The sequence below is a fragment of the Monodon monoceros genome, unplaced genomic scaffold (genome assembly GCF_005190385.1).
Source record: "Monodon monoceros isolate NGI ecotype Baffin Bay Population unplaced genomic scaffold, NGI_Narwhal_1 Super_Scaffold_21, whole genome shotgun sequence".
Taxonomy (NCBI): domain Eukaryota; kingdom Metazoa; phylum Chordata; class Mammalia; order Artiodactyla; family Monodontidae; genus Monodon; species Monodon monoceros.
In genome coordinates this window covers 145,086,761-145,150,004 of record NW_021703778.1, presented here as the reverse complement: position 1 = coordinate 145,150,004, position 63,244 = coordinate 145,086,761, and the positions used below count along the sequence as shown (strand labels likewise).

At 43.1% G+C, this 63,244-nt stretch overlaps 1 protein-coding gene across 3 annotated transcripts; it reads right to left on the bottom strand.

Annotated features, from left to right (window-relative positions):
* Positions 1 to 2,682: 2,682 nt before the first annotated feature.
* On the bottom strand, positions 2,683 to 32,137 carry DCAF4 (DDB1 and CUL4 associated factor 4). 3 transcript variants are annotated; one of them, XM_029238808.1, is made up of 14 exons: positions 31,969 to 32,137; positions 21,175 to 21,271; positions 18,946 to 19,046; positions 18,390 to 18,547; positions 17,629 to 17,711; positions 16,439 to 16,541; positions 14,444 to 14,587; positions 13,505 to 13,554; positions 8,722 to 8,801; positions 7,539 to 7,637; positions 7,319 to 7,416; positions 6,057 to 6,230; positions 5,590 to 5,704; positions 2,683 to 3,715 (listed from the first exon to the last, which is right to left on the bottom strand). In XM_029238808.1, exons 2-14 carry the CDS (start codon positions 21,261 to 21,263, stop codon positions 3,522 to 3,524), a joined length of 1,488 nt encoding a protein of 495 aa, XP_029094641.1. In that variant the 5' UTR covers positions 21,264 to 21,271; positions 31,969 to 32,137; the 3' UTR covers positions 2,683 to 3,521. The 3 variants fall into 3 exon arrangements, with proteins under 3 accessions (XP_029094641.1, XP_029094642.1, XP_029094644.1); XM_029238809.1 differs by having other exon boundaries at positions 2,686 to 3,715; positions 7,539 to 7,634; XM_029238811.1 differs by lacking the exon at positions 21,175 to 21,271 and having other exon boundaries at positions 2,686 to 3,715; positions 31,969 to 32,136.
* Positions 32,138 to 63,244: the final 31,107 nt, after the last annotated feature.

Below are 63,244 nucleotides of genomic sequence, written 5' to 3'. Positions count from 1 at the left end.
TGGGGAAACTAAGCTTCCTCGAGGTTTCTGTGAAGCTGAGACTCAACAGATGAAAGGAGTGGAGGACAGCTTGAGCAGAGGCCCAGATGACGGAGGGACTTGTAACATGTGTCCTGAGAGTGCCAGGTGGGAAGTGGAGAAGGGGCAACAGGGTGAGGCACATGTGATCAAATCTCAAGATGCCGCACATTTTATTCCGAGGTACAAGAAGGCGTTGAGTGCAGGGATCTTTGGGAAGGTCATTCCCGTGGCAGTGGCCATGTGGTGGGTGGCCTGGAGAGGCAGACTTAAAGGAGTGGGCCCAGGGAATTCCCTGGAGGTCCAGTGGTTAGGACTCTGTGCTTTCACTGCCAACGGCCCAGGTTCAATCCCTGGTCGGGGAACTAAGATCCCACAAGCAGCGTGGCGTGGCCAAAGAAAATAAAAATGAAAGGAAAGGCTTTTAGTAACATACATGAATGGAGAAATGGAAGAAGAAACTGAGTTTAGCCTGCAGTTGTTTTCAGAGGTGGTAACATGGAAGATTTAGACCAGGGCAGATCGAGGGCTGACAGGTAAGTGGGGCTTACTTGGTCTCTGGGTGCCCTTGCTGGGGGACACCAAGTGTTGATCTGTGGACGTTTCTGGTAACCAGTTTGTGCCACTGCTCTCATCTGTTCAGAAGGCTACAGCAAGCAAACAGCAAAGGGCTTACTGGGGCTCAGTGCTGCTGCCACCACCCCCTGCTCATTCGCTACCTTTCACTGTCACCTGGGGAATGGGGCAAAATGCCCTAGCAGGCCTGCAAGTGAAGAATGCTTCCAGACTGTGCAACATACTGATCTTTGGGCCACTAAGAAGCAAACATACCAAAATGCTTAATCAGCTTCTCTGCTGAGTTTAACCACTTCTCATATACTCTAGACCAGGGGTCCCCAACCCCTGGGCCGCAGACCCGTATTGGTTGGTGGCCTGTTAGGAACTGGGCCGCACAGCGGGAGGTGAGCTGCGGGCAAGCGAAGCTTCATCTGCCGTTGTTCCCCCGCCCCGCCCCCCACCCTGGTCCGTGGAAAAACTGTCTTCTGCAAAACCGGTCCCTGGTGCCAAAAAGGTTGGGGACCGTTGCTCTAGACCAAATGTTAGGTGCAGTGACTGCTCACTGAAGATAAAGAACAGATTTTGAAGATGTCCCCCACCTCCTTTTCTTAAAAGCCTAAGGGAAACATAAAACTAATTCTTTGACAACTGTATTTGCCTAGCAAGAAATCTGGGCTATGGCACAGCTGATGAGTTAGGGAGGTATACAGGGATAGAGCCCCACATGTCAGAACTCACCAGGTATTCTGAGTAGTCAGTCGTCTCCACTGTCTGTGAGATCAAAGTTGGACTGAATAGCCACAGCTCCATTGAAATAGTACAGAATAGTGGCAAAGGCTCTTCACCAGAGGTGCAATACCAGTGACTGTAAAGAGCAGATCATGTAATGAACAAAGTAGTATGTTGTGAGAACTTTTAACTTTGGGGGCAAAAGTATGAGTGATATTAGGGTCATGGCTCAGCACTTACGCTTTTTTGTGCTCTTGGGGAGGGGCATGTCACCAAAATTAATCCAAAAGACCCTGCTGTGACTGCGGTCACCAGAACCCTTCAATCATACAGCTATTTCCTGGGACCTATGTTCAGGTCGGTATGCCAAGGCTGTAAAGATACAGGGGTGATGTCTCAAAAATTAAACACCTAAGAAATTTGGTAACTGGCAAGCTTCTTAGTCTTTGGTGAGTGCCAGAAAAGTTCATTTACTTAGCAATTAAATATGAAATGTTAGCACTGCATGTTTACACTCGCACCAAGCCACTTTGTGATTTCTCCTCAGCACTAGCTGTGTGTGATACACAAGTACTGTCAGCAAATAGAGGAGTGTGGAAAGTAGAGAACGTGATCTCTTCTGGTTCCAAGTCCCAGCTCTCCACTTAACAGGTCTGCGTGGAGGCAAGTCATTCAATTTCTCTGTGCCCAGAAAATGATGCTAATAATTTTTATGTTATTACTACTGTCCTGCCTCCTTCATACGTTGTTTTAAGGATCAAGTCAGCTAAGGTGGAGGAAAGTTATTTATAAAACCTAAGGCACTAAAAGTATTTGTTTTAGTCATCTACCAGATGACCAATCTGATACTCTCATGTTTTTTGGATTGCTCTCTCTGTACCTAGTAGGGTTCTGGCAGGACACAGATGCATAACACTCAAGGGGGTAACTGAAGAGAGTTCAACTGGTGAAGCACCCTGGGCTAGCAACAGTGAGATGCAATTATCAGCTGTAGGTCTGAAGGGACAAATGGAGAGAAGTTACTGGAATCCAGAGAGCTGTGTTCCAGCAGAAGCTGTAGACTTGGGTAGAGGAACACAACCACAGCCCATCACACCCCAGCAGAAGGGGAGTCAGGGAACTAACAATCCCTCAGTCTTCTGCCTTCTGCCATCCTGCTGCTACATCCCATAGGCTGAACCCACCCTGGGCCAGGGAGCCTGCTGAGGTAGTCCATAGCTTCTTGGGGCACAGGAGCAAGTGGAAACTTTCCAGCAGAGCCATTAAAACTGGTCTCAGTTTCTTCCTCACACTGGGTTTGAGCAGATGTTGGTTTGATGCTACAGCAGCCAAGCATCACGATCTTCTAAACCATTAACAGAAGCAACACGCCATGTCTGGTTCTTTCTACGTTCTAGTTTATTGTTTGGTAGAAAGGCTCTTTGTATTAACGCATTGTATAAACATCTCACAAACTGCTTTTCCTAAATTACAAAAGTCAAAGCCAATTTTCTCTGAGATGGGGCCCTTGAATCTGACATTCAGGTCACCATGATAGAAACAGGAGCTGCTGTACCTAACATTCTGGAAGGTACTTCAACATATGCATTCTAAGGCCTGTCTAGCATCTAAAAGGATCCATCTTTCCTTACAATGCCTATACATGGTAATGAATGAGAATCCCAGAGATCTGACCCTGGTTATCGAGTGCGTTTGAGAAGGCTAGTTTAATGATTCCCAACTCAGCCGTAAAATCTCTAGAGACTCAGATAAATGACTCCCCCTTCTCTCCAGCTGGCTTTCTCAAGTATAGATGCATGTCTTTCTGGGACCCAGGCACTGACTGTCAACAGTCTCACCCAGTTTCATCATTAGGCTTCTTGAAAGGGCTTTTGGTGAAAGCAGCAGCTTTAGTTATTGTCAATCTTCAGCCCTTAGAAAAGTATTTTTTGTTAAAAAAAAAAAAAGGTGGAGGAACTATTCTAAGGAATTCAACAATAGGTACCTTTTATGAAAAGGACTTTTAAGCTTCTTGAACCCACAACTTAACTGAAATAACTTAAGTGTCTCCACATAAAATATAGCACCTTTTCCCCAGCAGCTGGATGGATGGGATATGCATACACAAGAGCATCCATCTGAAATGCCCTCACTGAAAATGGCAATTGTGGCAAAAATATGGCTACCTATGCTCCCCTGAGTCACATCCACGGCTCTCCAGGCTGCAACCTGCAGAATTAGCTGTAGGAGAAGCAGTAAAGGTCCTGTTGGATGGCCATGAGCAGCCCTGGCGCTCCCCGGAAGCCCCCAAGCCGAGAAGAGAAGGCCACACTGGGAATGTCGGCCTTGGAAGTGGGGTGTGGGGAGGGTATGGTTCTGAGCAGCTGGGCATCATGGAGGCTCCAGATTCTCGTGTAGCAGTCCTGGCCCACTAAGAAAGAGAGAAGACACGTGGCAAGTTAGAGAATGCAGAGAGCCTGTGTACTTGTGGCCCTGGCTTCTATGATTCCTAAGGGCTAAAGGTAATTTCACATGAGCCAAACAAACTCACAAATGGAAATTATTTCTACTGATAGGATGTCCCTTTTGAAAATTAAAGTTACAGGACTTCCCTGGTGGTGCAATGGTTAAGAATCCACCTGCCAATGCAGGGGACACGGGTTCAAGCCCTGGTCCGGGAAGATCCCACATGCCGTGGAGCAGCTAAGCCCATGCGCCACAACTACTGAGCCTGCTACAATTACTGAAGCCTGTGTGCCTAGAGCCCGTGCTCCACAACAAGAGAAGCCACCGCAATGATAAGCCCACGCACCGCAATGAAGAGTAGCCCCCACTCGCCGCAACTAGAGAAAGCCTGTGCACAGCAACGAAGACCCAACGCAGCCATAAATGAATGAATGAATGAATAAGAAAAAGAAAATTAAAGTTACAGGTTGCCCTGGTGCTTTAGAACCACTGATTGCAGGTGTTCAAAGTGACAAGATGCACTGGCTGGCTGGGACACCCTGGGGTGTTCACGGGGCATCTTGGCTATCAGGTGACCCATTCTGCTTTTCTTGGTGACAAGGGCTATTCAAGAGGGAGCCCAGGCCACCTGTTCTAGATGACATGCAGCTGATTTCCTTTTTATGAGAGAGTAACCAGGAAGATCTCATAACTTCATTACATCCTGGGGACAAATCAGGTGACAACTCTCCCCAGAGCATTTTCTGGTTTAATGATTCAGTTCATAAGACTTCATAGTCTTTCAGGGTTCATAGTTGAGAGGAATCTGATACCTGACACCACTGGTTACAGCAACTCAGATAGGAAATATGTGCTACTGGAGATCTTCAGGGGGAGAAGGGCAGACCTTAGGCATCACGGATTTTAGTGTGCTTTTGACCATCTGAGTTGACTCTATGACCTTAGCTGTGGTTCATTCAGGTTGTACAATTCAAGGATTACTGCAGCCAGCCCACTCCCCACATCTGCCTCTCAACAAGGCTCATATCTTTTCTACTGTCCAGAACACAGAAACTCTCTGGAGATGAAAATTTGTGGAAAACAGACTTAAGGAAGCTAATTACTGGTGGTGGTGACAGTAGTAAATAAGTCTAAGGAAGTTGTAGCCAAGTGATGCTTCTTAGCCACAGAAAGTTTCATAGCAAATAAATACTTTCTGTAGGAATATTAGAAAATTTGACATCTGTGAAGACTGGAAACATATTCCTTAATGCCAAGGGCCTACTATTTCGTTTGTCAAACTGCCAAATAATCATATAATCTGTGATCAACTTGTTAACTCCTTTCAAGGGGGTTTGCTGCTAGAAAGCTCTGCTTCTATTCTACAAATCATGGGTTCACAGCAGTGGTGTTAAAGGAACCAGGTTCCTTTACAATGACCTCCATCTCTTTTCTTAGCATCCTCTGGTGGAAACGGGAGCACAAAGAACAGGGAGCCCAAGCTTTTCGACAGGACAGCTGCACGATGGGATTGAGGGTCACACTGAATGCTGACCTGGTGAATAGGCTTAAACTCCACACCCAGGTCTCCTAAACCACTGTTTTATTGCTCCTCACTCATCTGTAACTGAAGTGACATTTGCCCAGTCACGTGGGGACACAGGGCTATCCACCTGGTGAGTGTTAGAACTGTTGCTTACTAATGTCCAACTCTACATCCCATCTTAACTTCCTGACCCCAACTGTCCAAAATCCCCTTTATTCAGTTTCGTTTTAGAGTAACTTCTCCCTTATCTGCTTAAGTTGCTGGCGCTCCTAAGAGACAGTGTTTGATGGGATGATCTCCTCCTCCCCAGGTACCTGCCACCACGATTCCTTCTTCCTCATGCACGTGCAGGGGCAGGTGGGCATACTCGTTCACGTGCCCTTCGTACTGCCTAATACACTTAGTGGTCCTCAGGTCCCACAGCTTGATCTGTGGGAAGAAGCACAAGGGGTGGTTAGGGAGGGTCCAACAGGTACACTGGTGAAGCCCAGGCACGAAGCCAGAGAGGGCGAGGTGGTCTCCAAAGACCTCTTCAAGTTAGAAAATATGTCTCAAACCCCCGAGCCACAGAGTCCATCAAAAGCACCATGACCAGTTTCACGTCTGTTTAGACCAGATTGGGCTCCCAGTGGGCAGCAAAGCAGCTGCCCCGCACAACTCCCAACTCACCTGGTCTCCAGATGCCTTTCCCCTGCCGCCATCTGACGTCAGGGTCTCTCCTGCAGAGCCCCTCCCCCCACCCAGAGCCAGCTCCAGCGGCTGGAGAAAGTGGTATCCGTACCGTTCCAGCCATGTCGGATGCCATCAGGCATTGCTCCTCTTGCAGGATTTGCACAGAGGTAACTGCTGAGTCATGTAACAGGCGGGTGGCTTTCCAGCCCTTGCCCTGATTTCGACAACGGAGATCAATGGCAAAGATTTCGCCGGAACGACAGCCATTAAACAGCAAAGGAGCCTGCGGAAAGGGGGCCTGCTCAGTACCTCCCTCCCAAGGCTGGGAGGGGTGTGCCCTCCAGAATACACCCCTGCCTCCCCTCCCCTATCCCAGCCCCTAGGTCAGAGGTATGCGTGGAGCAGGTTGGTTAGGGTTTGAGCCTCAGTGGAGATGGAAGGGTTCCTTATCAAAGGGTCAAGAACTGGACACCATGTGTCCCTCCAGTGTCCTCCCCACTGGCTGCCAACTGGCCCCTAAGGCCTCACCCTGAACCCCTCCCTGTGAAGTGAGGGTGTGCCCTCACTCCTCCCAGGTCGTTAGTGAGAAGCTGGGTGATGAGAGTGGAGTAAGAGAGATCAGAAATCCAGGTAAGACATGGGGTCCCAGACTGAGTGGGAAGATGGCTGAAGAAACCTGAATAATGAATTCTGTGCTTATTGCCCAAAGCAGGTTGGCACATCTTCCACCCTTTTAAAGAAAGGTGGCATTTTTTTTTTTTTTGCGGTACGCGGGCCTCTCACTGCTGTGGCCTCTCCCGCTGCGGAGCACAGGCTCCAGACGCGCAGGCCCAGCGGCCATGGCTCACGGGCGCAGCCGCTCCGCGGCATGTGGGATCCTCCCGGACCGGGACACGAACCCGCGTCCCCCGCATCAGCAGGCAGACTCTCAACCACTGCGCCACCAGGGAAGCCCGAAAGGTGGCATTTTCTACAGGTCAAGTCTTTGAAACGTAGTAATGACTAGAATTTTGATTTTTAAATTTATAAAATGTGTAACTTGACAGCTGCAGATAAAAGTGTTATGAATTGGGACATATTTAATTTATACATTAAAAAGTTTTACTGTCCTGCTGGCTAATCCAAGTACTCAAGAATTGCTAACAATTCATAAGTTGTTTAAAGGCAGCTGAGCCACGCCCTTCCGGATCAGCCAAATTTCATTCAGCGCTGAGTTATTCACCAAGTAACCTGTTAATCACTTCTGGTGCCCTCCTTCTCCCTGTAAAAGAGGGAGGAGGACTAGACTCCACACAGGGGAATCCCATTCCAATCCAGCAAAATGTCCACTCTTGGGAAACTTTCTGTCAGGCCCTTCCCAATCCAACCAACCATAACAGCAAACTGCTGGGCCAAGACGTCACTGCTGGTCCCAAATGACTGCCGGTGTCCCGTCACCACGCTGGTCACCAGGACTCGCCGAGACAAGCCTGACAGAGACGGAGATGGGCGGACAGTGTCACTCGAGGTGTGGGGAGAGGGACTGTGGACAGGGGCTTAGGGTCTGTGAAATCCTTTACCCTGGGCACCTGGGGAGGCAGCCGTAGCTCACCTGTACTAAAGCAGTTATTTGCCTGGATGTTCAGGGACCACGCACAGGACCAGGCCCCGGGGATCCGGAAACTGCAGAGCATGCCAGGCCGGTCTCCTGCTGAGGGGACAGTGGTAGTGTTAGAAAGACTAACAGCTATCAGGGAGGCAGTATGGTGTCAGATAGGAGGGTTTCAATTCCAGCTATGTGGTCTCAAACTTTTTTCAAAAATAATTTCTTTAAATTGATAAAACATACATTAAGGGTACAAATCATAGTATACACTCTAACGTATACTATGTGAAGTATAGCTATGTAACCACTACCCAGGTTAAGAAATAGAACATTCTAGTACCCTGGTACCCTTCCTGTCCCCTCCCAATTACTACCCTCCTCACGCCTCCCTAAAGCGAACCACTATCCTGACTTCTCACACCATCTTTTGGTTTTGTAAGGGAAATTCCGAACTTCTTTTTGCCTCAGTCTCCTCATCTGTAAAACGGTGATAATATATACTCCCACCTCATAAGCTTGCTGTATGATGAAATGCCAGGCACCAGGGTAAGTGCGCGTGAAATCATTTAATCTTCCATGTAACCTGAGGGGGCAGGTATTTACTTTAGAGAGCTTAAGCGATCTGTTCAAACTGGTAAGGGGCACAGCTGGGATTCATGTCAGGTCTGCCTGAAGCCTGCACTCTTAGAGGCCTGATCCTTGTCTAATTGATCCTAATTCTCTGAAAGACTGAAAACTTAATATCCAGAACGCTGCCAGGCAGTTGGACTGCGTTCAGCCAGGCAGAATGTAAGTATCCCTGACAGAACCTGCCATACAGTAGGAGCTTAACAGATGCTCTCTGGGCGATCTATATAGGCAGCCCCAATAAATATTTTCATCTCTTGTACTGGTTACACACACTTTTAACTGTTCCGGCTGCTGAAATGACCCAAAAGGAGGGGATAAGTGAAGATGCACATGCTTCTAGTACAAATCCTGGGTCAGGTTTAAGAAATCCTCCCAGGTGCTCTGCAGACTGTCCCCACCCTGCGAGCTCCGACTTGGGCTCACCAGCCCATGGTTCCCACCCCTCCTGTCCAAGCCATCACCACGGAGCTTATGCTGCTGTTGGCTGCAGCTCCTGGGAGGCAAAGGACAAAGATGCCCCTTAGCACCTCCTTATCCAAAGGAAAAGGACCCCTTGTACCTGGATGACTACTGACAAACAATGACGCTGGGAGCAGGGTGGCACAGCCTGGAGTCTCTGCAATTCCCATGAGGCACAGCCTGGAAAAGCCGTTAAGGACAGCCAAGTACAAGTCTCCTCTGGGAGGAGAAGGGGCATCAGTACCCTTCAAAAAAGGTATAATAATACCCATCATCCACATTTAACATGTTTACATTTTCCATATTTAGTTTCAGATTTTTTAAAAGGAAGAAAATGTCACAGATACAGTTAAAGGCCCCCTTTTAACTTTCCTCCACCCAGAGAGCATCGCTATTCTAAAACTGGTCTGAGTTCTAGGCCTTAATATTTCCACTACACATTTGTCCATCAACAATATAAAGAACACATTTATGTGTTTGATTTTAAAACGCATGTAAATGGCATCACACAGAATCTCCTACAACAGCTCAATCTGCATTGTCTCCTAGATGCAACTGTATTCATATTTGTAACTCCAGTTCATCTGTTTTCACCGCAGAGCATTCCTTTGTATGAACAGACCACAACTTATTTATCCAGTCTCCTGCTGATGAGCACTGAGATGGTTTTCGCTTTTTTCTTCCCCCTCTGCTGCTGAAATAAGCCTCTCTTCCTATCCTCCTGTCTCCCACTCCCATGATTGGGAGGCTTCTCTAAGACAGTTTCTTACATCTGTGGTTAAGAATTTCATTTTTCACCACAGTGTGCTATATACACACAAACATTTGAAACAAAAGTTTCATAAAATATTTACACTTACTAAATATGAAACTGATATTTTCTAACCTATTTCATTAAAAAAAAAAAGCTGCTCAATAAGCTGATTTCCTGGGCCACAGTTTATAGGACAGGTCGTGACTCACAGTTTGAAAACACTGGTATACCTAGAGTGGAACTGGGGGGTTGTAAAGTACACGCATCTCCAACTTGAAGTGGCTGTATCGTTTACTTATACCAGCATTTCCCCCCATTCTCCACCTAGGCCAAAACTTGGCACTATCAGACCTTAAAAATCGTGTTTATCTGAATGGGCATAAAATATCTTTTAACTTGCATTTCTCTGAACTACATCTGATTATAGTTATTTGCGTTTCCCTTACTGTGAACTGCCTCTTTATATCCTTTGCCTGCTTTTCTATCGGACTGTCTTCTGACTGATCTGTTTCCTTTCCCTTTCCCTTCAGAGCTTCAAGAGGAGCCTGTGTTTATCCCCACTTCCTCGCCTTTCTTTTACTCTTCAACCCACTAAAATCCAGGTCAGACCCTCACCTTTCCAGTGAAATGTTCTCCCCAAGATCTCCAGTGAGCTCCTAATACTAAATGTGATGAAGGATTTCCAGTCCTACCCCGGGCCATGCAGCACAATTTCTACCTATACACTCCTTCTTGGCCTCCACAACCACTCTCCTGGCGTTCCATCCTTGGACCTTCTATCACCAAGATTCCCTGGTCTAGGTCCTAAGCCTCTTAAACTCGTGTCTCTCCTCCATTCCTGCTCATCAGTTCACACCCTCCCCACCACCGTCCTTAGTCTTGCAACAGCCTTCCATCCGAGGTCTCGCCCTCACCAGCCTTCCACCTTCACTGCTATATGAGAAATGAATCCATGACTACAGTCCTCCAGGGGCATCCCATAGCCCCAAGGATTTGGTTTTGCAAGGCACTACCTAGCCAGAGACGTCACCGATACCAAACCACTTACTGCTGCCAAATGTGCCAAGCTTTCTTCTCACTCTTCTAATGGGAGCTCCATGCCCTCCGGGAACCACCACCAGGAAGGCCACCCCAATCCCTGCACCCTACAATTCCCCATTGACATCACTGCAAAGACTGATCACCTGCTGAGGTGCCCAGCTCCAGCACCTTGCACAGGGATTCTAGATGCCCAATAGATGCTGGTGGGATCAACACACACACCTCACTGAAAATGTACATCTTTGCCAAGCAACACCTCACTGAAAAAGGTACATCTTTGCTAAGCAATCAGGCAACGATCTTGACCATCTGAATGTGTGATGTGTGGGTATCATGTTGCCTTGGGTGGTAAGCCCCATGTTAAATATCTCTAGTATAGAGGCTGCTGAAACTATAAATGAGAACACTGTATCTGGGCAGCTCAATTCCTTCTGAGATAAATCTCTTTTCCTCCTACGTTTGTAGGGCAAGGATGTGGGAGAAAGTCCTTACCCATGTGCACTTACCCATGTTACTATGGCTGAAACCCAGGTTACACTCAATCTTTGTATCACGCTTACAGGGCCAGTATCATAGAGCTAATCCTTTAAAAGGCCACAGGTCAATGAAGAACCTGCTAAGTGTAGAAAAAGTTCAGTCTAACCTCCCACCACTCTTTGGGGAAAAGCGCAGAGTGCAGGTCTGAACCATGTGTCATTTTTGTAAAGGAAGAAAGTTTAAGACCTTCAGCAGAAGCATCAGGTGCACAAAAGCCTGAAGATTACCCGAAATGACCACCAGAGGGCAAGCCACTGATCAAACCACAGTAGACCACACTCGTTTCTTTTACTGTGCTTTCCTTTGCTGCCCCTCACAGATAGTGTTGTCGTTGTTTTTTTTCCTTCAAACTGAAGATTTGTGGCAACCTGGTGTTGAACAAGTCCACTGGTGCTATTTTCCCAGTGGCATTTGCTCATTTTGTGTCACATTTTGGTAATTCTCACAATATTTCAAACTTTTTCATTACTATTTTGTTAATGGTGATCTGTGATCAGTGATCTTTTATGTTACTATTGCAAAAAGATTATGACCTGTTGAAGGCTCAGATTAGTACTTTTTAGCAACAAAATATTTTTAAGTTAAGGTATGTACATTGTTTTTCAAACATGATGCTACTGCACAGTTAACAGACTACAGTATAGTGTAAACGTAACTCTTATATCTATATCTGTCTATCTCTGAGGTATGCCTATATATGGATTTTTTTTTTCTTTTTCTTTTTTTTTTTGCGGTACGCGGGCCTCTCACTGTTGTGGCCTCTCCCGTTGCGGAGCACGGCTCCGGATGCGCAGGCTCAGCGGCCATGGCTCACGGGCGCAGCCGCTCCGCGGCATGTGGGATCTTCCCGGACTGGGACACGAACCCGTGTTCCCTGCATCGGCAGGCAGACTCTCAACCACTGCGCCACCAGGGAAGCCCCTATATATGGATTTTTATCCTCACAAAGAGAAGCATGGATAAATGCCATATTGTCTGAAGATCAGAAATGAGAGCGAGGTTCTTGTTTTCTCTTTTCAGGCTTGATCTCTTCTGCCCTCTGGTAAGATCAAGACAGTAACAGGTGGTCCCGTCACCCCACAAACCCCACCAAATGAGAGCCACAGAAAACTTCCAATTTACAGAACACACAGTTTTGTGTTTGTCTTACATAAAAGTTATAATCAGATCTCTAATGTGCTTTAGGCTTTAAAACCCTTTGAGGGACTTCCCTGGGGGTCCAGTGGTTAAGACTCCGTGCTCTCAATGCAGGGGACCTGGGTTCGATCCCTGGTCAGGGAACTAGATCCCGCATGCGGCAACTAAGAGCCCACATGCCACAACTTAAAAAAAAAAAAAAAGAAAGAAAAAAAGGATCCCACGTGCCGCAACTAAGACCCAGGGCAGCCAAATAAATAAAATAACAAACAAACAACCCTCCCCCAAAACAAAAAAAAACCCCCAAACCAACAGATTCCAATTCAGGCATCATTTGTTGGGGACCCATGACACGGCCAAGCACTGTGCTAAGTGTATTCACAGATGTTAACTAGTTAACCTTATGACAACTCTGAAGCTGGCGTTAGGTATGACAAGTGGTCACATAGTTTCATTTATGTGAGCGAACTCAGTTATTATGGAAATGAACCACAACAAGACTCATTAGCATGTGCCTTTGGCTTTGGGTCAAACAGTATCACTCCATGAAGGACACGACGGACAGCTGTCCTCTGCATCATCAAGAGACCCCAGGGGGCTTCCCTGGTGGCGCAGTGGATGAGAGTCCGCCTGCCGATGCAGGGGACGCGGGTTCGCGCCCCGGTCCGGGAAGATCCCACATGCCGCGGAGCGGCTGGGCCCGTGAGCCATGGCCGCTGAGCTTGCGCATCCGGAGCCTGTGCTCCGCAACGGGAGAGGCCACAACAGTGAGAGGCCCGTGTACTGCAATAAATAAATAAATAAAAGGATGCCGCCAGATCATATCCTAATAAAAATAAAGTTAAAAAAAAAAAAAAGAGACCCCAGGGATCCCAGCTACCCTGACACTGTACTGTGTGCTCCTACAAAGCCCAGATGGCTCTCTGGGTAGGGAAGGAAGAGACTAGAATGAAGAGTGCTCTAAAGAAGGCCATCTCTGGGCAGGGAACCTAGGCCCAGAGCCCACAGCCCCAGTCCGATGTCAAAGGAACACCCTTCTCTGGTGTGTGCCCTCCGCCTCCCTGCCTTGGGAGGCCCCTCCTCCTCTGCCTCAGGAGGATCTGGGGTTCCTTTTCAAGGCTTTACTGTTCCTTTCTGCTTTGTTCCTCTGCTAAAGCACCAACTCTCAAGTTCCAGAACAGTGTCTGGCACCTGGTAACACTGACGTCATTCCAGGACCTCAGCTACTTCTCTGTGCTCCATGGGAATCCTTGTTTTCTAGCGGGTGCATTGCTCTTTCCTACAAGGTGAGACATTCGTGCAGAATGGCCTAGACCTCTGGACACTAAAACACCATCTCACAAACCCCACAGATGCCCTGGTCTACATCAGGGCATGGCCGGCCCACCAAACCTCTTCACCTGCCAAAAGATACAGAATGTGGGAATCCAGGTGATTCAGCGAGGCCCAGCTCACAGCGTTCACCTGGTGAGGAAACACACAGCCAGATGGAAAGATTGGTTTGATGCCAACTTATGGAGAGAAACAGACAAATACTTTCTTATAGAACAGTAATGTGACTGACTGCTTTCTTCAGGTCTCACTCCTCGAGCAGGGACTGGAATGAGCATGCTGAGAACAAGGAAGCTCCCTGCCCCACCGTGCAGAACCTTGAGGGGAAAGGGAAGAAGTAACCCCCAGGCCTCAGTCCTTCATCATCAGCATAGCATGGGCATCACAATGAGCCATCTGGTATACCCTCTGGTATAGGCCAGGGATGAATTCTCTGCAACGGATCTCACTTCACCCAGAAACCATTTTCAACCTGTGTCCATCTTGTGGCTCATGTCTCAACAGAACAGAAAATCACAGCTTCTTACAGATGCAGCCATCACCCACTGCAATGTTAAAAGTTGCCCCCTAGATAGCAGGCTCCTTACATTTACATAAATTTCAGTGCTGGCTACGACTGACTGGAAGATTGACATAATGTTCTGATACATTGGGAGGACCCTCCACCCAGCCCTCTGTGGCCCGCCTCCCAGGAACTCTGTGCTTTAGCATCGGCTCCTTTGGATCAACTTAACCCTCCTGGAGGGAAGTCCCTGCAACAGTTTAATTAAAGCAACACTGCTTCAAGTCCTCCCCCATGTAAATTCATTTCTCTTCCAAGACAAGAAACTAATGAGGCCCTTTTCTTCCCCTATGAGTCCTCAGGATCTAAAACTCCATTTTTTCCCTTGAGAAAATGAGGTAACCGAGCCCTGCCTTCTTCACAAAGCTCTCTCCTCTACTCTGAATTTGGCCAATTACTGCAGTGCCCTGGATCCAATGGCAGAGCAGGCTGCCATGGCTAAAGGGAAGCGCAGCGTACCTTCCGGTTGGTGAAGTAGAGGTTTTCATGCATGTGCACCCTGAGCGTGGGGGTCTTCAGGCCACGCAGGTTGATGATGCCATACTTGGAGCCCCCGACTTTGACATCGTTCACAGTGAAGAGCCGGTCACTGTTGGTATCCGCCTGGAGAAGGGAGGCGGACTGTGGGTGGCCTCCCAGGCTGAGCCACGCGGTCTGCTGAAAGACCATCTACCTAGCTCCCACACTCTTGTGTGTTTTCACCAGGTGAGGGTTCTCGCCCATGAGGAAGTGTGGAATGACCTGACTTGCCCCTACTTGGTGTAGCCATCACTGGGCAAAGCTGACAGGCATCTGGTCTCACAGTTCAGGAGCAAAAAAGGCAGTGAGGGGGCACGGCCAGTCTGTACAGTGACTCCTCTCAGAACTGGGTTTGGGAGAGTCCTAACGTCCACCCAGAGGAGTTTAGATGAGCCACATGATGACGGAGCATGTGGCCATCATGAAAGCCACACAGAAATGTGGAAAATGCTAATTATAACTGCCAAGGGATAAAAGAAGAAAGCAAAATTGTATTCCTATTACATAAGCATTGTGATTATCACCTAGTAAAAGGAAAGGCATCGCATGGGGGAAAAAAATTACAATAGGAAAGATGGCACTGGGATGTGGGTTATTTTTAAGATTTTCTGTTTTCATTTAAAAAATATGGTTAATAATTATTTCAAAGCAAAACCTTTATATGTTTATGTGTTTTTTAAAATATATTTATAAATATAACATACACAAATACACATGGGTTTGGGTACTGGTGAAAACACACTCACTTTGCAAGTTTACTTGGCAAGAATAGTTATATTCCTGAAGAATCATTACCAGTGACTAGAGTCAGATCTGAAAACTCTGATCCCTGGGTGACAAACTGCCCTTCCCACCCCTCTGGGTCACACCAGCCATCCAGTCTTCGTAACTCTGGATCATGGGGAGGGTCTTCCAAACACCAGCACACAAAGTATGAAGAACAGGTGCTCAGGCCATGCTAAGCAGCAGGTGCACAGTGATCTCCACTGTCCCCACCCGGTTTACTGAAGAACCCCAGGGAAGGGGCTCCTGAGGGGAACCCACCACAAGAATGTATTCTACTTGATTCAGGTCAAACTGTTCCCCAAACACAGGAGAAAACATGAGTCCTGGCCCCTGACACTCCTTACGTGAAGGGCTCTGTTGTAGAGGTCCTGGGGCAGGACCTCAAGGGTAAATTCCGTAGCCTCAGCCTCCAGTCCTGTCAGTAGACCACCAGGCTGAGGCTCTCTATTTTGTGTCCTTCTCTCACTCTCCTTGGCTGTCCCTCAGCCTCCAGGAAGGCCTCCAGGAGCTGCCAGTCCAGCTGAGAGGTCTGGCTACTTCTGTTTGCAGTGGACCCTCTGATCCTCTGCCAACATTTCTCTGCCCCCTGGCTTCCAGTCCAGGTCTAAACCAGAAGCAGAGAGATCATTTTCTGCTCCTCGCAAATGATGCAGTAGAGGTGTGCTGGATGTGCAGGCCCAGAGACATGGCCTGCAGGCCCCTGTTACTGAGGTCAGGGACAGAAAGCAAGAAACTAATACACTGTTGCTACTGAAGGACACTGGTGCTTCAGGTCTGGCCACCAAATCCTGTCCAGTATGGAAAGGATCAGAAGCCCCTGGTCCTCCATGTAACTTTTCAACTGTGTACACAACATACCCATGGGAAAGTTACTTTGTGATGGTTCTCTGTCAGCGTGTGTGGACCCCGGCTCTAATGTCAAATGACAGAGCTGTAGTGGGGGTGACAATGGTCACAGCACAGCCTGTCTTGCCAGCTTGGCATCTGCCAATGGGTAGCTGGTAGGTGCTTGTTAAAACCATAAAACCTGCTTTCATGGCTAGTGGCTTCTACACAGCCAGGCTTGATGAAAACAAATGCAAAGCCACGAATTGTCCAGGGGATGGCAACTATGTCTCTGGAACCTACAGATGGCTCCCTCCCACTCACCAGTATCAGGTTAAATCGGTCACTTGCCAAAGCGGAGGGATCCGAGCTCTGAATTTGGACCTTTTTCCTCTGCATGCAGTTCACTCGCAGCTCATGGGCTAAACTGCAGAGGAGAAAGAGGGAAGCAGGGGAGGTATGGACATCATACCTAGATATCCATGAAGATGCAGGGGTTCTGCTCTGTCCCACACCCTGAAGACCACCTTCTCTCGTCAGCTCTCTCTCCATATTAAATCTCAGCAATGGAGCTGAGCAAGGCCCCAAAGAATCTCAATTTTAGAACTCTTAGGAAAACTAAAGCAAAGAAATGGGTGGCTCATTCATGGTGTCAAAGAAAGTCAGAACTAGAAGGACTTGTATTGGATCATCTAGTGCAACTCGTTCTCTTGAGATGAAGAGAATGTGCCTGAGAAATGAAACAACCTGCTGAAGGGCACACAGTTCATGAAGAGCCAGGCATGCAGTTGCCCATCCGGTTACCCCTTTTCCTCTCCACCAAAGACCGAGCATGTTTTAGGGTGAAGAACAGATCTTCCTAACTAGACCTTTAACTCTTTTCCCTCTCAGAAGGAGAGAAACACAGGACAAGCACACCCCTACCTGCCCTGGCTGACACTGCCTGCAGGGCTGGCCTTCCCTGAGGGGGCCTCCCTGGGTAGACCACCCACACCCATGTTGTTTCTTCACTGGCCCAGGTAGAGTGGGAGGCAGCAGAATGCAGGGGTTAGGAGCTCAGGCTGGGGAGTCAGACAGATCCCCCCGCTTTCTAGCTTTACCTTGAGCAAATCATTCCACTCTGAGTCTCAGTCTCTTCTTCTGGAACCTGGGGAAAGTGTCAACCTATCTCACAGGGCTTTAGTTAGAACTGTATCAGACATCACCAGTATTTAAAGTTTAGTACACATCCATCTAACGTTCCCTTTTTGGTGACAACTCATTAGAAGGAGAAAAAGAGGCAGAAGGCTGATGGGATGAAGTTAAAGGACCTTCTACTTAACTAGAAATGATTTACAAGTAACAAAGAGGAGTCATCTTGAGAAATTCCTGCCCAATTTCTCTGCCTAGATCCCCTCTCCTCTCTCCCTGGCTCTAAAGGAAGGATGATTCTCTCAGGAATTCTTGGATCATGGAAATAAGAAATAGGAAAAGAACATTCATGAAGAAAACATAACAAAGAGGCGTTATCTTACCGGCAGTAACTGGTGACATTGAGAAAACCCAGCTTGCTTTTTTGTAGTAAGGAAGATGCATTAAATCCCAACCTGGCTGTTTTCTAAAAGAGAGAAAGATTCAGTGAAGTTTTATGTTATTGTATAATGAATTATGTTTTTAGGATTCTAGTCTCCTCTCCTTGGAAAGAGGAAAAGCCTATCACAAGGAAGTATGTGTGAGATGGGAAGTCTGCTCAGCACCTCTCCAAGTCCCCCATCAATTTATACCTGAGGAGATGAGGTCACTGAGCTAGTGAGCGCAGGAATGGCACTGGACACTCAGGTCTGTAACACCCTTTCCATTCGACCTACGGTTACTGTGGGGCCCAGACTTTCCATTCCATTGTCCCCATGATCACGGAAATGTCCTGGCATCTCAGCTCCAGAAGGGGTACCAGAAACCCTCGTATCCAAACCACACACTCTGGTTTTCTATTTAAAATACACAGTTACAGAGGCTGTATTGGGCTGCTACCCAATAGTCTCCTGGGGAAGGACAGAATGTAAGAATTCCTGATGAAACCCAGCAAGTAAGAAAAGGGGGGTGGTGGTGGGAGGAGATTTCTTGCCTGTTCTTATTCTCTTCATCAGGTTCCTGTCAGGGAAAATTCGACGCCACCCTCCAAAAGTGCGCTACGCTGAGGGTTACAGGGGCGTTTAATTGGCACCTCCTTGTGGCAGTGGGTGGATGCTGGCAGGAGTGGAGGGGACAGGGCAGCTCCTGGGGCTGTGGAGCCTACCTTTCCCTGCTTGTCCTCTTCCTCTAGCAGCTGCAGCCTTTTGCTCTCCATTTCCTTCTGCCAGATGCCCTCCTTCGTGAGGGGGTTGCAGTTGTTATGTCCAGGGAGCAAGCGGAAGTAGCGTTTCTTTTCAGGGTCAAAGTAATAACCTGGTAGATCTTTCGTCAAAAGAAATAAAATCCAACTTAAAACACCGTGAACCGAGCCACCCAGCGAGAAGCCCAGGGGCCTGCCTACCACCCCTCACAGCTGCCAGTCTTTCCTGAGCGGCAGGAGGTGGGCTAGCACTGCCAGTCACCATCCCCGGCCCAGTTCAGTCCTGTGGGGAGCTGTTTGCCTCAGGATCACGGTTCTTGTTTCAATTTGCTCCCAGAATTTCCTCCAAGCCAGGAATGGGCTGATGACACACATGGAGTGTACCCACACACAAGTGAAGACACACAGGACTGAGGAGAAGGGCAGCCAGAACAGACATAACTAGATGACGAGGCACAACTAGGTTTCATCTTTCCCCACAGGCAGGGCCAGAGGAGCCCTGTCCAGCAGGCTGCCTTACCTGGCACAGAAGAGCTGCCAGCTGTGCTCGAGGAGGTCGACGGGGCCTCATCATCGCTGTGGCTGGAACCCTGTGTGCTTTGCTGCACCCTTGTATTATTCCTGTTGACACACAGTCAGGGTTAACTTGCAGCCAATGAGTCCCAGTCATTCTTTGACTCTGGGGTCCTGCAGTTCCACAGCCTTCACCCCAACCCTCGATTACTTGGGGAGCACTGACCCCTCTTTTTCTTGGAAGCAGTTTACCTACTGCAAATACACCAAAGTTAGGGCACGGTTTTTGGTTTCTCATCCTTAAGAGGATGCAGGTCACAGTAGTTCCTCTTTTGTATCTCCTCATTTGAGCATTTTGTGAGGTCTTTTGGAATTTTCCAGATGAAAATGAGAACAGAAATCTTGGCCAATAAGAATTTTACCAGCTAGGCTCATTTGTCAGCTCAACAGCAGTTACAAGGCCAGGTGAATTTCATTTTTTATTGGATTCAGCAGTACAAAAGTTTAAATTTTACTTGGTTACTCAACCCTGCAGATGGAGAAACTGGGGTTCAGGGCACAGAGGTGATTTGCTCAGCAATACCGGGATAGAGCCATGGTTTAAATACTCATTTTGCAAAGCTACAAGCAGCTTCTGTGGCAATTATAGGCTGAAGGATATAATGAAAGAACAAAAGACCTAATTTTAGAATTCTGGTAAAATCCACTTTAAAATTAAGAACTTCCCCTGCCCCCTATAACACCAAAAGGAATACAAACTGCAAAACTAGGTTAAAGGAATCAAAGAACTCTCTCTTTTGTCTATAAATACTAACTATGCACAGTTTTAGAGAAAATTATTTATTCTCCCTTTTTACGGCCCAGAGCTTCCTGAGGAAGCTCACGTGTGATCAGCAGCAAGCAGAGGAAGGATTAAGTGTTATAACAAAGGTCTACATCTCTAGCTCAAGGACCGCTGCCCCATTCTTTCCACAGGGAGCCCGGAAGGTGGCTGTCCAGCCGGCTTCCACGTGACTCTGCCAAGCTGAATCAAGACTCTCTCCCTGTGCAGATCACAGTTTGCTGCACGACGCGCTCTTGAGGGAAAGCCTGGGGCCCAAAGAGTATCCATGGTTCTCCTCATAAAACATACAAACATCGAGTACCTGTCCTTATCTTTCTACAGTATGGGTCATGTTGGGGACTTTGGTTCAGAGTCCCTATTATTCTGCACCAAATGAGGTCCACCATATACACAGGGCCTACTCAGAGACAGGCAGCCTGATGGGCCTTTACATACATTATTACGAACCTCACAAGAGAAGTATGGTACAAGAAGAGTGACTCAGGGTGGGTGATTAAGTAGCTTGACCAATTTCACACAGGAAAACGTAGAGCGTCAAACCCAGACTTCCTAATTCCAAAGCCCTTGTTTCTTCCACAACATTCTGATGCTTTTTTTTTTTTTCTGTTTGAGTTAATCTGTTCTAGAGAAGCATACTGGCATTCGACATCTTCTGACCCTATAGCTAGAAATCTGTCCATTTTAGAAGGAGATCTGGAGTGTGAAAGACTTTTGGAATTGGCATACGGGTCTCCTTTGGTGAGGAGAGGGCTGTGCAAAGACTTCCTATGGCCAGAAGTCACGTCAGCAGCCCTGAACTGTGAAGAGGTATCCTCTCCTGGGGTGGGGTGGGGTGAATCATGTTCTGAGATTAGATAAGTAGAGTGTGGAAAATATTTATTATGGGGATTTCACCTAAGTATACACTGTTTTATTTTTCAAGCTGGGTGGTAGGTACCTAATATTCATTGTATTATTCTTTATACCTTTTTGTGTTTATTAAATACTCTATCGTATTATATATTATATAGCCTTACTTAGGATTTAGGCTGAATTAATGAAATCAGGTTTCCAGAAAGCTACTTTCATAGGCTGAAAAAAAAGAAGAAAGACTAAAAAATGGAGAAAGAGCTCCCCAGTTGTATCAGATAATGTTTACTTCTAAGCCTGTGGCTAAGGCTCCAGCCAGAAGTCATGGTCACAATGAAAAGAAAGACAAGTGTGGCCACCTCCTCACTACTCAAAGTGTGGCAGGCAGGCTGGCCCCCAGCAGACACCCCCTTGGGAGCATGTGAGAAGCACAGACTCTAGTCGGCCCGACCTCAGAGCCTGCATTTTGCTGAGACCCCCAGGGAGTCATGTGCCTGTGAGGGTGCTGTCAACGCTAGTAAGACACTGGGCAACAGCACTTGCCTCTCATTAGAACCATGCTGTCTGAACCAAGGGTTGTGTCGGTGGCTCCTTCTCCCATGTCTTCTACTCTGCCCCCTGCTTTTATGCATTTCAGCTGCTAAAAGAGAAAAAGAAAGAAAATTACATACAAATGCACATGTGCACACCTCTCTCTTCTGTTTGCTTCTTGATAGTTCCTTCATGCTCAGAACTAGGCAAAAGGATGGCCCAGCATGGGTTATCATTAAAGCCGCCACCAAGCCTTACCTGTAGGACTGCCACCAGGTGGACACACAAATAAAACCCAACGCGTCTGTAGCCATCTCTCTGGCTGCAGTCCTCTTACCTCACAGCTGATGCCTGGCCCGACAACCTGCCAACCTCTATTCCCCAGGTCACTGTGTGACGTGTTGACAGACTCTCACAATTACTTTCCAACAACAGTCTGAGCCTGGCATGAGAACCCTCCGAAGCTAGTCTTCTTTTCCTTAACCAGATTAACTCCAGAGCATATAATAATTTTTCTTTTGATCCACCCACATCCCTATTCATAGAGAATAGTTAATCGTGAACACTATCTCTTCCTCGGTTTCAGTATCAAGCAGGAAAAATTGTGAACAAATTAAATGGGGCCAGTGGCATGTGACTTCTCAATGTGCTTTAGAGAGTGTTTTAGTTTCCTGAAGTACACTAGCTGTTAAAGGGAAGGATGTGCACATGCATTTGTTGAAATAAGGAATGATGTTTTAAAGGCACTGATGTTGCCATAACTATTTCGAGTGGCTTTTTCAAGTCTTATCTTGTATGGCCTGAATTTATCACTTAATCATCAAATCATCAGTTGTTTTAACACTGGGAATCACATTAGGAATTCTTAAAGAGACTGAACTGTAGTACACAGACGAGCTGCTGCGAGTTTCATGCTTTCCCAACACCTGGTGATCCTTTCCCCACTCAGTGGAGACACTGTGACATCTTACCGAATACACATTAAAAGTATATTCAAATGCCGTTAACAAAATTAGAAAAAAATTTCTAGGGCTGAATGCAACCAAAGAATAGATTAGAAAATCTATTTGCTTTTATTTTCCAACTTCTACTTTTGAGTAGGAAGTGCCTGTTAGCATCAAACAGAGCACCAGAAGTCTGGACCTACATTCCAGAATTCAGTATTTACCCAACGACTTCTGTGTCAACCTATGACTGTGAGTTGGGGCTATTCGATACAAAGGAAGAGATATTTAGTGAGTATAGTACTTAACCAAACATTTCATGAATTCTGTAATAAAGTCCTTGATTTGCCTGCTTCAGAGTCAGTGGGAAGCAGACTCCACAACCTGGATTAGTTTAACCAGCCACTCTCTAGTCCTGTGCCAGAACGAATAAGCACCACTAAAGCTCATCAATATAGCCATGCCGACTTGGAGTCATCACAGATGTCTCACTTTCATCCTCTGCTGGGACATTATAAATTGACCTAGTTTTATTTATTCCTAGTCTGATTCACTCCCGACAATCCAGGGTGTTATCACTCTCCTAAAATCCCTTCCCACTTCCTCCTGGTCACACTTAGTAGACAGCATAGCTCCCTACCTGACCCAGAAGAGAGATGTTACCAGTACAAATACCCCCAACTTCTTTTTCATCCCCTCCACAAAGGCCTGCCTTTACTAATTCTTATCATCTTCCTTTTTGTCTTGGAGAAACAAGTGTCCCTGTGCCTTTTCCAGGCAAACCCATCCCTCCTGGGTGTTGATCTCATTTCCTTCTCAAACTCTGCAGACATCTGTGTTCACATATGTTTAATCAATCTCCCCCTCTCCTTATCTCAGCTTATAAACACGCTCAGGTTTTTCATTTGTATGTGCTCCACTTCCAGCCCAAAAGGAACAGAAATGTTCTGGAAGCATGGTCTATATGTACACACTCCACTTCTTTATTTTCCAATCATTCTTCAACTCACTGTAGTCAGGCCTCCTCCATCCTCACCGTTCTGCTAAAATGCTCTTGCTGAGGTTAATGATCCCCTACTTGCCAAAGTTAGTGGTCTCTTTTTAGCCCTTATTCCTACAACACATGACACCACAAAGCTTCACTCTTCCCTAGGTTTCTGGAATATCTTTCTCTTGGTTCTCCTCATACTTGTCAAGTTAATCCTTCTCTAGTTTCTCTTGGGTCACCCACTCTGTGTTTAACAACGTTCTGTCCTAGATCCTCTTCATTTTATACTTAATACAATCTCACCTGCAAACACCGTTTCATCTCTAACCTAGCATCAAGTTCTTATAAAAAGGCTGCCTCCTGTCTACTTTCACAGACCATGTTCCAAAGTGAGCTCATGATCTCTCCCTAGTTCCTAGTATGCTCTTTCACCTATCTGTATTTCCTTTCTCTGAAATTCTACCACTGCCCCATCCCCATCCAAAAATATAATAATTTTATTCATTTTCCTCAGCAACCACTTTAATGGCTCCTGAATACCACATGCATAGGTTTCCCTTTGGATCAATTATCTTAAGCCTCAGACAAAGAATAAAGCTGTATTTATTAATTAGTTACGTTACAGGTTAAAGGCACTATGCACAGGAAGGGAAATACGTATGGATGGTGATAAGAAAACTGGTAAGAAAAATAAGCCATACTGACATAAGATTATCATTATTACCAACCAACTCTACAAAAAAAGAAAACTTATTTAGATTGCACATTCTGTACATGATTCCAGTCTGCTTTAGTTATGAAATGATGCATGAATAGTGGAAAAGCATAGGTAACGGCGAGTCAAAGGCGTCAGATCACCCATTAGGAGGCAGGGCCATTGGCCCACTTGCACCACTGTCCTCAGTAGAGCACTGCACTATCAGAAGGACATGGTAAATAATGAAATAAATTGGTGAGTGCTGGTTTTGCCCAAAGACAATATTTCTAAACCACCACCTCACACAAGCACAGGTGCAGGCACTGCAGTGGGAGAGAAGGGAGTGATGGCTCTGAATGGAAGAGCCAGAGGGGACAGTGAGTTTGAACCCAGTCTGTCAGGCAAGGTTGGCAGAGTGAGGGGCCTGCAAGCAGTTTGGTATGGCCACAGCCTAAAGTACAGGGGCTGGGAGATTAGGCTAGAGAGGCAGGCAGGGTCAGATGCTGAGGTCTCTGGGTGCTCGGTAAGTTCGCTGAGTAACATGACTAAACCTGCATTTTAGAAGGGCAGCGGTGGAGGGAATAAGTTGGAAGTTAAGGACTGCTGTAGCAACTCAGGTTACATGAACCCACCAACATGGAAGTGATACTTGGGATAGAGAACCCTGAATTTAGAAAGATTTAGAGGTGAGTTTCATGGGAGAGGTGGAGAGAGAGCAGCTGAAACCTGATAAATGAATAACTGGTAGTGTTCTGACCTGAGAGACAAGGAGGAGGAGCTGTTTGGGGAATGAAGACAGTAAGCCTGATTTTGAACAAACCAATCTCAAGATGTTTGTAAATAGGGGTCTGGGAATTCAGAGGGAAAATGAGGCTAAAGATATAGATTTGAAAGTCACCAGCACATGGTAACAGAGTGAGACAAATGTGGCTCCAAAGCCAAATATATATATATAGCAAAGATTAAAATTCAAAATTGAGACAATTTTATTGGACAGTAATATGAAGTCAGCACAATCAGTTTTTAGATTGGTGTTTCTCAACCAAGGGCAACTTCACCCACCAGGGGACATTTGGCAACGTCCAGGGACATTTTTGTTTGCCACAACTTGGCGGCAGGGATGGGTGGGCTGCTATGGCATTTAGTGGGTAGAAGCCAGGGATGCTGCTAACCATCCTACAATACAGGACAGCACCTTACAACAAATTATCCAGCCCCAAATAGTGCTGAGGTTAAGAAACCCTGCTCTAGACAGGAAGCGCTCAATTATAATTTTCTGGGTGAAATGTTGAATCCCAGCTCCTCTGGAGCCACTCTGCCAGGCACAGACATTAAATGTGTTGTGGTAGGCTGAGCTTGGCTTTGCCTTTTACACAAGCTTTCAAGTACTTGAAGGATAAAGAATAATAATTTCTAAGAGACCATTAGTCTAGAAAGACAATGTTAATCTCAAACAAATAAACAAACATGATTTAACTTTTTGGAAAATGACTGAGCAATAATTATCAAGTAATTTAAATGTACATGCCTTCTTCTGGGAATAGATATGAAGAAAATAATCCAAAAGGTTGTAAGAACTATATGCAAGATATTTACTTTCTAAAGCTAGTAGTCCTCTGTTGCCAAAACCAGACAGAGGTATCACAAGACAAGAAAACTATAGATCAACCTACCTTATGGACACAGCCACAGATCCTCAACCAAATCCTAGCAAACCAAATCTAGATGCATATAAAAAGGATAATACACCATGACCAAGTAGGATTTACCCCAAGTTCAACATATGAAAACCAATCAATGCCATACACCATATTAACAGAATAAATGAGGGGAAAAACCTCCACATGATTTTCTCAAGAGATGCAGAAAAAACACCAGACAAAATCCAATACCCTGTCATGACAAAAACTAGGCACAGAAGTAACTTCCACAACTTGATAAAGGGCATCTACCCTACAGCTAACATCATAATAGTGAAAGACTGCAAGCTTTTCTCCTAAGGTTAGGAACAAGACAAGGATGTCTGTTCTTAGCATTTCCATTCAACATTGTACTGGAAGTTCTAGCCAGGGGCAATTAGGCAAGAAAAAGAAATAAAAGGCATGCAAACAGGAAAGGAAGAAGTAAAACTATTTCTATTGGCAGATGACATGATGTTATACATACAGAAAATCCTAAAGAATCCACACACACAAAAACTACTGGAGCTAATAAATGATTTAAGCAAGGTTTCAGGATACAAGATTAATATATAAAAATCAGGGCTTCCCTGGTGGCGCAGTGATTAAGAACCCGCCTAACAATGCAGGGGACACAGGTTCGAGACCTGGTCTGGGAAGATCCCACATGCTGCGCAGCAACTAAGCCCAGGCGCCACAACTACTGAGCCTGCGCTCTAGAGCCCGCGAGCCACAACTACTGAGCCTGAGTGGCACAGCTACTGAAGCCCGTGAGTCTAGAGCCTGTGCTCCACAATGAGAAGCCACCGCAATGAGAAGCCCGCGCACTGCAATGAAGAGTAGCCCACGTTCACCACAACTAGAGAAATCCCGCGCGCAGCAATGAAGACCCAACGAAGCCAAAGATAAGTAAATAAATAATGTATAAAAAATCAATTGTACATCTATACACTAGCAATGAATAATCTAAAAATGAAATTAATACAAAACCATACACTAGCATGACATTACATTAGCATCAAAAAGAATAAAGTATTTAGGAATGAACTTAACAAATAAGTGCATAACTTGTACACTGAAAGCATAAGACATTGTTGAAAGAAATTAAAGAGGACCTACATAAATGGGAAGACATCCATGTCATGGATTGGAAGACTTAACATGGTCTACAAATTGATGTACAGATTTAACACAACCACTATCAAAATTCCAACTGCCATCTTTGGAGAAATTGACAAGCTGATCCTGAAAATCATATGGAAATGCAAGGGACACAGAAGAGTGAAAACAATCTTGGAAAAAAAGCAAAGTTGGAGGACTCACACTTTCCAATTTCAATGCTACAGTAATCAAGACACTGGTACTGGCACAAGGATAGCAACATAGATCAATGGAGTAGAACTGAGAGTCCACAAATAAACCGATATATCTATGCCAATTGATTTTTGACCAAGACCATTCAGTGGGGGAAAGAATAATCTTTTCAACTGCTTGGACACCTGGACACTCACCTGCAAAAGAATGAATCCAATCCCTACTTCACATCATATATGAAAATTAACTCATTGATTCAAGCTCTAAAACTGTAAGACTTTTATAAGAAAACAAAGGTATAAATCATCATGAACTTTCAATAAGCAATGGTTTCTTAAATATGACACCCAAAGCACAAGAAAAAATAGATTAAGTAGACTTCATCAAAAGTAAAAACTTTTGTGCACACTATCAAGAAAGTGAAAAGGGGGCTTCCCCAGTGGCGCAGTGGTTAAGAATCCACCTGCCAATGCAGGGGACATGGGTTTGAGCCCTGGTCCGGGAAGATCCCACATGCCATGGAGCAACTAAGCCCGCGAGGCACAACTACTGAGACCGCGCACCTAGAGCCCATGCTGTGCAACAAGAGAAGCCACAGCAACGAGAAGCCTGTGCACTGCAACGAAGAGTAGGCCCCGCTCGCCACAACTAGAGAAAAGCTCGCGCACAGCCACAAAGACCCAATGCAGCCAAAAATAAAATAAATTAAAAAAAGAAACAATCACCATTCACTTTAAAAAAAAAAAAAGAAAGTGAAAGGACAACCCACAGAATGGGAGAAAATATTTTTAAATCGTACATTTGATAAGGATCTAGTATCCAGAATATATAAACTCAACAAGAAAAAAATAACTCAATTAAAAAATAAGGAAAAAAATCTGAAGACATTTCTTCAAAGATATACAAATGGCCACTTAGAACACGAAAAGATGCTCATCATTAGTCAATAGGTAGATGAAAATAAGAACCACAATAAGATACCACTTTATACCTACCAGGATTGTTATAATAAAAAAAAAAACTAACACAAATAACAAGTATTGGTGAGAATGTGGAGAAATTGGAACTCTCATACACTGCTGGTGGGAACGCAAATGCTGCAGTCACTTTGGAAAACAGTTTGGCAGTTCCTCAAAAGGTTTGACATAGAGTTACCATAGCAAAATCCAGCAGAAATGAAAACATATGGCCATACAAAAATCTGGACAGTAATATTCATAGCAGCATTATTCATAATTGCCCCAAAGTGTAAACAATCCAAATTTCCATCAACTGATGACTCAATAAACAAAATACAGCACATCCATACAAAAGAATGTTATTCAGCCATAAAAAGAATGTAGTACTGAGGCATGCTACAATGTGGATGAACCTTGAAAACACTATACTAAATAAAAGAAGTGGGACACAAAAGGCCACACACTGTATTATTTATTTGATGTATATGAAATCTCCAGAATAGGCAAATCCAGAGAGGGAGAAAGAGAGAAATGGTTTTCCAGGTGCTGAAGGAAGAGGGGTTACAGAACAGGGAGTATAAAGGTTCAGGTCCTTTTTTTACAGCTTCTCGGAAGTCTACTTTTCTGTTATGAATAATTGCTTTTTCCAGTTACCCCACATGAGTTGATAAAGACTCTGATTAAATTGTTTTATGTTTCCAAGAATAACTGTTATATCTTTTTATTATCTAGGTGGTAGCTTAGAAAAATTTTTATAGAATTTTAAATGATTTATGGTGTTCCATGTGTTCTAGTTTATGTTTTTCTAGGCAACATTCCACCAAATTACTAGCTTTCCAAAGGATGTAGTACCATTTATAGTACTTTAGTATGACAACAGTTAAAAAAAATTTTTTTAAATTGAAGTATAGTTGATTTATAACGTGTTAATTTCTGCCATACAGCAAAATGATTCAGTTATACATATATATTCTTTTTTAAATATCCTTTTCAATTATGGTTTATCATAGGATATTGAATATACTTCTCCGTGCTATACAGTAGGATCTTGTTGTTTATCCATCCATTCTATATATGACAGCTTACACCTGCTAACCCCAACCTCCCCCCGCCCCTCCCCCCTGGCAACCACAAGTCTGTACTCTATGAGTATGACAGCAGTTTTGTTTTAAAGCCAGAATCAAGTTGAATGTGACTCTAAACTAAAATTTATGCTTTGTTCATTTGTAAAACATGGATATATTGGTGTCATATTTCCTTTATTCTGTTTGATTATACACTTGTTGAAAGGTAAATTTACAGATCAAATGATGAAACTTCATGTTTCAGTAAAAGTTTTTTCAAGAAAAGAAAACTTGTCTTTTTATTTAAAGCTTCATGGGATAGAATTTATATTTAATCAAAATGACTAGATAGGATCCTTTTGCAGAGTCAGTCTAAAAGAAGCTAAATGGAATTGGTAGATCTTTTGGTTTTTGATATCTACTTTACTATAGGACTCCCAAGCAAGTACAGTACATTAATATGAAATACTTTAAAACCCATAATCTTAAAAAAAAAAAGTGTGGGAGTTATACAAAAAGATTATATATCACTAGGTAGGAAGTTGAAATGACTGGCTGTGTAATATTTTTTAAAACCTTCATTTTGGATCAGCATACATATCCTTCCATTTTTCTCCCCTATTTTCAGTAGCATTCCATTTTGATGTTTAGCATAGCAAGCCAGAATAAAGTTTTATAATTCAGCAATCCTGAATTCTGAGTCATATTAAGATAAAAATGGAAATGAGACATGTACTGAGGAAAATTAATTTTCTTATTCTGTAATGTCTAATTCATCTTCTTCTTGCTGATCCCCTTAGTCCACAAGTGGACACCTGTCCTGTTGCAGACACTTAGCTAAACAAATCTCTGAAAAGGCAACTTTGAATTTGCTCTTACAATATACAAGTGAGATGGATAATCGGGTGAATACCTAGAGCTTCTGAAAACCTCAAGTCTTCTCATCAATCTTTTGTATATTTTGGTAGGCACCAGTGTATACCTCTGAAGCTTTGCTCTGAAATAGCATTTCAGTAGTGATAAATTCTGAAAATACAGTCTTTATATCCTTTACTTTCTGCTTTTCAAAACTGCCAGCAGTTTCCTCCAGATGAGCGTTGTTTGCACAGCATCCAGGGTAGCTCTCTGTAAGTGGGTTCGCCATGAAATAACAGGTCCAGCGGATGGGTGTGCTGACTTGTCCTTTCTACTTCAGGTAGCTGCTTAGCTTCTCCATTCCTTGATGTTGATGTCGCTGTGAGGTCATCCCGTTTCATTTCTACAATGGTTCCTTCGGCCGCAAGTCTCAACTGTGGTGGCACACCGATAATCCTTAAGTTCGGCACACTCCTCGGCGGTTTTTCCGGCCCTTGTTCAAATCTGGGGTCTCTGCGGAGACGCCCTCGCAGGAGAGTCGGCTCTGCCTCCCAGCCGGGCAGTTTTCTGCGCAGGCGCGCCGAAGACTTGGCACAGCTCTCCAAACTGCTTCCGGTTTGAGCGGCCCAGTTTCCGGGTACCGCTTCCTTCCCCTCCCACAAGACGCTCTTCTGGGCCTGGCCGCCAAGTTCCGACGGTGCCACCCAGAAAAGGCCCGGCCTGGGGGCCTCAGGCTTGTGGGGTGGCGGGCAGCCTCCCTCCCGGCCTCTGTGAGAGGTGGGCCCGGTCTCGGCTGCGGCCCACAGCCGAAATTCAGCACGGAGCGGAGGCTCCACTGCTCGCACCCGAGCAGCCGCCTCAACATCCTGCCGAGCACGTGGCCCGTGGCCCCAGGCCTGGAGCCTAACAATGCCTCGGCCTAGGCCGCGCCGGGGCCACAGTGCTTATTTTTGGGGTGATGAAAATGTTCTGGAGTAAGATGGTCGCACCTTGCGAATATTCTACAAAACCTGCCGAACCGTACACTGTAAAACGGAGAATGTTATGGTATGTGAATTACATCCCCCAAACAAAAAAAGATTTTCTACTACAGCAGTACTATACCATTTATGAGTGAGGCACATCCTAAATATCCAGTGACAGGTTCATGGGGATTATACAGGATACTGGACTGCAGCGTGGAAAACACTAACGCCACTGGTTTGAAAAGCCCTACGCAAAATGGCCTCCACAGGGGGCTTGCCGTGGCCGCCCTGCGTCGGCGTTTATTTAAAACTCTACCTCACAAATGAGGAAACGGAAGCTTAGAGGGCCAAGCATGGTGCCCAGAAAGACACACTGCGTGGGGGAAACGGCATTCCACCCCTGCTGGTCCGGCCCCAGGACACCACCTCAACTACAATCTCCACCGTTATTTAAAACTGGAGTGTGGGGCTCTGGACTTTTGTTTCCTCCAGGAAGCAGTGGCCTCAGTCTTCTTTCCTTTGGGCTGTTTCTGCGTCTGCCAAGGTCTGTGGACCACACCACGCCCGTCCAGGGGGACGGGGTGTCATGGTTTCTAAGGATAACTGGGGAGACGACGAGGCTTCCTGGACACGGCGAGCGCTAGAGTGGAAGGCGTGGCTTTGTCGCTACCGTAACTCGGTGTGGAGGTAACTCGGTGTGGAGGTTACCTCGGGAAGCTTGGGTTCATCCCACGGCTCCGTCACTTTACTAGTTCGCGAGTTACCTCGGGTAAGCAACAACCTCACTAGGGCTCTTCTGCGTCTGACGAAGGTATTACACTACCACCTTCCTCACTGGGCTGGTGTATGGAAAGCTTAGTTAATGCCTGTAAAGCAGTTGGCAGTGCCTAAGCACTCACGAGGCGCTTGCGTTAGCTGTTATGCTGACCTGTTTGAAAAAATCAACCTCAACCTCAACTTTCAGGTAAGCCGCCACCAAGGGCCCGCAGTCCAGCCACTGGCAGGTGTTGGGTGGCAACTTCACATCAGGATTTAGAAAAACGCTCCTTCAGGGCGGACACGGAGCGGTGACACTCGGGGTCCCCCTCCCCCCGTCTTTACGGCGGCAGATCCGACAAGACGCGCGAGCTCCACCCGCCCACCGATTCCTCCCTCACAGCCGGAGCTCGCCGGCCCAACCAGCCACCCACGCCAGGGTCGTGCCGGCGTTCCACGTGCTCGGCTCCTCCCCGCCCCTTTCTCGGGCCTTCCCCCGACCCCCATCCCACCCCGAGCTCTGTCGGGGTAGCAGCAGCCGCCCCTGGACCGACGCCAACAGTACTAAAGTCAGCGTAGACTTACTTGATCAGAGGGGCCTTTCCGGCTCTCCCTCGGGCGCAGGATCGGCAAGAGTGGGAGCGAAGCGTAGAAGGACGCGGAAAGACCGAGGTCTAGAATCTGCCAGTTAGTTGTGTCCGTTCTCGCGTTGTCTCAGCGGATAGGGCCATGGCGGCCACCCCTTCCTTCTCAGTGGACGCGTTTTCTGACTGTCTACGCCAATGGGGCGGATCTTAGGGAGGGGGAAGGGATTGGGAGCTCGGCTCCGCCCAGGCCTGGTGATGATGCAGCGAGTCGGCTGCAGGCTTGATTGGGCTTGGCGCGTTTGGGGCGGGGCCGGGCGCGCTTGAGGGCAGGGCCGGGGCGGGGCCGGAGGCTGAGTTCGGACCCCGGGAGCTCCGAGGCTACCTCTTCTCTAGCGGTGGGAACCCCACCCAGGACCGGGTATTTTCTGTGTCCAACCCGGTTGACAGGGAAGCCCTCTCGCCGCTGAAGATCCCTACCTTTAAAACTGTTACTTAGAGACGAGGAAAGATTGTGTTGTGGAAAGGTCGAAGGAGGCTCTGAGATGAGTGTGAGGAAAGAGCAACGCGTGTTGAACTGGTGGTGACGTGTTCGGTTGTGACCTCTGGTAGCTGGGGCTGCTCACCCTAGATCTGCGTGGCTCCAAGGTGCAGAGGAGCATGCCCTGAACTTCAGTCAGGAGGCGTTAGTTCTAGATCTAGTTCTGGTTCCTTCTTGCTGTGTGACCTAGGGCGAGCCTCTTCCCTTTCTATGCCTTGATTTTTTAAAAAAATTTTTTATTTATTTATTTATTTTTGGCTGTGTTGGGTCTTTCTCTAGTTGCGGCGAGCGGGGGCCACTCTTCATCGCGGTGCGCGGGCCTGTTACTGTCGCGGCCTCTCTTGTTGCGGAGCACAAGCTCCAGACGCGCAGGCTCAGTAGTTGTGGCTCATGGGCCTAGTTGCTCCGCGGCATGTGGGATCTTCCGAGACCAGGGCTCGAACCCGTGTCCCCTGCATTGGCAGGCAGATTCTCAACCATTGCGCCACCAGGGAAGCCTCTGTGCCTTGATTTCTTCTGTTGAAACAAGGAAGTTGATCTAACGTTCTGACGTTCTCGCCAGTGCAAAGTTTTGTTCGTACCACTAATACTTCCAGAATGGTCTCTTTGTGCTGTGCCTGTTCTAGGTATCAGTTGACAGCTGTCAGATCTAAAAGAAAAATGTAAGCCTGTGAAGGGCTCTTGACCAGAAGTGACAGTTTGCTTTTTTTTTTTAAATCTAGATCTGGTTTATTTTTATTTTTGTTGAAGTATAGTTCATTTACAAGGTATTAGCTTCTGGTATACAGCAAAGTGATTCAGTTATACATACATATATATTCTTTTTCCTGTTCTTTTCCATTATGCTTTATTATGGGATATTGTCTATAGTGCCCTGTGCTATGCAGTAGGACCTTGTTGTTTATCCATTCTATTTATACTCTGCTAACCCCAACCTCCCACTCCATCCCTCCCTCACCCACCTTCCCCTTGGCAACCACAGGTCTGTTCTCTATGCAGAAGTCACAGTTCTGTGAGGAGAGCTGGGTTCAAATGGGCCAGGCTTGGTTGTTGCCACGAGCAGGCCTGGCACACCATGTGCCCTGTTAACCCAGGGCCCTGTGAGTGGCTAGACCCATTAGAAAATAGGTTGTGGGGTTTATCAGTTGTACCTGTGTGTGAAAGCATTTCAGTAAATAACAAGGAAAGTAGGATTCCGCCTCTAAAGGATTTTGTATAAGAAAGGGTGTGGAGTGGGAAGAGGTGATGAGGGTAAGGAGGGAAGTGAGTATAGTCAGAATAAAGGACAGCTTCTTGAAGCTTGAGCTGCCTGGAATAGAGAGCAGAGAGAGAAATCCTAAGCTGAACAAACAAGCTGACTGGAAGCCTGTTCATGGAGTAGTGAAGCATTCGTTTTGGCTGGATGGGTAGGGAGTCCTGGAAGCAAAACTGGCAGAATAGGTTGGGTCAAATGTCAAGGGTAAGGAGCTGGCAGAGGGAGCCTCTGAAGGTTTGAGAGTTGGGGAGTGATAAGACTAGAGCTGTGGTTTAGGGAAATCACCTGGGCAGCACTGTAGAAGAAACTAAAGAGGAAAGATTGTGGAAGGCAGCTGGAAGCTTCCTTAGAAGCTTAGTGCAGCTACCGTCCCTGCAAAAGATAGTCAGGGTTGAAACATAGTGGTGGCAGCTGGGATGGAAGGGAAGGGTAGAGTCGAGACATTTCAGAGGAGGGAGAACCTGTAAGACTTGATGAACACTGTGTCAGGAGTCAAAAGGGATTCCAAGCTCAAGAGCCAGGGTCACAGGAGGAAGTCAGAAGGAGTTGGCTTGGGGCTTGCTGAGTGAATGAATGGCAAACAGCCAGCCAGAGGGGTCTCTTGAGTGTTCACTGAGGGAACCAGGTATAGGCACAGGATATGCCTTGGGGACCTGCAGCAGGCATGCCAAGAGAAAGGATTAAAGAATATTTGCAAATCAATGCACAAAGGAAGCTTGACCTTGGGCAAGTCTTTTGGCACCTCTGAACCTCAATTTCCTCATAGGTAAAATGAGGATAATGATACCTGCTGAAGCGGGTTTTTTCCCCAAATATATATATAATATTTAAATATATGTATTTAAATTTATTTTATTGAAGTGTAGTTGATTTACAATGTTGTGTTAATTTCTGCTCTACAGCAGAGTAATTCAGTCAGACATATATATATTCTTTTTCATATTCTTTTCCATTATGGCCCATCACAGGATACTGAATACAGTTTCCTGTGCTCTACAGTGGGACCTTGTTTATTGAAGAGAGTGGTTGTGAGGAGTAAATGCAGTGACCATAAAGCACCTCACTGCTTGGTCTACACTCCCATGGACTGGGCACCCTTTATTATGTGGATGGCTTGATATGTAAATAGTGCATATTACTTATCAAAAGTGAGAATAATTTCTTTTTTTCACTTTATCTCCAGAATTTGAAGCCAAGGCAAATATGTTTTTCTTTGAAACGGCACCTAAAATGAATCAGCATTAACTTTGACTACATTAAAAAAAACCACAATACTTTTTATAGTCCTTGTCATGTGCCACCTATTTTCTAAGCCCTTTCCATATATTGTTCTTTTAATTACAGCAACCCTGTGAGGCAGTTACTATTAATATCACCACTTTACTGATGAATTGAGTCACAGAGAGGTTAAGTAACTTGCTCAAGCTAGTGAGTGGCAGAGCCAAGATTCAAACCCAGGTAGTTTCCAGAGTTTGAGCTCTCCAGGCGAAAACTATCATAATAAAAGTCGAAAGACATACTCCAATTTGGTATAAAATATCTACAGCTTGTATCACAGAAAAGGCTAATTTTCCTAAAACATAAAGTGCTTCTACAAATAAACTCAATAGAAAAAGGAGCCGCGGCTATACCAACTATGCAGAAAAGGAAGTCAACATGAAAGGGTGCTCAACCTCACTCAGTGTAAGGAAAATATAGTTTAAAACTCCTCTGACATATCCTTTTTCATAACCAGATAGGCAAAATCCAAAAGTTTGTTAATATTCAGTGAAGCTCTCATACAAGCTCTAAGGGAGACAATTTGGCAATATATCAATATTTATCAAAATTAAAAATGCATGTACCTTTGACCTAGCAGTCACACTACTAGGAATTCATCCTAAAAATATAGTTGCTTATGTGCAAAATAACTTAGGTACATGGAACATGGTGTAATAGCGAAAGTTTGGAAGCCATCTTAGTGTCCATTAGTTAGAGACTAGTTAAAAAAGTAATGGTACATTCATTCAGTGGAATACTGTGTACTTAAAAAAAAAAAAAAGGAGGCTCTTTATATACTAATGTAAAATTACCTCCAAGATAGATTCTTGGTGAAAAAAGGAAGGTGAAGAACAGTACATAAAATATTACATAGGGTAGGCTTCCCTTGTGGTGCAGTGGTTGGGAGTCTGCCTGTCAATGCTGGGGACACGGGTTCAAGCCCTGGTCTGGGAAGATCCCACATGCCTCAGAGCAATTAAGCCCGTGTGCCACAACTACTGAGCCTGTGCTCTAGAGCCCGCACATCACAGCTACTGAAGCCCGCGTGACTAGAGCCCGTGCTCTGAAACAAGAGAAGCCACTGCAATGAGAAGCCCACACACCACAACAAAGAGTAGCCCCCGCTCGCAGCAACTAGAGAAAGCCCGCGCGCAGCAACAAAGACCCAACACAGCCATAAATAAATAAAAATTTTAAAAAAAATTACATAGGGTGAAAAATATGTGTGTATGTATGTGTATCTCCCTGGAATGATATCAGTTACCTCTAGGGAGGGGACCTGGGTGGTTAGGTGACAGGGATGGGAGAGAGCTTTTCACCCCATTGTACCTTTTGAATTTTGACTATTGGCATATATTACCTATTAAAATATAAAATTTAAATGTTAATTAAATCTGCATACTATGCACAGCAACCAACTGCAGAAGTTGTTCATTTTAAGAGGTGACATGTAAATGAGTTTTTAAAGGAACTAAGACATCTGTCAAATCCCATCATGGAGACACGGATCCAAAATATAATCAATACAAGAGAAACATAATCAACATGTCCATTATGTGATAACAGTCCACCCAGAGCCCAGAAAAAGGAATCTTTTCATCAGAATTTACCAATGTTTATTCAGTAGTATCCAAGGGATGTGAATGTCTTGGTCACTGGAAATCTGGATCCAGAGTAATTCTCCAGTCCTTTCCCTAACGTGAATTAAACATCCCACAAAACTCTCCAAACCCCTTATGATTACACGTTCACTGAACTGCTGATGACCGATTCTATGACTCAGGACATGATTCTGGGAAGGAGGGAGCCCTGAGTAATGGGCAAGAATATTCTAGACACCAGGAAGTTATATATCCCAGTAATAATTAACCTATAGTATTGGTATTCTAGGTACTTGGGTGGACTGAAGCAGTTTCCAAGGGTCTGGTCCAAGTAACTGGTAACATCAAATGTTGGGATCCAGAAACCCAAGGATGAGACTGTGGTGCTTCTAAAATATTATTCTTAGCTAGTTAGCAGCCTGACCAATTTAACAATTAATAAAAACATGCTTGATTCAGAAAATTTAAGAAACAGAGAAGCATAAAATAAAAAATATACCCAAATTACCTATGATAAATCCATACCTCCAAAAAACCACTGTTAATATTTGGATGTCTTTATTTCTAAGCATGTATTTGTTGTAGTTGTTTATATAGTTCATTAATTCCTTCAACAAATATTTACTGAGCCCTTGGAATGCCATGCCTGTTCTAGGTGCTAGAGATGTAGTTGTATTTTTTTAACAATTAAAAAAAAATTCTTTTTGAAACAATCACAAACTAATAGAAAATTCCAACTATGTACAGAGAACTTTCACACTGGAATACTTTTAGTTGTATTTTCTGCAAACAAGGGTATTCTCCTACATATTCTCAACGTAACCATCAACATCAGGAAATTAACATTTTTAGACCACTACCATCTAATCCTTGGTCCCACTCAAGTATCACCCATTGTCCCAATACTTTTCTTAAGGGCAAAAGGATCTATTCAGAATCACATGTATTTAGTTATGTCTCTTAAGTCCTTTTTTAATTTTCATAACCTTGACACTTTTGAAGATTATGGTCCAGTTAATTTGTAGAATGCCCCTCAGTTTGGGCCCTCAGTTTGGTTTTGTCTAATGTTTTCCGTGATTGGATTCAGACTGCATGTTCAACAGGAAAATCAGAGAAGTGACATGGCATTCTTCTCATTGCATCCTATCAGGTGGCACGTGATTTTGGTTGGTCCCATTATGGATGACGTTAATTTTCACTTCTTGATTAAGGTGATGTCAGCCAGGCTTCTGCAATGTAAAGTTACTCTGTTTTTTTAATTTAAAAAATAAAAATTAAAAGAAAAATTGAAATAATTAAAGACTCACAGGAAGTTGCAAAAATAGTGCAGAGAGGTCCCTGTACCTTTCATATAACTTCCCCAGTGGTAACATCTCATATAACCATGGGACAATATCACTCTTTTTTTTTTGTGGTACGCGGGCCTCTCACTGTTGTGGCCTCTCCCGTTGCAGAGCACAGGCTCCGGACGCGCAGGCTCAGCGGCCATGGCTCACGGGCCCAGCCGCTCCGCGGCATGTGGGATCTTCCCAGACCAGGGCACGAACCCATGTCCCCTGCATCGGCAGGCGGACTCTCAACCACTGCGCCACCAGGGAAGCCCCAATATCACTCTTTATCTTTTTGTAATTTGGCTAGTATTTGTAAGTCTATGTAAATATCCTACCCTTTGTCAAACATTCAATTAATTTATGGGCTTATGGTTTCCTCTGTTATTCAGTGGGTTAAATTCATGCTTATCATTTATTTTGATGCTCAGATAGTCCCAGTTTTGCTAGTAGAAGCTCTTCCTACCTACTTCTGTGTTCTTTTGACATGTTCTCATCATTCTTTGATCATTCTTTTCTGGCAAAAGATGTTCCAGGCTCATCTTGTACTTTTCCTGCCCAGGCCTGGAATGAGTCATTTCTCTAAGGAGTCCAAGTCCCATTTAGTGGAAATTGGTATTTAGAAGCCAAGATTTGAGTGCCAAGTGTACTCATTGCTATTAGGGTATCCCTATTCCAAGGGTACTGGAACTCAGGGTTGCAGTTGGGAATATATACCCACACACTCCCACACACAGCACAAACATGCATATGCATTTACATCTACATTTATCTATCTATCTATCTTGAAAACCATGAGTTCACACCAATACTTCCAATTGTAATCCATCACCACAGGGCTCATTCAAGTTTTTTCCCTTTCTATATTTGTACCTCCTTTCTCCAACAGTGAAGTTCCCATTATCTTTTTTTATTTACTTATTTGAACAGTCCCTCTGTATGTGGCCATACATAGAGGCGTCTCTGCCACTACTCCCTCCCCAATGCAGATGCCCTCCTAACCCCACACAGGTTCTGAGAACCTGTGCTGGGACATACTCTCCACCCCTCACAAAGAGGATGCCTTCCTCACTCCTCCTGGGCTCCAGCACTCCATGTGAGAATATAGTTTTGGAGAGACAAAATCCTTAATTTCAAGGAGCTTACATTCTAATGGTGGGGGGGAGGGGAAAAAAGAAATAAAAATAAAACATGAGGTAATGATAAGTGCAATTAAAAGAAACAGGATAATGTGATAAGAAGTGACTGGGGTGCTACTGTGGGTTGGTGATGTTGGTTATTCCTTTTATGTACCCCCCCATCCTTCTTTGCCCTGCTCTCTGCATATCTACAAAATGTATTATGTTGGCTCCTCTGCAGCCTGCTTTCTGATTGAGTTCAACAAGCAGGAGATTGGTGAGTGGGAGGAGAGGGAATCCCTTGCCTGACTTGGGATGTATTATCTGCTTGCGGCGCCTCCTCTGGCTCCAGCTCTCATCAGGCTCCAAAAATTCCATTTCCTCCCCTTGTCCCTTCAAGGCTCCTCGTGGTAATAGGTTCCCACTGTTGCTAGCTCGTGGGTGCCCCAATGGCCTTGTCTCTTTTTATTCTGCTTACACTTTTTTTTTTTTAACATCTTTATTGGAGTATAATTGCTTTATAACAAAATGAATCAGTTATACATGTCCTCACACCTCCTCCATCCTGCATTTCCCTCCCTCCCACCCTCCCAATCCCACCCCTCCAGGTGGCCACAAAGCACCGAGCTGATCTCCCTGTGCTATGCGGCTGCTTCCCACTAGCTATCTATTTTACGTTTGGTAGTGTATATATATCCATGCCACTCTCTCACTTTGTCCCAGCTTACCCTTCCCCCTCCCCGCAACCTCAAGTCTATCCTCTAGTAGGTCTGTGTCTTTATTCCCGTCTTGCCCGTAGGTTCTTCATGACCATTTTTTTTTTTTTTTTTTTAGATTCCAGTATGGAGCTTCCTTAAAAAACTAAAAGTAGAACTACCATACAAGCCAGCAATCCCACTACTAACTACAGGTTACCCTGAGAAAACCATAATTCAAAAAGAGTCATGTACCAAAATGTTCATTGCAGCTCTATTTACAATAGCCAGGACATGGAAGCAACCTAAGTGTCCATCAACAGATGAATGGATAAAGAAGATGTGACACATATATACAATGGAATATTACTCAGCCGTGAAAAGAAACGAAATTGAGTTATTTGTAGTGAGGTGGCTGGACCTAGAGTCTGTCATACAGAGTGAAGTAAGTCAGAAAGAGAAAAACAAATACCGTATTCTGCTTACACCTTTGTTAAGAGTACCTTCATTAAATTCTTTTGAACCAACGAGTTGGATTCTATTTTAGGAAAGGGCTCTTGGAGGAAATGACTTTTTTTTTTCTTTTTGCGGTACGCGGGCCTCTGACTGTTGTGGCCTCTTCCGTTGCGGAGCACAGGCTCCGGATGCGCAGGCTCAATGGCCATGGCTCACGGGCCCAGCCGCTCTGCTTCCTGGACCGGGGCACAAACCCTTGTCCCCTGCATCGGCAGGCGGACTCTCAACCACTGCACCACCAGGGAAGCCCATGACTCTTTGTTTAAACAATTATTGTGAATCGTTTTTCAGGTTAATACATATTCTTCTACAATATGATTTTCAAAAACTCAATTTGATGAGTTGAAAAAGGAAAACATTAGCCAGGCTTGTCCTTCTGGAATTGTGTGCAGAATGGATTCTCCTGCTCCTGACCTGAGGCCTAAGAAGCTTGAGTTGTGCTTTCAAGGGGGTGACATGCACACTGTTGTGACTCTACCCCCCAGGCATCCAGATTAGCCAAGAAATGCGATTTTTTGGCCTCTTTATGATACAGACGGTATTTCCTTCATCAGAATTTGTCCTCAGTTGTGCATTTCTTCAATCCCTGCCCCACCTAGGGAGGGTTCTCAGCCATTAGGAGTCAACAGAGCCCTTTCTTGGATATGCAGCCCGTTGCAGGAGCCTCCTTTTTCTTTTATTACCTTGTCTTCTTAATGCCAAGAATTGTACCATTTGGAGGATTCTTCAAATAATTTTAAAAACTTTTTTCTGCCTCTGTTAGACATTTGCAAGACTGCGGGGTCTTCCCATCTAGATTGGAGAGTGAGAAGGGGCTTGCAGGAAGAGTACCTTGCTGTAGCTTCCAGAAGCATCATTCATTTCCTCAGCAAGACTGAAGGACATTAAAAAGATGTGCATTGTTTCCTGTGACTGGCTTTATCAGTTTCAACAGCTTTATAGAAGCAAAAAGCTATAGACTGAGAGAAGGAAAAAAATATCCTGCAGAATAAGAGTAGAAAAAAAAAATTCAGGCATGTAATTGTTCCAAATCTTACTGGCTCCCTGGTTTCCCCTGCATCTGAATTTCTGTTTAACACTGATAGGAGGATTGCCTTTAGGGGATACGAGGAAGGGAATAGGGACGAATTCGGCTTCAGTTAAGGTTTAGGAAACTATAGAAGGACTTGAAGCGGAACCGAATTCATCAAGAAACCCATATGTACTTGCGCCTGGGGAGGCTTTTAAAAAATCTGGTGAGAATGTTGTTCCTGAGCCCAGGAGAGGAATCTGTTGTGTTTTCCGGAATTATATACGTAGACAGTCAGGTAAACCAAGAAGGCTGAAGTAAGGAAGCTCTTCAACCACAGATAGTGTGCCCTCCCCAACTCTCAGAAGCTACATGCTCTCACAAGATTAATTTCTTCCTTGTTTTGTCCCAGATTTCACTACCTAGTCCTTTGTTAAGCATAAAAGGAGGTAATTTGAGGTATTGTGACCCCACTTTTCCAGATAAGAGAAATACTACACTATGGATAAACAAGACAACATATCTGAAGGTGTTTTGTTTATTGGAAGGAAGACACTTTATAAATAATGTTGCTTATTATTGTTAACCATCATCTGAAATACAGTCTAGAGTTTAAGACTGTGTGCTGTGGAGCCAGTCGGCCTGTTTTCAAATTCCTGTTCCCTCACAGTTTAGCTGTGGGACCTTGGGCATGTTTCTTGACTTCTCTGAGCCTATTTCCCCAAATGAAAAATGAGGATACTAAGGGTATCCCCTTCCACATGAGGATTAAGTACACGTGGATTATGCAAAGCACTTAGAACAGTGCCTGACCCACCGTGAGCACTTGAGAACTCAGTGGAACAACACCCCCAAAGCTGCATTGTAACCTTGTCCCACACAGTGGGCATCCCAGCAGCGTGGCTGTACCCTCTTGAGAGAGCAGGAAAGGTAAAGGAGAATCGCAGAGGGAGATTTCTTCCCAGGCATCTGTCTTCCCATTTTGAAGCATGGGTGTGATTTCCCTCCCTCTCCTCTGAAGAGGCCACTCCTTCAAATGAGGCTGTCAGCCATGGTGGGTTTTGCTGCAGAAGCTTTAACCACTTCATTTTACAGGCTTCAGCAAAATAAGCTTCTCTTTCTATAAATGGCTTCCTCTCACTGCACCTTTGTGGACAGTGTCTAATGGTGGGGTTGGCTCATTTACTGGAGCCAAATAAACATTTCTTCACACTAGCCCCATGGTGATAGTACCACTAGTAATGAGCGGCCGCATTGCCCACCGCTGCAGGAGCCATTAGGGAAGCCCTGATAGAGTTCTGTTGATTGACAGGGGAGGTGTCAGAGGCACAGATGGGGCTTTCTGCCCCCAGAAGATCATGCAGTGCAAGTAGCCAGACCAATCATTCTTAGACTTGTGAAGTCAGGATATAAATTCTAAGAGGAATAAAAATGGGTGAGATAAAGGATTTGAGGTCTATGATTTAGAGTCATTTTTCAGGTTTCTGAAATGTTGAATAAGTTAAGGTAATATGACAATGCAATTGAAAGGACACTTCATAAGAGGGTAAAAGTTTGAGTAGTTCCACATTAAGGAACGAACTCTGAGTTGGTTTCCTTGTCAGAGTTTGCGTTCTCTGGGGGAAGCCTACGTTCTCTGGTGCTCAGTAAATATGCATTGTAGGTGCTGAGCTGTAGGGGAGATCTTCAGAATGAATAGGGCCCATCACAGTGCAATATGCACAGAATAAATGTGACAAAATCCACTGGTCGCTGAATTATGACCAGACCAGCCTCTGCAAATACACTGGGATTGTGTGTGGCCAGCTGGTTGTCAGAGAACACTGAATTTATACAAACATGAGATTGCTACAGGAATAGGTGCTTCTCAGAATTTGCTTGAGGCAGGCTGGACAATCCATCACCAAGCATTTGTAGGTGCTGATTTTAGATCAGTTTGTTTTTGGCTAGATGGACTGAGATTTGCAGATAGATGGATATCCTAGTCACTCCTCTTTGTGCAAAGTACCAGAAAACCTGTCAGGTTAGCACAAGCCAAAGTAGAATTTAGCGGAAGGATTTTGGGATTTGTCGTGGTATCAAAGAGGCGGCGGCACTGGAGTTAAGAACTGGAGTATCAGGAACCCAGGTGATTTTCTCTCTGCCTTTTGAGAGCTATGTGAAAACTTTCATCTCTGCTTCTCTCTGCACATCTGATTGTACTCCTTGACACAAATCTCTGCAGCCTCGTGCCTACTCACATGAGCAGTAAAGTTAAAAATAAAAGGTCTAACAGTGCAGGAAGGTTCCCTTTTCTCCACACCCTCTCCAGCATCTGTTGTTTGTAGATTTTTTGATGATGGCCATTCTGGCTGGTGTGAGGTGATGCCTCATTGTGGTTTTGATTTGCATTTCTCTAATGATTAGTGATGTTGAGCACCTTTTCATGTGTTTGTTGGCAATCTGTATGTCTACTTCGGAGAAATGTCTGTTTAGGTCTTCCACCCATTTTTGGATTGGGTTTTTTGTTTTTTTGATATTGAGCTGCATAAGCTGCTTGTATATTTTGGAGATTAATCCTTTGTCAGTTGCTTCATTTGCAAATATTTTCTCCCATTCTGGGTGATGGCTTTTCGTCTTGTTTATGGTTTCCTTTGCTGTGCAAAAGCTCTGAAGTTTCATTAGGTCCCATTTGTTAATTTTTGTTTTTATTTCCATTTCTCTAGGAGGTGGGTCAGAAAGGATCTTGCTGTGATTTATGTCATAGAGTGTTCTGCCTATGTTTTCCTCTAAGAGTTTGATAGTTTCTGGCCTCACATTTAGGTCTTTAATCCATTTTGAGTTTATTTTTGTGTATGGTGTTAGGAAGTGTTCTAAATTCATTCTTTTACATGTAGCTGTCCAGTTTTCCAAGCACCACTTATTGAAGAGGCTGTCTTTTCTCCATCGTATATTCTTGCCTCCTTTGTCAAAGATAAGGTGACCATATGTGCATGGGTTTATCTCTGGGATTTCTATCCTGTTCCATTGATCTATATTTCTGTTTTTGTGCCAGTACCATACTGTCTTGAACCCTCCTGCACTGTTGGTAGGAATGTAAATTGATACAGCCACTATGGAGAGTAGTATGGAGGTTCCTTAAAACACTAAAAATAGAACTATGATATGACCCAGCAATCCCACTACTGGGCATATACCCTGAGAAAACCATAATTCAAAAAGAGTCACGTACCACAATGTTCACTGCAGCTCTATTTACAATAGCCAGGACATGGAAGCAACCTAAATGTCCATCGACAGATGAATGGACAAAGAAGATGTGGCACATATATACAATGGAATATTACTCAGCCATAAAAAGGAATGAAATTGAGTTATTTATAATGAGGTGGATGGACCTAGAGTCTGTCATACAGAGTGAAGTAAGTCAGAATCAAACACTGTATGATAACGCACATATATGGAATCTAAAGAAACGGTGCTGATGAACTTAGTGGCAAGTCAGGAATAAAGACGCAGACAGAGAGAACGGACTTGAGGACACGGTTGGTGGGGGAAGGGGAAGCTGAGACGAAGTGAGAGAGTAGCATTGACATATATATGCTACCAAATGTAAAATGGATGGCTAGTGGGGGGCTGCTGCATAGCACAGGGAGATCAGCTCGATACTTTGTGATGACCTAGAGGGGTGGGATAGGGAGGGTGGGAGGGAGGCTCAAGAGGGAGGAGATATGGGGATGTGTGTATACATATAGCTGATTCACTTTGTTGTACAGCAGAAACTAACACAACATTGTAAAGCAATTATACTCCAATAAAGATATTTAAAAAAAGGTCTAATAATGTTTTAGAAATGAGATATAACTAAAAAAATATATTAAGGAAAAGAGGCCTCTACCAAAAAAAAGTAGAACCCAGAGTTCAAGGAAAATGAAGAAAGATTCAGATTTCCTTGGCATCAATTGGCATCACTAGGAGGGAAGAAACGTCCGGGTACCCCAATGATAATATGAGAGTGGAGGGAACCAGGACTGTCACACTTCCCTGAGTGAGGTACCAGGCAGGAACATGGGTGGAGTCAAGAGGAAGCAGAAGGAGGAGAGACTCATATCTTATAGATACCAAAATCAGGTCTGTGTGTTTGAGAATTTTTTGATTTCTGCAGGACTGTCCTGCTGACTCAGGTCTAGGCAATACGGGTAATAAATTCGACATATCATTGCAGCCTCACCTGTTTTTCTAGTTGGCATTGCTACTAGAGAAAGCTGTCCTGGAAAAGGTGAAAAATACCCTGTAAGAATGAAGGTGAGATTTAGTCCAAAAGTCATTAAGTAAGGCTAAGCAAGATAAGTAGCCACGTGATGGGGCTGTCAGATCCTGAGTGGGACAAGGAGGGCTTATACAAGGTGGGGGGATATTAGTGATGTTAGTAGCAGCAAGGTTAGCCCAGTGTGTGATATTAGAGCCTGAATGGGGTAAATATATATACTCAGCCAAGGGGCGGGCTGGGGAGAATGGGTGGGGCGGTGATGGGAGACTGGTTACAAACTGGGGCAGGAGTGGGAGGGTAAGGAAGGAGGGCAGGAATTGATCTGTGTTAATTTGCCTGGGCTGCCATAACAAAACACAACAGACTGGGTAGCTTTAAACATCAGAAATTTATTTCCTCATGGTTATGAAGGCTGGATGTCCAAGATCATGGTGTTGGCAAGATTGGTTTCTCCTGAGGCCTCTCTCCTTGGCTTGCAGATGGCCACCCTCTCACTGTCCTCACATGTTCTTTCCTCTCTGCATGCATTCTTGGAATCTCTCTGTGTCTCTCAGATTTCCTCTTCTAATAAGGACCCCAGTCATATTGGATTAGGGCCCACCCTAAAATTAAAATTAGGGCCTCATTTAAATTTAATCACCTCTTTAATGGCCCTATCTCCAAATAGAGTCACATTCTGAGGTACAGGAATGTGGTTAAGGCTTCAACATATAAACTGGGTGGGGGGAGGACGCAATTTGGCCGATAATATGATTCAATAACACGATTCAATAAACAAATATATTGAGAATAATGGGAGAGAGGGTTCTTACTGTTGGAGAAGGGAGCTATAAATATAGAAAGATAGAAAACTACATTGGAATTGAGGTACTAAAGTAAAATCATTGTTTTCAGTATGTACAGATATATAGAAAAACAAATACAGATGTAAATGTGTGTGTGTACACATATGCATATATTCCATATCCCTGGCCACTGAGAGGGCCTAGGAACAGCAACACCCTAATAGCAATAAGCCCCCTTAGTGTTCAGAACTTGGTTCCTAAACACTATTTTCTAGTAAAAGGAATCTGTTTTTCTTTCTTTCTTTCTTCCTTTCTTTCTTTCTTTTTTTTTTTTTTTTAAGAAATGCCTGATTCCAGGGTTAGGGCAGAGAAAGTCTAAGATGAATCTGGAATATCCAGTTTGAAGGGACTCCTACTGGTTAAATCTGGGGCAATTTGAGCATCAAAATGAACGATGGTAGTAATGGATTCTAAACCATTGAGTAAGTAGGAATCATTGAGTCCATACTGATATAACTAAATGAATAAATAAGTGAAGAGAGGAGAAAACTTTTTCTAACAGTAGAATGCCAACAAATGGAGAAGGGATGGTGGGGTTAGAAAATCACTGTTTGTCAACCATATAGAAGTAATTCAGCAAAGAAACATCAATGGATGATGAAACTAGAGGGTAAAAGTTTTTTTTTAATTGAAGTATAGTTGATTTACAATGTTGTGTTAGTTTCAGGTATACAGCAAAGTGAATATATATATATATATATATATATATTCTTTTTCAGATTCTTTTCCCTTATAGGTTATTACAAAATACAGTTCCCTATGCTATACAGTAGGTCCTTGTTGATTATCTATTTTATATATAGTAGTGTATATATGTAAATCCCAAACTCCTAATTTATCCTTCCCTCCCCCTTTCCTCTTTGGTAACCATAAGTTTGATTTCTATGTCTGTGGGTCTATTTCTGTTTTGTCAATAAGTTCATTTGTATCTTTTTATTTTTAGATTCCACATATAAGCGATATCATATATTTATCTTTCTCTGTCTGGCTTACTTCACTTCGTATGATAATCTCTAGATCCATCCATGTTGCTGCAAATGGCATTATTTAATTCTTTTTTATGGCTGAGCAATATTCCATTGTGTATATATACCACATCTTCTTTATCCATTCATTTGTGGATGGACATTTAGGTTGCTTCCATGTCTCGGCTATTGTAAATAGTGCTGCAATCAACATTGAGGTGCATGTATCTTTTCGAATTATAGTTTTCTCTGGGTATATGCCCAGGAATGGGATGGCTGGATCATATGGTAGCTCTATTTTTAGTGTTTTAAGGAACCTCCATACTGTTTCCCATAGTGGCTGCACCAATTTACATTCCCACTGACAGTGTAGAAGGGTTCCTTTTCCTCCACACTTTCTCCAGCATTTATTATTTGTAGACTTTTTGATGATGGCCATTCTGGCCAGAGTGAGGTGATACTCAGTGTAGTTTTGATTTGCATTTTAGAGGGTAAAAATTTGGTGAGGTAAGGATATATACATAATTTCAAGATACTGCCTAAAAAAATACTTGTTAATTACATAGTGGGAAAGGGTAATTTATACAGTGGAGAAACCTGGCAGATACCACCTTAATCAAGTGACCAAAGTTAATATCACCTGTAATGACACAAATCTGGATTGGGTACCATCTGATAATATGGAGTGAGAAGGGGACTTCCCTGGTGGTCCAGTGGGTAAGACTCTGTGCTCTCAATGTAGGAAGCCCGAGTTTGATCCCTGGTTGGGGAGCTAGATCCCGCACGCATGCTGCAACTAAGAAGCCCGTGTGCAGCAACTGAAAGATCCTGCATTGCCACAACTAAAAATCCTGCATGCCACAACAAAGATCCTGTGTGCTGCAACTAAGACCTGGCACAGCCAAAATAAATAAACAAACAAACAAATAAATAAATAAATAAAAATGCAGTGAGAAGAACATAGCATCACTTTTGTGGTATTCCTGCCCAAAACACATAACTTGAAACTAATCATGAAAAAACACCAGATAAACCCATGTTGAGGGACATTCTACAAAATAACTGTCCTGTAATCTTAAAAAGTTTCAAGGTTATGAAAGACAAGGGAAGTCTGAGGAACTATTCCAGGTTGAAGGGGACTAAAGAGACAAGACAATTTTATGCAACGTGTTACCTGAATTGGATCTTTTAGTTTTCTAGAGGATATATATATATATGTATATATATATATTTTTTTTGTGTGTGTGTGTGTGTGTGTGTGTTACGTGGGCCTCTCACTGTTGTGGCCTCTCCCGTTGCGGAGCACAGGCTCCGGACGCGCAGGCTCAGCGGCCATGGCTCACGGGCCCAGCCGCTCCGCAGCATGTGGGATCTTCCCGGACCGGGGCATGGACCCGTGTTCCCTGCATCGGCAGGCGGACTCTCAACCACTGCGCCACCAGGGAAGCCCCTAGAAGATATTATTGAAACAATTAGCAAAACTTGAATGGGTCTCTATATTAGATAGTGATAATGTGTAATGTTAATTTTCTGATTTTTTTTTTACATCTTTATTAGAGTATAATTGCTTTACAATGGTGTGTTAGTTTCTGCTCTATAACAAAGTGAATCAGTTATACATATACGTATGTTCCCATATCTCTTCCCTCTTGCGTCTCTCTCCCTCCCACCCTCCCTATCCCACCCCTCCAGGTGGTCACAAAGCACCGAGCTAATCTCCCTGTGCTATGCGGCTGCTTCCCACTAGCTATCTACCTTACATTTGGTAGTGTATATATGTCCATGTCTCTCTCTCGCTTTGTCACAGCTTACCCTTCCCCCTCCCCATATCCTCAAGTCCATTCTCTAGTAGGTCTGTGTCTTTATTCCTATCTTACCCCTAGGTTCTTCGTGACATTTTTTTGTCTCTCTTAAATTCCATATATATGTGTTAGCATACGGTATTTGTCTTTCTCTTTCTGACTTACTTCACTCTGTATGACAGACTCTAGGTCCATCCACCTCGTTACAAATAGCTCAATTTCGTTTCTTTTTATGGCTGAGTAACATTCCATTGTATACATGTGCCACATCTTCTTTATGCATTCATCCAATGATGGACACTTAGGTTGTTTCCATCTCCGGGCTATTGTAAATAGAGCTGCAATGAACATTTTGGTACATGACTATTTTTGAATTATGGTTTTCTCAGGGTATATGCCCAGTAGTGGGATTGCTGGGTCATATGGTAGTTCTATTTGTAGTTTTTTAAGGAACCTCCATACTGTTCTCCATAGTGGCTGTACCAATTCACATTCCCACCAGCAGTGCAAGAGTGTTCTCTTTTCTCCACACCCTCTCCAGCATTTATTGTTTCTAGATTTTTTGATGATGGCCATTCTGACTGGTGTGAGATGATATCTCATAGTAGTTTTGACTTGCATTTCTCTAATGATTAATGATGTTGAACATTCTTTCATGTGTTTGTTGGCAGTCTGTATATCTTCTTTGGAGAAATGTCTATTTAGGTCTTCTGCCCATTTTTGGATTGGGTTGTTTGTTTTTTTGTTATTTTTAAATTTTCATAACCTTGACACTTTTGAAGATTATGGTCCAGTTAATTTGTAGAATGTCCCTCAGTTTGGGCCCTCAGTTTGGGTTTGTCTAATGTTTTCCATGATTGGATTCAGACTGCATGTTCAACAGGAAAATCAGAGAAGTGACATGGCATTCTTCTCATTGCATCCTATCAGGTGGCGCGTGATTTTGGTTGGTCCCATTATGGATGACGTTAATTTTCACTTCTTGATTAAGGTGATGTTTATGTTTTATTTTGGTTAAGTATTTGGAATGTCCTTGTTTATAAGAATTATACCACAAAGTGTTTAAGTATGATGGGGCTTCCTGTTGGCAACTTATTTGCAAATGGGCAGGAAAACAAGAGGTCCTTTCTTTGTCCTAGTTTTACAAATTTCTTTGCATTTAAAATTATTTCTAAGTTACAAAATTATCTAGACAAAAAGTGAAGGGAAAATAAAGATATTTTATTGGCCAAACAAAAACTGAGAGTTTGCTATCAGCAAACCCACTAAACAAAATTCTAAAGCACGTTTTTTTTTTTTTCAGGTAGGATGAAAAAGATCTCAGGTGAAAGGTTAGAAATACATTAAGGAATAAAGAGCAAAGAAAGGGATAAATAAGTGGGTAATCTAGGAGAATATAGACTGTAGAATTTCAAAGTAAAATACATGACAATAGTAACATAAATTAGAGGGAGATATGTGGAGTTAAATGTTCTAAAAATTTATTGAATTTTTGGGGAGGAAGGTTAGATAAACTGATTTCATTAGATTTTGATAAGTCATGGATATGTATTATAATTTTTAATGTACACACTAAAAGTAAAAGAATAGAAAAATAATATAGAGCTTCAAAGTGTGTAAGAAAATAAAATGATAAAAAAATGCTCAGTCAATCCAGAAGAAGGCAAAAAGGAGAGAAAAAGGAACATAAAACATATGAAACAAGAAGCAAGCACATGATAATGTAATAGACTTTAATTCAAATATATCAGAATTTACATTAACTGTATGTGGACTAAGTGCTTCAGTTAAAAGACAAAGATTATCGTACTGGATAAAAAACAAAACAAAACCTAAGTATCCACTATTTACAAGAGACACATCTAAAACATAAGGATACAAAAAATCTGAGAATCAAAGGAGAGTAAAAATATACCATGTTAAATAGAAGAGACAGTTGTATGGCTGTGTAAGTACTGAACAAAATAGATTTATTTTAAGGCAAAAGGCATAACTAGAAATAAAGTGGTCACTTCATGATGATTACAGGTTCAATTTACTAGGGTGAGATAATAAATCCACCTTTGAAAATATAAAATTATATAAAACAAAAATTGATAGAACTAACAAGGAGAAACTGGCAAATCCATAATAATGGGCTATTTTAATGTATGTCTCTCAATAATTCATAGGACAAGCAGACAAAAGTCAGGAAGCACATAAAAGATTTGAACAACATGATGAGCAAACCTAATTTAATGGACATATCAGTATGCACAATACTGCATCCAATAACTGCAGAATACATACTCTTTTCAAGACCAAGTAGTATTTACTAAACTTAGAGATATCATGGGCTATAAAGCAGTCTCTGACAGACTTGAAATGATTGAAATAATAGTGTGCATTTTGTGACCACAATGCAATTATACCATAAATCAATAACAAAAAGATAACTAGAAAATAAATACCCTTGTGTATGCAAATCGTATTAGGTGTCTTTAGTTAGGTTATCCTGCAAATAAACAACCTCAGACTCTCCTTGACTTACAACACATTTGTTTTCCATTCATGTTAATATTTTCGCTGTTGCAGCTCTGCCCCATCTGAGCTATGGTTTAGCTTTAGGTCTGCTTTCTGTGTCTCTTTATTCTGGTATCCAGGCTGAAGGAGCAACCTCTAAGTGGGACATGCCATTCTTGTGGCAGAAGGCACTGGAGTGCAAAAGCCCTAGCCAAACCACACAGTTTAATGTAAAAGCTCTGCTCCAATATAGCATACATATAACAGTCCATGGGCCCAAGAAAGCCATATGGTCAAATCCAAGGTGAATGGGCATGTATTATCCTATTACAGTTTAGGAGGGAGTGACTGAGAAAAGTAATATATCTACGCCTTAAGAAATCCATTTCTACATAACCCATGATTCAAAGAAGAAATCACAATGGACATTAGGTAAAAAATTGAATTAATAATTAAAAAACCCAACATATTAAAACCCTAGGATACAGCTAAAGCAGTTCTTAGAGGAAGTTATATACTTAAATGCATATGTTAAAAATGAAGAAAGACTGAAAATTAATGGGATAAGCATTTACCTCAGGAAGTGAGAAAAAGAATACTCCATAGTGGTTGTGTCTTAGGAGGGTACTGGGTGGCTGGGGGACAGGAGTAGAAAGAATTATTTTTCACTGTGTATCCTTTTCATCTTTTAAATTTCATACCATATGCACTTATAATTTATTTTTAGGAAAACACGGTATTGAATATGGCTCATAATGCATCCATTTCTTATATGCATTCGGCTTGAGGGGATTGAAAGGAAAAAGAGGAAGAACAAAAAGAAACTAGTTTAGGAATGAGAAGGGAGACATAACCATAGTACAAAACAGAAAGATCAAAACAATTTTGAGAGACTGTGACATACAACTCTATGCAGCAAGTTTGAAGTCTTAGTGAAAAGGATTCTTTCCTATCAAAATACAAACAATCAAATTTGACCCAAGAAGAAATGAAAAACCAGAATAGATTACTTATCATAGGAGAAATCAGAAAGATGATTCAAAATCTACTATTTTAAAAATCTAGTTTTTAAAAAAGGGGGCCTGGTAGAGTCAAAGCTGAATATCACCTAATCTTTAAATAATGGATGATTCTAAAGTTATTTAAAATCTTCCAGGCTACAGAAAAAAGGTAAAATCCTCCAATTTGTTTTACAAAGCCAGTATAATTTTACAACCAAAACTTGATAAAGGTAGTACAAAAGTAGAATTATAGGCCCATCTCACTAATGAATATGTATTTGCAGAAATTTTAAATAAAATATCAGCAAATAGAATCTAGCAAAACGAACCTAGAAATCTCTCTCTCTTTCTGTCTCTCTCTCTCTCTCACACACACACACAGACAAAACAACAAGAACAAACAACAACAACAGAACCCTCCTGATATAACCAGGATTGGGAGGGCTTTGTTAAGGTGATTCAATATCAGGACACTTTTCAATAAAATCCATGATTTAAATAATGGAGAAAAACCATACGATCATATCAATAGCTGCTAAAAATGCATTTGGTAAAATGTATCTCATTCCTAATAAAACTCTAATAGTAATAGAATGAAACAACTTAAATACGTTGAAAGCTATTTACCAAAAACTAACAGCAAATATTGTCCTTCATGGTGAAACATGAAAATAATTTCCATTAAAATCACCATTATAATTTGACTAGCAAATTGGAAAACAAGAGAAAAGTTATCTTTTTGTTCTTGATGATATGATTAAATACTTAGGAAAACTGTGAGACTCTAGTTAAAAAAAGATAATTTGGTAGTGTGGATAGATTTTAAATAAGTATAAAGATCAGGAACTTTACTAAATGTGGAAATGGAAAAAGTATTGCATTTATAATAACAACAAAATGGAAAAAGTATTGCATTTATAATAGCAACAAAAATAATGAAATACTTTGACATAAGTAACAAGACACAGGACCTAGATAGAGAAAAATACAAAATATTATCCTTAGTAGTATAAAACCACAAAGATCTGAATAAATGCAAAGCCATATCATGTTCTTGGATATAAAGACAATATTTAGAATGTCAATTCTCTACAAAATAGTATATACATTTAACGCAAGTCCACTTACGGTGCTCATAGGTTTTTTCTTTTTCTTTTATAAAATTTTTATTATTATTATTATTATTTTGGCTGAGTTGGGTCTTCATTGCTACATGTGGACTTTCTCTAGTTGTGGTGAGCTGGAGCTACTCTTCGTTGCAGTGTGTGGGCTTCTCATTGCGGTGGTTTCTCTTGTTGCGGAGCACAGGCTCTAGGCAGGGGAGCTTTAGTAGTTGCAGTGCGTGGGCTCAGCAGTTGTGGCTCGCGGGCTCTAGAGCGCAGACTTAGTAGTTGTGGTGTTCGGGCTTAGTTGCTCCATGGTGTGTGGGATCTTCCCAGACCAGAGCTCGAACCCATGTACCCTGCATTGGCAGGCAGATTCTTAACCATTGTGCCACTAGGGAAGTCCCATAAGTTTTTTCTTAATTAGATAAAATAATCTTAAACTTTACACAAAGGATAACTGAGATACTGAAGGAAAAAAGAATATCAGATATAAGAACTTATTGATATAGGGATTGATGTTGGTATAGGAATTATTAGAGCAGTGGACCGCAACTGAGAATCCAGAATTGGTACACATGAGAGGTTAATACACAATAAAGAGGCATTTGAATTTAGTAGATAAAGGATGAACGTGTTTAAATAATGTTGGTTCAGCTGGTTATTCTGCCAGAAGAAAGTAAATTTGGACCCCTATTTTACTTCATATCCACAAATAAATTCCAGTTGGAAAAAAAAGATAAATGTAAAAAATAAAATAAATATTTTATAAGATAATTTAGGATGCTACATGTATTTTCCAAGGACCAAGGAGATCTCTTTAACCAAGACTGGAAATCCAGAAGTTATAAAGAAAAGATAAATATATTGGATGAAAACATTTAAAAAACTTTTATATTATAAATGGTACCATAAGCTAAGTTAATGGGCAAATGATAATATCTGTAATGTAGATGAAAGTCAAAGACTTAATTTCTATAAAGTTAATCTTAACAAAAATTTCAGCTCATAAAAATTGACAAGAAAAATACTAAGTAATGCAATAGAAAAATGAGCAACAGATATGAAGAAAAAATTCACAGAACAAGTGCAAATATCTTCTGCCATATAAGAATATGCTCAAATTTCTTGGTGGTCAGGACAAGGCCATTGGTAGCACCTTCCCATAAACTAGAAAAGGTCAGGGAGCTTCCTCTGCACTGAACACAGCAGGGAAGCTTGGTTTTGCAAGCCATTTGTGGACTGGATTTAAGCCCCGACAAACTGTGTGCAAGCTGTACAATGCATGCTGCGGTCCAGACTAAGAGAAATGCAAATTAATCATGAAATATTGCTGTAAATCCATTCAACTGGCAAAAACTTGAGCTATGGTACCTGTTGCCAGCAGGGGTGTGGGAGAAGTGTGCTCTCATACATTGGAGTTGTTCCAGCCCTTTTGGAAGGCAACCTGGCAATATCTATTAAAATTAAAAATACAGGGCTTCCCTGGTGGTGCAGTGGTTGAGAGTCTGCCTGCTGATGCAGGGGACACGGGTTCGTGCCCCGGTCCGGGAAGATCCCACACACCATGGAGCAACTAAGCCCGAACACCACAACTACTAAGTCTGCGCTCTAGAGCCCGCGAACCACAACTGCTGAGCCCATGCACTGCAACTACTAAAGCTCCCATGCCTAGAGCCCGTGCTCCGCAACAAGAGAAGTCACCGCAGTGAGAGGCCCACGTACCGCAAAAATAAAAAACATATTCCCCTTGACCTCAGAATCCTACTCCTAGGAATCTATTCCATAAAAATAAAAGTGCTAATTTGTAAGGACATGTGTGCGAGAATGTTAATTGCAGCATTGTTTGTAGCTGCCAAGAACTGGAAACATGGTGAATGGCTATTAATCAGGGAATGGCTGAAAAATTAAAATATATTACTCCATAGAATATTACATGGCCATTAAATGGAATGAATTATAGCCTTGCCAGATGTCTGAGAGAGATTTCCATGAGATACTGGTTAGTGAGAAAAGCAAGATGCAAAATGAGTGTAATATTATTCTGTTACGGTAAAAAACAGAACCAAAAACCCTCCTTATATATGTGGGTATATATGAATATGTATGTGTGAGTGTGTATAATAACAAAAGGAAATCTATGTGGACTCTAGATTGTTAATGTTGAGGGAAGAGAGGAAAAGAGGGAAAAAGTTGCCCACGATAAAAACAGCAAGTATGATGTAATCCCATTCATGTAAAATTGTGGGAATATCTGTACATAGGTGTGTATGCACATACATGTGTGTGTATGTAAATGCAGCAAAGGAAGTTCACCTCAGTATTACTGGTAGGATGGTGAGATTTCAGTGGACTTTTATTTTCATGATTATTTCTTTATATATTGTTCCAATTCTTTATAATGGACATGGATTATTTTTATATCCAGGAAGAAGATGAAGTTATTTTCATTTTGAAAATAAAGATAGCAATGAAACCCAAATAAACCCCAAACTGGAAATACTAATATGACCCAGTAACACACACATTCTTATTTATAGTTGGCTGGAGGGGACTCAGCTTGAAAAGGGGATGGAAAAGAAAGAACAAAGCGAAGGTCTGGTGCTCTGAAGTATTGCCTCCATCGCAAATTATGGGGCAGTTGGGAAAATGTTCAAAGTCACATATATTTGTTACAGCACCTCTTTTTGATGGTTTCACTGTGTCAGCAGAATTATTTGCTGCTTTTTGTAAACTTTTAGAAACTTTCAGTAGAAGTTTGATATTTTGGTATTTGTTTTTTCTTTATGGGAGAACACAGCAGGGGGGTGGAAGGTCATGAGAGGTAAAGGACTGTGTAAGGAAGAGGTTGGGAGGCCTCTCCAGCAGCTGGGGTCACTGGCTCAGTGTTGCTTGCTGCTTTGAAGGGGTACAGGGCTTTTCTTTGGCCTCGCCCTGCAGCATGCGGGATCTTAGTTCCCTGACCAGGGATCGAACCCCGTGCCCCCTGCAGTGGAAGCATGGAATCTTAACCACTGGACCACCAGGGAGTTCTCTGTAGGGGTACAGTTTTGTCTGAGAGAGATGTTTCCTCCCTGCTTTTCAGATGGCTAATGAAAATAGTATTGTGTGATGTTACAAACCCAGCATTGCACATTTTAGATTTGAGAATGAAATTCACTTTTGTGTTTTGGACTTGAGAGAAGAGTCGATGCTGGTAGTTAGCCTGGGTTTACTTTTACTCAGTTATCCTTTCGCAAACTGAGAAAAACAAGGGAGATCTTTCCTGCCCTTAAAATGAGCATCCTGAGAGTATGGCCAAGAGTTGTTGAGAGATTTAAATGGGCTCATATGGATAAAGTGCTTTAGAACAGGGCCTGCACTTGGGAAGCATGCCATAAGTATTGATCTTATTATTGTTACTATTATTATTATCAATCTTTTCTCGTAGGTTGGGCTTGACTGTCTGGTTGCACAGTGTGCACTTTGGTTTTTTTATTTTGGAAATGGCTAATAATATACTGTATTGATGTAGTTTAAGATTCTGAGACGCTGTGTGAATTACTTTGCATATAATACTTCATCCGACACCATGAACTTGAGGGCATTAAATTCTATTTGGTGGCAAAATTAAATCAATGGTTACATATAGTCACCTCCTAATGACACTTAGGGATTTAATAGGATATAAAAAATATTTTTGGCTTCCTTAACTAAATGTGGTTTTCAATAAAATCAGGTGTTACAGATGCTCTAGTTGGGATAGGACACATAGAAAGTATAGGTCTGCGGGATATCTAGCAGTTTTTGTCAAGGGTGTCTTTTTCTTTTTTTTTTTAAGGGTGTCTTTTTCTAATAATTAAAAAAAAAGAACCTTTTACAACATCATGCGATAAGGATGAATTAAGGGGTTTTGCTCTTGGGTTTTGTATTTTGTTTCATCCAGATATAATGTCCCATCACCTATGTGACCTCTACAGTTCTGAGAGCAGAGTCTTAGAATACCATTACTAACTCTTTGTACCTCCTTCACCCTCCCTCGAGTTCTGGATTAGCTATTTTTTTTTTATATTCATGTTCCTTATGGAACATTTTTTATTGAAATATAAATAGCTAGTTTGACCCACTCACTGGGAGAGCACTCCTGGTATTGGAAGGTCAGGAACCCTGAAAAGAAGGCAGGAGATGAGAAGGCCTCATTCCTCCTGCATTAACTGTGAGCCAGCAAACCTCCTGCGGGGCTTCCAGATTTTAAAAGCACCCTGGTGCTTAATGACAATTGTGTGAGTGCAGAGCAAATGCAGGAAGACTCTGCCCCTCTCCAACTCATTCCATTTCTATTAAAATAGAAACCAGTCAAATGTGCTGACCAATGGTAGCCTCAGTTTTTGCTCTCCGTGTTCACCTGCCTGCCTTACTTTTGGAAATGTTGAGTAAGTTCCAGCTTGTTCTTGGCATATCTCCTAAAGGGCTTTGTCTGGAGGACAGATTTGTATCTCTTTCCTAGCAGTACCATTTGCCCTTGATGCATTTAAGGCATCTGGTCTCCCTTTATTCTCTTGGTACGGGAAAGAAGATTGGGAACAGTCCTTTGAGTTCTCAGTCTGTGCTCTGGGCACCTCTCTCCAGACTGTCTGAGGCATAAATGTCTGTGACTTCTAGGCCAAATGAACAGTTATCGGAAGTATCAACCTTCAGGAGGTGTGGCCTGTAGGGCTTTTCCAAAAGGCAGGGCAGGGCATCTCAGGCCATTCTGCTGGATATTCAGTTTCAGGTAATTGACCATTCATCCAGGGGACATAAATAAGGGCTGTAGATACAACTTGGCATTCTCATAGAAAGAAGTAGAAGTTGTTGTAGATTTCATAAGTGAAGGAAGTAATATGGTGTGTGTCATATATTCACCCTGAAGTTGTATAGGGATTGTCTCTCCAAGTTCTCAAAACAGGGAGAATGCAGGTTCCAGTGTATTGCTGGCTGTCCCAGAAATCCAGGTGCTCTGATAAAAGTGGATCATTGCATGCTGGGGCTGGGTTTTTTTCTCCTTAAGAAAAAATCCTTGCAATCCTCCTGGGCAAACCTGGAATAACCAGGGAATATTTGCTCCATATATTGTCGAATCCACTGAATATAAGTTTCTGGCAACAGAAGAAACTGGCCTGGCAAGCAATTTGAGGTAAGTGTGTGTGGTGAAGTTTTTCTTCCCCTCACAGTGAATCATAGATATGATGCCAAAACAGCTTTGGCTATGGAACTGGGCATTTTTTTCCCCACCTGACTCAGCATGGGTGATAAATAAATCAACTGTGTTTTACTGTTTTAACAGTAGGTGGGATCATGGGTAATCTTTCTTCATAGGCAAGCCGTGTTCCCCACTTCCCCCAGGTTTGCAGATGGACTCACCAAAGCTCATAGAGGAAAAGGTGACTTGCTTTTATTGACAGTATGCACATTTGGTAGACCCAATGGAGCAGTTCCTTAATTTCAAGTAGGTGACCCTGCCATGGTTCTTACTCAACTGTATCACTTAGAATACATTCTAAAATTTGAACAATCAAGTTTTCCATTGCTGTATCCATTTGACAGGTGGCATGTTCATTACATGTCAATACCCTGATGTGGCATTAATTCAGGACTGTTTGCCATGGACCTAATGCCATTAAATCATTCAACAAACATCTTGTGAATACCTACGATGTTCATGACAGAAGGACTCACTTGTATCATCTTGATTCTTTTTCAACCCTTTTCTGCCTTGGAGGTTATCTGTGTAATCATTGCCGGTTTGGCAGTTTCTTCCAGGGCTGGGACCCTGTAGGATTTCCCAACTTTTGCCGCTTTCAAAGTCTGTCTTCCCCACTAACTGACACTAGAGGGCGCTCAATTGCCAGTAACAAATTTGGGCGGGTGGACTTCGTGCATTTTTTTCAAGACTTCGGTTTTATTCTTTTAAGTAAAGAACAGTTGCACAACTCCATCCTCCTCCTAATGGGGTGTCAAAAGAGGAGACACTCTAACGTTGACTAGATGTTGGTTTCCATGACGGCTTTCTCCCTGAAAATCCAGGCTTTTGAAATATCCCTGTTAACAGTAACTTGCTAGTACACACATCCTGGATATTACATTTAATCACATCCTATTGTCATCCACCACATCCACAACTAATCCCTAGATATCCCAAAAGGAAATTCTTGAAAGGACTGACTGATTTATAAACTCAAAGAATTTACTGACAGACCAATTTACCTCTCATTTTGCTTTCTGTTACGTCTAATGCCCTTTTTCCTTGCGCACAGGCACGTCTTGCCTCCCATTTTGGCCGAGGATTATCTGGCTTCAGCAGATTTAGTGGACCACATGCTGTTTACCTCAGACTCCCCCTAACTCCACCGTCCCTTATCTTCTGTTCTTTCCCTTCTTTGTACCTCTTAAGCACCAACGAGCACTCCATCTTTCATCCTCTTCCTAAGGAGAAGGGAGAAGTATTTCTCAGGTGCTTTTCCTTACGTCACTTACGCTATGACATGTGTTCTTCCCAGAAACCCTTAGGAGCTGGTATCGATATCCCCACTTTACAGATGAATCAACTGAGGTACCGGGTTAAATCATAGGCCAGAGGTTGTATATCTTGTAAGTAGTCGAGCCAGGGTTTAGTTCTGAGGTTTTCTGATTATGCTTTCCTCTGTACCTCCCTCCTTACTCTTCAGTATTGTCATCAGTGTATCCAGCCATAGCATTCCTTGTCACGTTCCTTGGTTTTACCATAGGAGAGTTTAACCAAAATTCACAATTTATGATAAACACTAGCTAAAGACATTATGAAAATGAAAATAGACCCCAATTCTGATGAAATTGGCCCTTCTACCCCCCGTATAAATAAGGATTAAAAAGAAATCAAACTTGGGATAGGAGTAGCTTTGGTCATTAAGTAAAATAGATTCTTGGTTCAGCCCCCACTTTATGAGATTTCACTTTAGGAAGCACCCCAGAGAGGCTATTATGCAAGATCACAACACTTATATTTGACTTTATAGAAAGACCAGAAATCCATCGGCCTTCAGAATCTCTGTTAATGAGCTCATTTGTTTGGTCATAGTTATAGCTTCAATATTTCAAGCTTTTGAAAGGAATTGGCAAGGAATTTCTCTCTGTGTTACTTGGTATAAAGCAAGAGGCTAACGTGAATATAGAATTATCCAGTTGAAGGTTGAATTCTCTCCAGTAGTCGACATTTTCTACTGTCTGATGCAGTTCTCAGGGAGAAAGTGGCCATAGAAATTTCTGGGTTAGTGAGCTTCTGCCATTATTATGAGTAAATATCAAAAAACACTTTACTGAGATATAAATTTATATATTGTACAATCACTCATTTAAAGTATACAATTGAATGGGTTTTATTGTATTCACAGATATGTGCAACCATCACCACTGTCAACTTTAGAACATTTTCACCTCAAGAAGAAATCCTGTATCCTTTAGCTATTACCCTCCTGTTCTCCTGCACCTGCCCTCTCCAGTCCTAAGTAAATCACTAATAAATAATAGTTTTAGTCTCTATGGGTTTCCCTATTCTGGACTTTCATATGAATGGAATCACGTAGAATGTAGTCTTTTGTGACTGACTTCTTTTTCTTAGCATAATATTTTCAAGATTCATCCATGTTGTTGTATGTATCAGTACTTCATTCTTTTTTATGGCTGAATAATATTCTGTTGTGTGGATATACCATCTTTTGTTTATCCATTCATCTGTTGATGGACATTTGAGTGTTTCCACCTTTTGGCTATTATGAATAATGCTGCTATGAAAATTCATGTACAAGTTTCTGTGTGGACATATGTTTTCACTTCTCTTAGATCTATACCCAGGAGTGGAATTGCTGAGTCATATGATATGTTTAATTGTTTGCAGAACTGCCAGGCTGTTTTCCAAAGCAGCTGGACTACTTTACAATCCTACCAGCAGTGCAAGAGGGTTCTGATTTCTCCATATCCTCGTCAACACTTGTCATTTGACTTTTTGATTCTAGCCATTCTTGTGTGTATGAAATAGAGTTGTTTTTTTAATAGGGTGGGATTTCTATTACTAGTTATAGTTATTTATGCTTTTATTTATCGTTTCAACTACCAGGTATTAACCATCTGCTAAGCTTAGGGCCAGGCTCTGGAGATTTAAAGGTGCCATACCTACCCTCCACATTTTGTGGGAGACAGAAAATGAGATATTCTAAAATACAAGCATATTTTCCTTTCTTTCTTTTTTTTTGGCCATGCCGTGCGACATGCGGGATCTTAGTTCCCCAACCAGGGATTGAACCCGTCCCCTGCAGCGGAAGCACAGAGTCTTACCCACCGCACCACCAGTGAAGTCCCTTGAGATCCATTTAATCCACATAGGTTTACCTCCTATACCCTACCAAATGGGTATGGTTAAAATATTTAATATCAGCTTTATAAAAAGCCTTTTTAGAAACATGATAGTTTTCAGAGTCGTTGTGAGTGAGCCCACTTGTGTTTAGAAAATAGCCCTGTTTTTCAGAATTGTCAGTGAGCCCCATCTATTACAAAATGGCAGTTATACAAAGTTGTGTCTGTTGTGCAGGGATAAAAAAATTTGGTTGGTGAGAACAGAGAACATATGGTGACTTTGGGAATCTAGGTACCAAAATAAATTTCATTTCTTGTCTAGACCTTAATAATCCCCTTTCACTGGATTTTTGCTTCTCCTCTTTACAGGAACAAATTGCTTCCATTCTATTTTCTTTAGCAGTCCCACCTCCCTCACCCTCTATCATTATTTTCATTTGGGTTCTGGACCCCCTGGGAGGAGCTGTCCCCAGGCTGGCTGCCCCCCGTTGGCTTAGATGCATTTAAAATGTACTGGGTCCTCTGTGGACTTCAGGAACGTTTTCTCATCTTCCTTTTTCCTCTTGAGTAGAATAAACATGGAGTTGAGGTCCTTCTGCAGCTATACAGGCCAGAGTTCATCGCCTAGAGCGTCAGAGTAGAAAACATCTGCAATTCAGCCAGCCTCTGTCCCCTTCTTTGCCAGAGTGTGGGACATTTTAGGTCCTGTGGCTTCTGTCCATCTCTCCTGCTTGTGGACACCTATTTTTATATGGTGGTGTAAATATATACAGAACAACCAGACTTAGTATGTTCTCCTGTGCTTGGCTCTTCCACTCTTCCTGGATGAGTCCTGCCTAATGACGGAGGACAAGCCCCAGGTCATGTCAGTGGTGTGAGTGAGGGAGACAGGTGCCTCGGAGTGTTACCGCACGTAAAGCAATACCCCGAGGAAAGCCCTCTTTGGGGGCTCTTGGTGCAGCCATTTTGCAGATGAAAGAAAGTTTCTTTACCAGGAAATGGCTGAGGGGGTGAGTTTATTTCTTTATGTGTGGATACAGTCTGAAGGGAAATTGGTTCATTTATGTCTTGGTCCAAACATGGTTCTAGTCACTCCCCGTGGTGGTAATGGTGGAAGGAAGTTTCCCCCCTTCCTGCTCCA

Excerpts from the sequence above, each read along its gene's own strand:
- DCAF4 (XM_029238808.1), bottom strand. The coding sequence starts at position 21,263 with ATGCATAAAAGCAGGGGGCAGAGTAGAAGACATGGGAGAAGGAGCCAC. Across the intron at positions 18,548-18,945 it reads TGGCAGCTCTTCTGTGCCAG|ATCTACCAGGTTATTACTTT; the intron begins GTAAGGCAGCCT and ends TTTTGACGAAAG. Across the intron at positions 5,705-6,056 it reads CATCCGACATGGCTGGAACG|ATCAAGCTGTGGGACCTGAG; the intron begins GTACGGATACCA and ends TTCTTCCCACAG.